This window comes from Rhopalosiphum padi, chromosome 1 (assembly GCF_020882245.1).
Source record: "Rhopalosiphum padi isolate XX-2018 chromosome 1, ASM2088224v1, whole genome shotgun sequence".
Classification (NCBI taxonomy): Eukaryota; Metazoa; Arthropoda; class Insecta; order Hemiptera; family Aphididae; genus Rhopalosiphum; species Rhopalosiphum padi.
The window spans coordinates 36,304,680-36,375,221 of NC_083597.1; the positions used below are offsets into that span (position 1 = coordinate 36,304,680).

A 70,542-nucleotide genomic window follows, 5' to 3' on the forward strand; every position below is an offset into this window, starting at 1 on the left:
GTTTTTAAGAGCATATAATTCTAATATGTCTCTAATTATAATAATAATGTTTTCCCATTATAATTCCTATGAAATTTATTTGATTGTAACTCAAATAACATGTCAGATATAAAAAATATAATTCAGATACTTAATAAATTGTATATACTCTAAAAGTCTAAATTGTATTTTTATTTTTGTGTTGATTCGTCTATATTTATGGGTTTTTATTTTTACTGCAGGTTAACGATTCATAAAAAAATTTTTTAAAAATTAAACAAACGACACAATGAACGTGTTCATTTTTTAAAAGAACGTGAACGCGTTCGTTTGAAAAAAAACACGAATGTGAACGTGAACGAATTCATTTTTTAAGCGAACGTTCCGAACACTGATGATTGTACGTGTATAATATGCGATATGCCTACATGTAATACCAACGTTGTAGCCGCGAATTGAGTTATAATAAATAAAATAGATAAATATTATAATAAATATTTATGTTAAAATTAAAGGAAAAATTAAGTGAAAAGGAATTGGATTTATCAATCTTTAAAAAACCTGGTGCTCTTGTTTTGGATAGGTTTGTTGAGTTTAAAAAAAAGCGCATTACTTAATAAAGAATTCATATTAAATTGTTTTGCTATATTATTTATGTGCAAATTTTATTTTAATAAATATAAAAGTCAGTAAATAAAATTGTAATTTTTAACATTGTATATGGTGGTGAAAGGGGAAGTTGAATTACCTATTGTCTTAAAAAACACTAGTACCTAATATTTGTTTTTATTTATAATTCCCAGGCCGAAAAATTCTGCTAATCCGTCCCTGTTTGATTTATACTTAAAATAACTTAAAATAATATTTCAAAATATTTTTTTTATAATTCTATAAGTATATTTATGTGCTTAAGACGATGGTGTGATTTAAAATTGAATTGATCTTGTTGTTGCATACATATTATAAATTATAATTACAACTCACGTTGTATTGCCACGCAAACCAAATTTTACGAAATTGACTATAATAGTTTTATCTACTATAAAAAAAACTAGACAGTATATCAAAATTATAGTCACATCAGTGTCATAAACACAAAAAAAAAACACTTAAGGTTACATAAAAAAAAATTTTTAAATATTATATTTAACGATTAAAATCGTTGTGCCAATCAGACACATTTGCACATAAAACATACGCTGCTGTACTTCGGCTCTATATGACGTCACATGCGTATTTTCAGACGCCTGTATCTCATTGAATAATTAGTGTTTAAGTACCAACACCGGTATTTCTTAAATATTATTTATATTTTTTATTACTTTAAATCTAAGCAAACTTGTTTTTAGTGTTGTGATGTCCTTTAAAATACAGAATATGTTATTAAATTCCAAGAGCCAAAATTAATACATTTAAAACACGAAAAATCTCTATACCTATTTTGTATAATATTTTTTTCTGGTGTTTAGAGATGTAATAGGAACAAAGTATAAATTAAACCTAAAAGTTGTTTAAAAAAGTTTTAAGTTTTATTTTATTTTTGTTTTAAAGTTGTTTTCAATAAAACGTTTAGTAAAAGAAAAGCTTAATAACTTTACATTTACAGTAGCCAACACCAAATGCTAAGTAATAACGAAGAAAAGGCGGATAATATAAATAGATATTTACTATATATCGTGTCTTGATTATAGTAGTGCAATATTTTACCAATTATTGTAGGTATTGTGTGATGTGTCATGTGTATGAGTGTGTGCTCTATTAAAAAAATTACAAAAGTATTGTGGAGTAGTTGAAAAATAATTGGAAATCGTAATATATAGGTATAATACATGTATACTATGTAATTAATTAGTATGTTTAGTTAGACTATACATACGTGTACTCGGTGGCTAATTTATTATTATAGCATTTTTTTAAATTCCTATGGAGAACCTAAAAAATTTTAATCTTAAGACCAAGTGCCATGTCTATATATATTTTTTTCGTTCAGAAATATTCATTCACCTTTAACGTATTACATATTAAGTAACATATTATAATTGTATCTACGGGGCCGGAAGGAGGAGGTTTAAGGGGTCGTGATGACCCCTCACTCATTAAACCACATTTTTCAGTCAGCACATTGTCAAATACAAAAAAAAATAAATATAATTAAATGCAAATTTAAAATTTTAATGTTCTAATTTTAAGCAATATGTAATGAATTTTGTGTCCCTGACTCCCGCCACCACCAATACTTAATGAATATCATACGTTCTACGTACAAAGTATTTATTGCTTCCTATACGGACTAAATAAACGTATTTGTTGGAATCCGGATAGCAAACGGTCGCGGGTTGGCCGTTGGCGTGTGGTCACTGTTATATCGTAATATCGCCTACTGACGATAGAAATAGACATAATAATAATATTATAAAATATAATTTATAATTAATCATGATAGAATGATATATATTTCCATCATTTTTATTGTGCCAACATCATAGAAAAAGATTAAAACCAAAAAAAAAATGTATTCAAATCCACAATAACATATATTATACTTGACTTATGAAAACTTTTATGGAAAAGAATTTTTTAATTTTTTTTTTACATAATAAATTTGTCATCAAAAACTTTGAAATCCAGTCTGGTTTGTATTCAACCATTTTTTAAATTAATATTAGTATCTATATGTTCAAATATAACAATAGAAGATGTAGAAAAAGCATTTTCCTTATTTATAGATAACTAATATTGATTTCACAAATATGATTAAAATATAGGCTTCGTTAAAAGAAAGAATATTTTTATGATATTTATTAGAATTTATACTTTTTGGTATGTTCATCCTGATATTAATTTATACTTTATAGTATATGATTTGTTGTAATTTTTCATTCGTAATTTTTAATACATAATATACTATATAGTCATTTTTTTTTTTTTTTTTTTAGCTTTTATAGCCCATTCAGGGCCTTCGCTGCTTCCACAACTTCTTGCCATTTCTCTCTATTTTCACTTCCTGCTAGTTCTGTTTCTGGTGCGATCTTTGCTAGGTCTGACTGAATAGTGTCCATCCATCTATCATCTATGCCTAGGGCGGCCTCTGGGTCTTCTACCATTGATTTTGCCCGTCAGAACTTGCTTGCATATGCCATTCTCTCTCCATAAGTGCCCAGCCCATTCGAGTCTCTTGCTTCTAATGAATGCTTTTATATTTGGTTTTTCGAATAGCTGGTATATTTCCCCATTTGTTCTTATTCGATAATCTCCATTTTCGTAGATAGGACCATAGATTCTTTGGAGTATTTTCCTTTCGAAGATTAGCAGTTTCTCTTCGTCTCCTTTTGTCACCGACCACGTTTCGCAACCATACGCAAGGACTGGGCGTAAGTAGCTCAGGTATAGGTTGATCTTTGATCTTTTAGATAGGAGTTTAGATTTAAATAGTTTCACTAATGCAAAAAAACCTTTATTGGCTGCTGAGATTCTTAATTTTATTTCGTTATGCATATTGTTGTTCTTATTTATGTTGGTACCTAAGTATTTGAAATCGTTTACCGCTTGGAAAGTGTACTCACCGACATTTAGATTAGCTACCAACTCATTTTCTCTGCTGACGACCATATATTTTGTTTTGTCTTATATAGTCAAACTATATAGTTAGACTTTATAGTCATAATAATACTTATTTTTATATAAGCAATAGTTTTCAATTTTTTTATACCAATACACAATACACATTTAAAATTTATATTATATTATTAGTATGGAATTGCAGTCTTGTAGAAACAATGTATTTATTCATCATAAATTGAAGTCGTCATTTTCATTGACCACGACCCCTCACAAATATTATGTAACGCCGGCCCTATATAGTATAATAAACAATATTTTTGATGTAAACACATAAATACGAATACATATTATCTTAACGAATAACGATATTGAATTAACGTCGACTTTTAAACATTTGTTGAATCGGTCTCAAGTTTTTTTGTAAATATGTCCAAAACTATGTATTGGAAAATTATAAAATTATTCATTATAATTGCAGTGTGTTAATACTTATAGTTTTAAACAATTAAACTGAAGCAAAGCGGAAAACGAGAAGGATAGATAAATTTTAAAACCCAGATTGAAGTCGTGTAGTATACAGCTATAGTAATAGTATATATATAATATAATATTGTAAATTGTTATTAACTTTTGAGTCAATACTACTTTATCATAAAACAGCGTGAACTAGTCATGATATAAATAGGTAGATAATAACTTAAAATTTATCTACATTTTGAAAATTCCATTGTGTATGTAAAATTCATAACATGCGTAAAATTTTAAAGTCCCCACGAATATATAATAACAAAATAATGAATATCGTTACTATCTTTGTTAAAAAATGTTATTTCGTCATTATTTTAACTTCAAATGTCTATAAAAAAAAATTGTGCTCAGTTATTTTTTAGATTTTTTGGTTTAAACATTAACTACTTAGAGTTTTGTGTATTAAATGTTCATACCTTAGCAACAAAAATTGAACGTTTAATAAATTATTAACTATAAAATAATTTTGCAAATTTTCATGATTTGAACGAAATTTTGTGAAAATTTGAATTTCATAATATCTTATATTATATAAAAAAAGAATTTATTGTATTTTTGATACTTTATAATTTATTGTCTTACAAATTTTAATTATTTAAAATAGTAAATACTTAAACGTATATAATCAACGTTTATATGTTATTTGTATTTTTGTTTTGTTGTTGTTTTTGATTTTTCAATAATAACTCAAATTAAAAGTATTTAGCCCCCCCCCCCATAAAAATCGGTACCTATATTTGTATACATTTTAAGTAATTATATGCTGTAGAATAGAGTGACCATTTTGCAAATGGGGTGTATCTTTTACCACAAACTTGAGAAAATTAACACTGACATATTTGGATTGGCTATACGTATGGCCAACAATGATGCATTCATTTTAAATATGATTTAGCCCAAAGAAACTTTAAATTTAATTAAAACAGCTAATGAAGAAACAGAATTCAAAGGATCTATAAAAATAGGAATTAATTTGTCTGCTTTCAAGTTACACGGTAAGACATTCATTTTCTCATCGATAAAGAAACCAATTTTTTTTTTAATAATAAAAGCTTTGATAATTTTTTTTTTGCATGTTTTAGTATTTTTACTGCATATTTAAGCGCTTATATGAATATTTTTAGAGGATATTATTGCGCTTATAACAACCTTTTTTAGAGCTATAAGTTATGATCTCTGAATTTATTATGTTACGTCTTACATGCCAAAACAAAAACTAATATTTTTAAATCAACTGTAACAATGTTTAATGTTCATATATCATTATGTCATAAAATCATTGTGGTAATAGATAAATGATGTTATGTTATAATCAGTAAAAAATACTTCCTGAATACTAATCTACAAATCGTTATAGATTATAGTAGTATTAATTATACAATTGGTGATTCTGATTCTGAATCAATATTCAATATGTGTAAAATTAGAATAGAACATAAAAATATTAAAGTTGATTTTGAAACACATTTTGATGCTTTTGTATTTGTACCTCCAAAAGTCCAAATGATAGCATAGTGTATAGCTAAATTAAAATTTTTAGAGCATCATCCTAATCAACCGATTATTGCAAATAATTTCTAAGTTAGGTTTGATCCGATAAATATTTATTTTCGAAGAATGGCAAATAATGATATTGTTGAAAGAAGATGAATTTCATATTGTGCTTTTACTGAGAAAATATATTGTAGTACTGCTATACTACTTGCATTATTTTTATTTGTATTATATAGTTATATTGTACTGGAGGTTAACATAACAATGTATAACTGCAATGTAAGTATTGCACTTATAGGTGGCTGGTATAGTGACTGTATGTATTTTAAATATACGACATTTTCTAAAATTGATCTCCTTAACAATTTGCAATAAAAAGGATAGGTAATTCTCATTTGAAAGAAAGAAGTTATTGTAAATTGTAATTTGTAATCGTTACAACCGTTCCTTCACCCACCAGCAATATTTTCGACCTGGTTACTCTAATACGCAGTGACTTCGATTTGCAGTAAACTCTGCCGAGCACTCACTATCTACATAATGCATATTCGGGAGTCGCTGATAACCATGATCTTATATTATTTTGTTATAACTATAGTTGTAGGAAAACGGTTGTTGGCTGCTATAGTGCTGTCGGTTGTTTTATTAGCGTTCACCCATTGTTTTTTTACCAAAATGTGATGAATTTTTAAAATGGTTAATAATTTTAATCTATGGGGAAAATGTAATTTTTATTATTTTTAAGTAACGATATATAGTAATAACTAATAGCATTATAGTGTTTAAAATTGTAAATGGAATCAAAAACAAAAATACCACACATTACTATATCACTTATTGTTAAATAATATATAATAGTTAAACAACTTACTGTAATATACGTTGCTGTGTAATCATCGTGTCGAAAATATTTATGGCAGGGGGTATGGGGGAAGTGTTACGGTTACAATAAATTCTATTTTTCAAATGAGAATTATCCTATTCATTGCATATTATTTAGGAGATAAATGTTTAGAACATTTCGAATGCATAGTCTATATTTATTATAGCTGGAAAATAGGTTTATACAAGATAATTCAGTCAAATAGCATACTTACCACTTTTTATTTTTAAACAATACATTATTTACCAAGGTTTATAAATCATCTAATTTTTTTAAATGATATCATTTAATATTTTAATAATATTATGATGATACAAAGTTGTTATTTATATCGAATACCAATAGGATGGCAGAAAAAATGTTATGTGTATTATTGGCGTAACCAATTAGAATAATCAGACTAAATTTAAATATCTTTAAGAATTAAAATAACATTTATATTTATACTTATATACGTATATCTATATCAATTATATTCTTCTAAAGATTTAAATACTTTAGAAAGAATAGTAAACGCTAGACGCCAGAGAATGATAAGAAAGAGCCAACAGATGATAAATAATAATAGGTCAATTCGTAATAAATAATTTAATAATGACTTATATACGTAATATATTATATGATAGATTATGAGAGGTATGGAAAAGGGAAAACAAACTAATTTAAATTGCGAAAGTTGCAATAAACACATGCTGAAAACATACAAAAATAGCGAGATATGACTTAATTAATACCTTTTTATGTCAAAATGTCGAATATAGGTACTTAGATTATTATATTATTAACAAATAAATAATTTTTTATAATGCATATAGTATAGGTTATTATTATTTTTAAGCACAAAAGCAAAATAAAGTATATTATTGAAATAAAACCATAAAAAATGTGTAAAATTATTTAATGCAATGATAAAATCCAAACATTTTGGTGAAGATATATTTTAAGGGAATTATTTCTTCATCGTGGTGTCCCTCTAAATCAGTGATCTCAGTTCTTTAAAGGGATGATCCCAAATTAGAAGTTACATTTTTTTGTGACACTTACAATTTTACAAATATTTTTCTTATGTCTTATCTTCTGCTTAGTGCCTACATTGGTTGTTTTAGGTTATTGTATCATGTGTTGGTGACCAGAGAAGTTTTTAGAGTTTTGACACCATAGGTAAAGTTTGATACCAGTAGCCTCTTCCTATAAACTACTCTTAAAAAATGTTTTACTTATACAATTATTTGGGTATACAATTTTTTTAAGATTTTCAGACGCGTGTCTACCCATATGTAAACTGATAAGTTAATAAGGTCTGAACCATTTTTGGTTTAATAAACGATGATCAACTACCAGTGAACTACCTACTTAAGAACTAGTCATCCATTTGAAGTTTCTAGTTTTAAGTTGTTTCAGAAGAAACAAATAAAGTTGTCAGTTATGTTCAGTTTATGAATCTTAATTCAATAGTTAACGTTCATAAGTCAAATATCAACCAACAATTTTAATATTTATAATCATTCTTGGTTGGTTAAACCATTCTATCACAGACGATCATAAAAAATGGTTAAATTGTGCAGGGCTCAATTAAAAATTATTGAACCAATCACGTCATTTTTACTATAGTGAGACAGGTGCTGTGACATTCTTCAAACTACTTTCGTCTCCAAATGTCCAAAGTCCAACTTTTATCCTAATTAAGTATTAAATCAACTCGTTTAATATTCTCATGATAAGTACAACTAAGTGTCTAAGTTAATATTATTTAAATTAAATTTTCCTGAGAAAACTTACTCAATTTATTATTACTGTTTAAACCTCATTCATGAAACTGTTGATAGTCATCGCTAATCAATAGCATCTTTTTATACTTTAAATTTGAAATACGTATTTAATCAATATTAATATCAGTATATACAAAAATAAAATTGATAAATAAGGTAAATATTAATTAAATTAAACCTAACAAAAATATTTATAATAGGAGTAGTACTTAGTTTCAACTTTCAATAATTAAAAAGGTTTCTATTATAAGCTGTAAACGGAAAAATTAATCTGGGAAAATGTGAAATTTTTAGTTACATTTATGCCAAATATTAATGAAAAAAGTAACATTTTATAATAAAGGTAAAGTTTTTGGTAAATTTTTGAAAATATAGAAACAAATAATTTAGATATAAGTGCATAAAATCGATCCCTCTAACCCCTCTTTCAACTGTAGTTATATACTTACACAAAAGTAAATTTGATGTGACATAATGAAATAAAAATCGGTCCTAAAATTAACGAGTATTTATAGGCAACAAAATAATTAGAATAATTTAATTCTGTGTGTGGTTTATACGCCGTCAATTCACAATTGAACTGTATTGAACCTTGAACCAATAATGAACAGTTAGATAATTGGTCAAAATTTTCACCGGTGAACTGTAAATGAAAATGTTTTGCTTTTTAAATTTAAAAAAGTTCACACCAAGCTAAATTCACTTTTCAAATCTCTTAACAAACGGGGCAGAAACTTGCAGAACTATGTTCCGTTCCACAAATGTATAATAATTATAATTATTGTAAATTAATCATATTGAATATGATCCTAATACTCATATTGAACCTCAATTTATTATTACTCGGGACTCAACCAGCAACCTTTGGTATTTTAGGTGTTAACACTGTTAACCATAATTCATATTACAGATTCACAGATAAAATAGTTTTGCAAGTGCAAGTTGTGGGCATATAAATAATATTTTACCAAACATATTTATAAAAAATAAATTGATTAAATATTTATACAATTTATTAAATAATATTGATTTTTATACATAATAGTGATATAATAAAAAAATATGATCATGTTTTTTGATTGACGAATAACGGTGGACGATGGCTGTGGACAGTAAATGTTGAAGCCTTTAAATTCCTTAAAAATTGGGGAGTCAAACAGTTTAGTCCCAGATTTGAAATTATATTTGTGAAATATTATATAGAATTCTGTTCAATAATACGCCTAGTCCAATAAACAGATAGTTGATGTTTGATTTTTCTATTATTAATTTATTAGTTAATAATCGCAATTAAGTAATTAATTTCCAATTGGTTTTTAATATTTTTAATACTACTATTACATTACTGTTTAGTGTTTTTAATAAATTATATTGGATACAATTTGGGCTGTTGGGCTGCACGAAAATGGCTTTCATGGTTCCTAATGATTTTAGCCTTTAATATATTAATGATATATTTAAAAATTCTAGAAATTAAATTTAAAAGAAATTATCTATAAATAAAAATATTAGTTTTCATTTCTTTCTTTTTTTTCTCCTTTTTAGACTCAAAACTACTGGATAGTTTTCAATAAAATTTATATCAGTAAATCTATTTAGATCGCTGTTTCGGTTTACGAAACTTGAATATGTTTTGTGTTATGTTTTTATGGTGTCATCAATTACATTGTTACATGTTATAATAAAATATTTATTTATACCCAAAATATTAGGTGGTTCAAATATAGGTACAAGTTGTACTGTATTACAACATCTGAAATGTATACATATTACATTTATATATGTATATATGTGTACTTAAATATAAGTATAACTGTTTAACCAATACATGATTGTTATAATATGCTAATGTATGAAATATTCATAATAAACTAATAACCAATAAAATTAATTAGCATACACTTGGTAATGGTATATACAGATATACAGTTAATACAATTAAAATATAAAACAGTTTTAAAATCAACGCGTAGCATATAACTTTAGACTAAATTTATTGAAAAAATATTTATCATCGGAATCGACCTCTTGATCACATCACAAATTATTTTCAACAAGAATTATATTGGTTATATTTTAATAGAATATGTTTCATTTAGTTTACTGCAGTTTGTTACTTCTAAGATACCTAAGGCCTACACCTGCACGCCCACATTACACTGCGTATCTATTATTGTCGTCTGTCGAAACGTTGCAGGGTCACTGCAGGTACAATGTAATGTGCAGTATTGTAATGACGATTACTTGTACAAATTTTCGAAAAATACAAAAATAAATTAATACCATTTGTTCGACCAAAGACCAAACGATCACCTCAAGATTCTACGAATATTCAACGTTTTAGTATAATAATATATATGCGCGATTCAGTATCCACTCCTCCACCGCAGAAATCCTCGTGGGTCGCACCGTTGTCTGTTGTATATACTTATATTATACATATTATATATTGCAGTACCGTCGGCAGGGGGCCAAACGACATGTCCCTTATACAATAAACGCGTGCGATATAGGGGTCGGGGTGTTATTAAATAAGTTCTATGGCGGTGCGCACGGGGGGTGAGTCTGAGCGGGTCTCGCACACAGGTGCGCGTCGGCGTCGTGATTTTAATATTTTAAAATAATATATGTACATTGTACACTGCAACTGAAACCACGCAGCAACGGCGGCATAGGAACTTTGACGGAATTGGGTCAGTCGGCCATCGATCGACTGCGGCAGCGGCCTAGTGGCGTACATCACGCGCACGTAACAAATTTGTGCTACATATTGGGACGAATTTTTTTTTTTTTTTTTTTATTGCTGTACTATTCAGAATAGGCAATGAACTAGTTAAGATCGTGTATAGTGGCCGTCTTATAGATGACGTGGGCTTATAGTATTATTGTGCTGACGAGCTGCGCGACCCTACAGACACCCAGATATTCGGGGAAAGAATAAAGGCCAAAGGGAATTTCTTTTATTCGCGTCGATTATAGGTATTATTATAGTCGTACAGCAGCAGCTGCCGCCGAGACGGTCTCGCGGACTCGGCGGGGGGGCCTCCCCGCACATTTCGTCCGTGTCAAAAGCCGCGCGCCAAACCGGCTCGACGGGGACGTCCCTGCGCGCGTAACACGCGACGTCGGCCGCCCGCAAGACGAAGACGTCGAGCCGCGCGCACGCAGTGCGTGCCCGACGCATTACGGCCACGAGCGTTCGGTGTTCGCGCCGCGGTCACACTGTCGCCGCTCCGTATCGCGCAACGAAATCGTACCGTCGTCGTCGGGACGCGCGTTTTACTATAACAACAACACATCGTATAATATATATATGTGTGTGTGTTTTTATTATACCGTACGTACTACTACAACTACTATATACTACGTACTACACTACTACGCGCATACTACGGCCGGCGTGTACGTTACCACCGCGCGCGCGGTCCACGGTCGGGCGGAACGAGTAGCGGGGTGCAGGGGAGTGGGGAGGGGCGCGCGCGTGGGAGAGCGAGCGAGACAGACCGACACCGCGGTCCACGTTCTCCGATCTATCCGTCCTTCGCACACACCGCTCTCGCCGCTTTGTATTGCGGCCGTCGCCGTCCCAATCAATTGTGAAACAACAGCGCCCCGCGCACCACCTCGCACCGGCCGCGGCCACGGCTGTACGCGCGCGCGCGCCTTACACACGCGCACACACACACACGCACACACGCGCGCGCGTGCATTGTAAACGACGACGACGACGACGACCGCGGCCGGGCCCCGTCTCGAGTTTAGTACCGCTGCCGTAGAGGCTTCACGTACGCGCATAGGTTCCGTGCGCGTTTGACAGCGACACCACCGCCGCCGCCGCCGCCGCAGACGTAGCGCGCGCGCGCCCGATTCATTTTACCCTCCGAGAGTTTTTTTTTTTCTTTCTCATTTCTCCCGTATTATCATCGCCGTTGTCTCACGGCGCTTCTCCCGTTCCGCGCCGCTGCCGAGAAGGATTTTAACATTATTTTCGTTCGGACGTCGTTTTTTCGGCGCGCGCGCGAGCGTAGTTTTCCGTGTTCAATATATTATATTGTTTAAAAATATAATATTTATTAATCACGGATATTATGTCATGAACAATAATATTATGTAAATCCGACGACGACGACGGCGTCGTTGTTTTTTTTTTCCTATACCGTTTTGTGCTCTCTCGGCCGATAAGTCGCGACTATCAATAAAATAATAATTACGTGTGATCAACGCGATAGTTGCCGCCCGCCGTACACGCCAACCGTATAGCCGCCGCTACACGGATCGTCACTCGGTATGCCGTCGGTCCCGGGTTGCTGCGACCGGACAGCAGCGGACCATCATCTCGTCGTCGCCGACGACGGCTGCCCGCCCGCCGTCATTCCGGCCGACCGACAGCGATCGTAGATTCTCCACGGCGTCCACATCGGGTAATTACCTAATATTATTGTGTTACGCGCGATCCCGATAACGATTGCCGCGGTGTTTCTGCGACCCGACGAAGCGTTCGCCCGTCCGCGGACCGTCCCGCGGTTTATCGCCTGAAACGTAACCCGCCGGTAATCGGCAAATTAATGCTAATTAATTAATAATCATCCCGTTTGCGCGCGTGTGTGAGTGTGAGTGTATGTGTGTATATGTGTGTATAGTGTATGTCGCGCATAGTATTCGATTCATTCATCCTTTGTTCCCGCAGGCCAATACACCAGCTCTTCTAATCATCTGTTGCGCTAGTGCGCGGCGTTCAGTGATAACACACATTTTTCGCTACTCGTCGTCGGGAGATAAACCGAGTCCAATGGTTTACCATTCGTAAACGATTTTGAAATTTCAATACGCACACTCGTGTTTTTGAGTACATGTCGCACGACGTACCTATGCTGTACCGTGATCGTGATGTGCCTGTTTTTTCTCAAAATACAAAAACTCCGCGATACCATTTGCCAACATTTTCGTCCAAAATATATCGCCCCCCCCATCTCCATCGTCATAACACAGACTATTGACCATATATATTCATGTTATTCTTATTTTCCTATTTGGTTGTTTCGACGATAAACTGCACACATTGACCACCGTTCGTTTTCCAATACTCCATGTAGTACCTACATATTTGTATATTTTTGTTTACTTTTGGTTGTACCAGTTTATTTGTATCATGACTCTTAGGCTTCATCGATACACATCAATTACTACTGCTATACGATTAAATGTGTCTATTCTGTGATCAGTCGTTATTAAATATGAGTCTATATACTAGATATTATCATTATACATACAGAGGCAGCAGCCATCTTATTCTCATATAAACCCACAAATGTATGTTTTTTAATCAAAAGTATTCTTTTTACTTTTTTTTATTAATGTTAAATTAAATGTATTATTGCATTAAGTACTTGAGAGGATGTTGGTGCGTTTTCTCTCTCACCCTTACACTGAATAGCAAATTTACATTCAACAGAACCAGTCCCGTGTTATTTTAGGTAGTATTAGTACTATAACGAATTGACCTGTTATCAAACTTAAATCCAAAAATATTATATGTGTATTTTGGCCTTTTCACAAAAAAAGTGTTGTTTTTAAAGCAAGATATGATTTTCTTAAATTGTAACATTTTATATGCTTGTATAAAAATGCCATCATAAGAACATAGATAACGTTTTTAACTTCAAGTTTGGTAATTGGTTAAATCACTTTAACATTAAAGTTAACAACACGAGGTTAATTTTGTCGAATGCAAATTTATTCTGTTATGTATGAATTAGAGAAAAAAATAGTGTGATGACTTCCGCATTCCGCTAAATACTTATTAGTTATTTCATAGTCATATCACAAGCTAACTTGTTTATGTCACATTTTACTTTGTATTACCTAATACAATATATCTTGATTTTTATTATTAAATAATAAAGTATACATCTTAAATCTTAAACATTAAAAAATTATTACAAATATTACATATTACAAATTTAGCTTTAGATTGTGTCCTCATACAAATATATTAGGTATATTGTATAGTTTTTAACTTTTACAATGTTGATTGGAACTGTTGCAAGGTCAATTTATTTATATTTATTTATACAGTTTACCTATCTAGTTAATAAAAACAAAACAATTATTTTATTGAATTTTTTTTCTTATGAATAATACGTAAATTAATTTAAAATTATTGATTTTCAACTATGTACATACTCTAATTTTTTTTTTTTACTACTATACTAGTAAATTTCTGCATTAAATGTGGCATTAAATTTGTCATAATCTTAAATATATGTAAATGTTATAAATGTTTAAAAAAAATTGTATCATATATAAAATAAGCTTTACTGTTAAATTTCTATAGTTATTTTATAATGTACCTAATATTAGGTATAATTACCAAGATAATTACCTATACTTATAGTATTAACATAATCGACAAACCAGTCAACATACATGTTTACAGCAAACATAACATGTTTGTCTTATGGAAGGATATTTGTTAACATTATCATTTATCAAATTGTATGATTTTGTATAGGTGACAATATATTTTAGAAATATTTATTATAGATGTTATAATATTAATCTCCCTTGTAAAAATAAACAATTCACTTTCAAAAAAAGTATTAGCTTTTATGTTAAATTTGATATTAATTTAGTTGAATTGGATATTATTATTAATTTACTTTCTATGTAGTTTTTGTGCACAAAAATATTTTAAACGAATCAGTTACAGTTAATTTAAAACATATGAAGTCTTACTGATTTACCTAATATGTTATTATTATTACTTAACAAATTATATTTCACTAGTATATACCAGATTTAAGTGCCTACATATTTTTATACTGATGTCAAAATTCAAATTTATCTTTTTTCAAACTTTGTGCTATCATCATTATCCTATGAATTTTAATAAAAGTATTATTCGTATTGTTGGTATTAATTATACATTTATACCTAGCAATTTGGTTTATTTCAACAACTGATAAATAGAAAAAGTATTCAATTTTAATTTTAAATGGGTACCATTAAAATATCTACTAAATGTATTTAAATATCAACTGACAAAATAAAAACCTTTAAAAATATAAAAGTATATTATGATTAATGATTATTAAATTTATTTATAAATTTTAAAGGGTATATATCATTTTACTGACTGCTACTCAGTATTTTATATTGTTTTTAATTTTTATTGTTTTCTTACAGATTTGGAGAGATGAGAAATTGTGAACAGACATACCCTAAAATAAACCCATTGATGAATCCACACGACAACATGGACCTAGTCAACTGCCATTCCAATATTTCAGTCAATGTTAATAACAACAATAACCAAACTACAGTTAAAAAATTGCCAAAGAAACGAAAATTTGATTTATCTCAACTTGAAGAATGTGACCCTGTGTCTGATCCACTTTTACCTGCTCAAAAACAATGCAACACCAGTTGTGTAGCCAGTGTCGTTGTTGTACCTCCTCAGTCTATAGCTGTTGATTATTCTAGACTTGATGGATTTGACCGACCTAACTATGCTGATGTGCCAGTAATTGTTGAAGATCATTCTGAACAAAATGGGGAGACAACATATACAAATGGTCATGATGAAACATCAAGACTTGGTGTTGACTTACAAGAATGGACTGATCATAGAGTATTAGCTAAAAGAGATGGAGTTTATTTGCCAGGTCTAATCAGACAAGCAACATCAAATGGTGATGTATGGATAGAATTTGACTATTCAGATGAAGGACAACGATATGTTTCATTTAAAGATGTTATAAATGCTAGCAAATATGATGTTATCAGTGATGCCAGTCCATCTTTAAGTCAAGTATGTTATGTATAAGTACATATATGTTTCAATAATAGCTGTAGGTTCAGATTATAGACCTTATACTAATAGACCATAACTGTACATACAGCAGCAGTATGAGAATCGTATCAATGTGTACTCAGTAATATTGCCTAACTGGACAACAAGTGTACATGCTTAACATTATAAGTATATACAACACGTAATCACAGCAAAATTAAGTGTAATTAATTATAGTGTTGCTCAACGTTCGCACTTAAATAACCTTATTGTATTGTACGTATTGATCATAAAACAAAATATTGAATGGTAGTACGGTATCGTACGGTTGAAATGAGAAAATAACAAGTACCTCCTATCTTGAAATACACATCGTACATTCAGTTACTGTCAATTAGTATAAGGTCTATGGCTCGGTCTATGGTACATAATGATATTAAAACAGTTTTAAGTTGGTAGGAAATTACTAGGTTCATAAAAGAAAATATAGAATATCGATTTTTATATTTTTATTTTTTTGACTTATGTGGTTTACACACACAGAGATCTGTTAATTTTTCACATTTAAAAGTGACACGTGAATGTAGAACATATTTAAATTACTTAAATACATGAATTTACCCGATATATTAATTTTGTTATCTATAGCCTGTTAGCATATAGATGTATTATAAAATTTATTTGTTTACAACTAAAAAAATTATAATATTATTTAGATTTTATTATACAGTTTAATACTTCAATATGAAGAATGATAATAAATTATAATAAGTACATATGATTAAAAATGATAAATCATTTTTTGTATTAGTTTTAACTGAAAAAAAAATTTAATTTTAAATATTCTATTGTAATTTTATAATTGGAAATTTAAATTCCAAATCCTATATGGTAAATAATTATATGGCATATATGATTTAAAATGATTATTCATTTTTGTATTAGCTCTAACTAAAAAAAAATTTAATTACATAGGTAATTTTAACATTTATTTAACCATTATATTTACTTATTTCTAAATTTGCAGTTAAATAGAGTGCAATTGTACAATTAGTGAAAATTTAAGTTTAAATATTATTTAAATTTCACTTTACAATATCTATAAGATAAGAAATTTAAATTCTAAATTTAGTATAGGAAATAAATATGATGATACATTATGGCATGTATGATTTAAAATGATTATTCATTTTTGTATTAGCTCTAACTGAAAAACAATAATCTTGTAATTATTAAATTTCAAATATTATAGTATTATTTAATTTTGATTCTTCAAGATCTTTAAGACAGGAAATTTAAATTCTAAATTTAGTATAGGAAATAAATATGATGATACATTATGGCATGTATGATTTAAAATGATTATTCATTTTTGTATTAGCTCTAACTGAAAAACAACAATATTTTTAATTATTTAAATTTTCACTCTTAAATATCTATAAGACAGGAAATTTAAATTCTAAATCTAGTATAGGAAATAAATATGATGATACATTATGGCATGTATGATTTAAAATGATTATTCATTTTTGTATTAGCTCTAACTGAAAAACAATCTTGTAATTATTAAATTTCAAATATTATAGTATTATTTAATTTTGATTCTTCAAGATCTTTAAGACAGGAAATTTGAATTCTAAATTTAGTATAGGAAATAAATATGATGATACATTATGGCATGTATGATTTAAAATGATTAGTCATTTTTGTATTAGCTCTAACTGAAAAACAACAATATTTTTAATTATTAAATTTCAAATATTATAGTATTATTTAATTTTGATTCTTCAAGATCTTTAAGACAGGAAATTTAAATTGTAAATTTAGTATAGGAAATAAATATGATGATACATTATGGCATGTATGATTTAAAATGATTAGTCATTTTTGTATTAGCTCTAACTGAAAAACAACAATATTTTTAATTATTAAATTTTCACTCTTAAATATCTATAAGACAGGAAATTTAAATTCTAAATCTAGTATAGGAAATAAATATGATGATACATTATGGCATGTATGATTTAAAATGATTATTCATTTTTGTATTAGCTCTAACTGAAAAACAATAATCTTGTTAATTATTTAATTTTGATTCTTCAATATCTATATGCCAGGAAATTTAAATTCTAAATCTAGTAAAGGAAATAAATATGATGATACATTATGGCATATATGATTTAAAATGATTATTCATTTTTGTATTAGCTCTAACTAAAAAAAAATTTAATTACATAAGTAATTTTAACATTTATTTAACCATTATATTTACTTATTTCTAAATTTGCAGTTAAATAGAGTGCAATTGTACAATTAGTGATAATTTAAGTTTAAATATTATTTAAATTTCACTTTACAATATCTATAAGATAAGAAATTTAAATTCTAAATTTAGTATAGGAAATAAATATGATGATACATTATGGCATGTATGATTTAAAATGATTATTCATTTTTGTATTAGCTCTAACTGAAAAACAATAATCTTGTAATTATTAAATTTCAAATATTATAGTATTATTTAATTTTGATTCTTCAAGATCTTTAAGACAGGAAATTTAAATTCTAAATTTAGTATAGGAAATAAATATGATGATACATTATGGCATGTATGATTTAAAATGATTAGTCATTTTTGTATTAGCTCTAACTGAAAAACAACAATATTTTTAATTATTAAATTTTCACTCTTAAATATCTATAAGACAGGAAATTTAAATTCTAAATCTAGTATAGGAAATAAATATGATGATACATTATGGCATGTATGATTTAAAATGATTATTCATTTTTGTATTAGCTCTAACTGAAAACAATAATCTTGTTAATTATTAAATTTCAAATATTATAGTATTATTTAATTTTGATTCTTCAAGATCTTTAAGACAGGAAATTTAAATTCTAAATTTAGTATAGGAAATAAATATGATGATACATTATGGCATGTATGATTTTAAAATGATTATTCATTTTTGTATTAGCTCTAACTGAAAAACAATAATCTTGTTAATTATTAAATTTTCATTCTTCAATATCTATATGACAGGAAATTTAAATTCTAAATTTAGTATAGGAAATAAATATGATGATACATTATGGCATATATGATTTAAAATGATTATTCATTTTTGTATTAGCTCTAACTGAAAAACAATAATCTTGTTAATTATTAAATTTCAAATATTATAGTATTATTTAATTTTGATTCTTCAAGATCTTTAAGACAGGAAGTTTGAATTCTAAATTTAGTATAGGAAATAAATATGATGATACATTATGGCATGTATGATTTAAAATGATTATTCATTTTTGTATTAGCTCTAACTGAAAAACAATAATCTTGTTAATTATTAAATTTGCACTCTTCAATATCTATATGACAGGAAATTTAAATTCTAAATTAAGTATAGGAAATAAATATGATGATACATTATGGCATGTATGATTTAAAATGATTAGTCATTTTTGTATTAGCTCTAACTGAAAAACAACAATATTTTTAATTATTAAATTTCAAATATTATAGTATTATTTAATTTTGATTCTTCAAGATCTTTAAGACAGAAAATTTAAATTCTAAATTTAGTATAGGAAATAAATATGATGATACATTATGGCATGTATGATTTAAAATGATTAGTCATTTTTGTATTAGCTCTAACTGAAAACAATAATCTTGTAAATAATTTAATTTTTAATATTAGGTATTATATTACTTAAGTTTCTTCTCTAGTAATTTTTTAATTGGAAATTTATATTCCAAGTTTTATATGGTAAATAATTATGATGATATATTATGCGATATATAATTTATTATGATTATTTGATTTTGTATTAGCTCTGACTGATAAAAAAATTATATTTACATAATTAAATTTAACGTTTTAAAGTCCCACAGTTGTACAATTATTTTTTAAATAAGTTATTTTATTTTATTAATTACATTAAATATATTAATATATTATTTAAATTAATGTTTGTTAAACTCTTATTTTCAAAAATTAAAATTTAACACATATACTCGGTAAACCATAAATATTAATATAATTTTATACTATTATATCTTCACCATTATTATTTTGCCATACAATATCCAACCTTATTATAAATATATAACCTCACTAAACTATTTCTAATATGTCATTTTTGATTTAACTTTTTTATAAATATATTGGCTAGATATTCTTTAATTATCTATTTTTATTATATTTATCCATTATTTTTTTTAATCATTTTCTTATTAAAATTGTTTTATTATTTTGTAAACTGAGTGTATTTTATGTAAGAGATTTACTCTATCACTAATTTTTTAAAACAATTAAACAGTTATTGAGTATTAATTGAGTACATCTATTGGTACCACTTAACATTTATAAATAATAATTTAATACAAATAAATAAATAAAATTATCCTCTATAATTTTTTCTTTATCATAGGGATTTTCAACGTATTCAACTAGGTAGTTAGATATTATACTTAAAATTTGAAGTTTCTAGTGATTAACCACAATTATTTTTAATATCTAATTTTTCATATTTTTTTAAAATTATAAATCAAATACAATCAGATTTATTTATGTATTCTAAACTTATATCTTTATATCCAACTATCTTAATCCTAATGGTAAAATTGAGTTTTGCTGGTAACAGTTAATTTTCAAAACTATTGAACTGACTCAAATAAAAAATTATATCAATAGATCTTTTGGGACTCCGCGTGTATCAGAATCTTTTTTTTTATTCCTGAATTATACACACATTTTGTCCTTAAAATACTAACAAAATTTGGTTAACTTTATTCAATTTGCATAGGCAGATTGCCCATGTGGCCATGTATGTAGGATATATCCATAAATTAAGATATACCGACATTAAATTTCAGCCAGTAAACTAAGGTCTCAATAGCTCGGTTTTAAACTTACATAAAAATGTATCATTGATTCTATTCATCTATATTGTTTTTCATAACCTACGATATAATAAATGTGATCAACCTATAATTGGTATAAAAAAATTGAACATAAATCAATCTTATTTTCATAATTAAAAATGGATAGTTAATTGTAATTAACTAATTAGTTTCACCACTGTTTTTTTTAAATAATCAGTTAATTGAAAATTAAATTGTTATTTTTTTTTCATGTTCTAACACTAATTGAATAAATACAAAATCTATTTATGTTTTCAGTTTAGTATATTTTGAAAATATATTTATTTTTTATTCTATATTGTATTTATATAACTAATGATTATAATTTTGTTTTTATAGGTTAATATTGGTGCAAGGGTATGTGTTAGAATTGCTGGTACTCAACCAGATGAAGGACATTTGGCTCCCCGAGTATTTATTGAAGGTGTTGTACAAAAAATAATTACTAGCCCTGTGAGATTTGTTGTAAGTGTTGTATCTGGTAACAATGAAGAATATGTGGTAAAAAGAGCAGATCTTCGCTTACTGTTACCACCATGGTGGGATGAACTTGAACATGATGTACCTAATGGTCATATTCCATTAATACGTGAACCTACACCACCCATAACCAATGAGCCAACCAATTATTATCAGACTTCAGTATCTTCTCCTTTACAACCTATAAATAATCGCCATTTTGATGATTTCTGTGAAAGTGATGATGATCTCCGACGAGAAGACATATTATTTATGTCAGATGCTGGTAAGTTTAATATATAAAGTTCAAATTTTTTAAAAATAGGGCTTATATATTTTAATACATAAAATTTAATATTCTGCCTTCCTTATAAAATATAATTAAAATATTGACAGTTTTTTACTCTGTGCAGTTCTATTTGTATATTATAAAAAATTACCTACTCAACAATATTTTATTAATTAAATCATATAAATAAATAGAACTTTACCAAAATAATTTAATAAAGTCATGTAAACAAAAAATATGTATAATTTCTGAATATAATTTTTTGATCATTATTAATTTTTCAAATACAATTTTAAGGCTAATTCCTATCCTTAATATTATTAAGAGGATGTCATACTCGCATGTGTTGTCAGCATCTTACACAGGTACGACATAGAAAAAACGCATTTACGCAGTCTAAGTAAAACTCGCTTAATTTTGGTTCTAGACTCTAGATTTTCTTCGTCTCCGTTCCACGTAAATCCAATTTGCAAATATTCCGGACAATATTTTCTGCAAGTTTTTTTTTTGTTTTAATTCCGAAGAACTTGTTGAAGGCTCATCGTAATTTAATTTTCTTTTTTTGACTGTTGACACAGATATTGTCTCCATTTTTTCTTGACTTTGACTCATTGACTTTTTGTTTAACCAATTGTCCATAGTACAAAAAATGAATTTATTTAAAACAAAAAGTACTATTTAATATAAAACTGCGTACGTGTATCGTATTCGATGTGCCGCGTGTTACTGAAAATAATCAAAAGTTTTGAACGTCAAGCGACATTCACGTATCTACTAATTTGTTTCAGATAGGTAAATCGTTATATTTACAATAACTATTCTTTATTAATCTGATTGTGTCGATTTGACACGGCCGCTGGTAAACTCGTAATTGTCACACTCACAGATAAGGATTGACGATAAAACTGAATTTGAACTTTGAACATCAACGAAAAGTAATAGATGATTATATTTTTGTATTATTTAAAAAAATAGCGCGACCCACCAAAAGTATAATCGCGACCCACTTTTGGGTCGCGACCCACAGTTTGGGAACCTCTGTTCTAGAGTAAATATACTTTTTATAAAATTAAAATATGACAATATTTTGGAGGATAAGACGCTAATTTTTTTTTAAAAAATTAAAATTTTCAAAAGTTAAGTTATTAAAAAATTTTTGCTAATTTTAAATGTTTATAATGAACGTTATATTGGGAGTAATGGAAAAAACTCACTAGACTATCTATGTCGTACGTGTGTAAGACGGAGACAAAACATGTGGGTATGACGTCCTCTTAACTAAATGTTACTTTAAGTACTTATAGAATTATTTTTTTGATTTTACTTCCATAATAACTTTTCATTTTCTTTATTATAAAAAAAATTAATATTTCATATTTTTCTTTATTTTTATTAAATAGTTTACCACAATAATTATCTTGATATTTTGTTCTATCATAAAGATTGTATAACATTAATTACTTGATTCTGTCTATTAGTAAGTAGGTTAGTAGATTTAAAACAATTATATATCTACAAAATTAAATTAACTGTTTTTAATTATATCTTTATATCTTTAAAATTTTAATTTTTGTTTTTAGATGCTGGGAAATTATCAGGAAGCAGCAAAAGGAGTAGTATGCAAAGCAGAGGTAGTACATGCAGCATATTAGATCATGGAGGTAGCACCACACCTAGATCCACTCCAGTTACTCCAAGATCTCAAATCACATCCCCTCATAAATATAAGAAAGGAGATATTGTAACAACACCAAGTGGAATAAGAAAAAAGTTCAATGGTAAACAATGGCGACGGTTATGTTCAAAAGAAGGTTGCTCAAAAGAGTCTCAAAGGAGAGGATACTGTTCTCGACACTTGAGTTTAAAAGGCAGTAGTTTAAGGTCTTGTGCTTCAAGTAGTACGAGTTTTACAAGGTATTAAATCATATAATTATATATATTTATTTAGTTCACTAATTATTTTTAATTTGTAAACAATTTTAGAGGAAATCGAAGTACCATAGATGGAGATGAGACTTCAAGGGAATCCCAAACTTCTCCTAGTTTTTCTGAAAGACGATTGGCTGGTCGCTTTGACCCCGATGAAACGGAAGCTGCCAACATGCTTGGTATACAACGTAATAATTAATCTAGCGTTTTCGAATTGTTTAATTTTGTAACGGATAACTTTTTAAGAATATTCATTAATTATTATGCATATACATTATACACTATAATTTATTAATCTAAATGTTTATTTTTACAGTTTCATTAGGAAGTTCAAGATCTGGAACACCATTATATTCTTCCCCCTGTCCATTAGGTGGTAATAATAACACACAATCACCGATTACAGTTGGATCCCGTCAAAATATGTTCCTACCCATTATTTTGCCAGCAAATCAAAATTATCCTTCCACAACACCTACTGGACTAGCTACTCCACCTGCCATAAACAATAATTCTAATAACCAATTTAGGCAACAACAACAACTTGTAAAGTATGAAAATTAATATATATATATATATTTTATAAGTATTTTTTGGGGGATTAAACCAATTTTTTTATTTTTACAAATCTAAACTTAAAATAATTTATTTGAAGTAAAACTCAAGTATTTAATTAGCTTATTAATGTCATAATTTGGGTAATAAAAAATGATGTATATATTTTTGTTGGCTTTTTTTAAGTATTTAATTGTAAACATTTTCGACTTTTTATTAATTATCATTAATTATAACAGTATTTCTGATTTTCTTTTATATTATATATAATTTATAAGAATATAAAGAAGAAGATAAATAATAAGCAAATATTATTTACAGGCCAGAATTATTGAGACCAAAAACACAACATGGCTTACATGAGTCAATGCCAACTTCAAGTCAAACTAGTGTTATCAGAATTTCACCACATACAATACAACCTAAACCGAGTATTGCTGTAAATTCTCAAGCACAAATATGTTGGAGAGGAATCTTATCTTCACCTCAACAACAAACAAAACACACAAATCAACCTACAGCTCAGTGGCAAGTTGAAAGACATCCAAGTGTTGTAGTATCATCTCAACAACATGGTCATATATTAGAAAAAGCATTAACCACCGTTGAAATGGTTAGTGCAATAAATATTAATAATAATTAATAAATAAAAATATTAATTTATACTTAATATTTAATGAATAGAATACAGTTAGTGATGCATATGGTCGAATTTGTGAAAACAATGAAGTTCTTAGTAGAGACAATAACAATGTTTTCCAAGAATCTGTGATAAAGAAAGAACCTGCTGTCAATAATGTATCATTTACACAACATTTATTACATACTACAGGATATCATCAAGTAAGAAGAATAGTTTTTAATTTTATTTAAATGAATATTTATTCATTTTTTAATTTAGCAAAACCGAGTGCAAAACATTCCAAACGTAATCACAACACCCTCTGTAGTAACAAAACATAATTATACTACTCTTCAAAATGAATACCAAGATTATCAAAATAAGAATTCAGTACTTCAACAAGTAATTGTTCATCCTACTGAACTATTACCTGTATTACCTATCATGGACGAAAGAAAAGAAGATCCACCTGAACCTAACTCTACATTGATGAGTAATTACATTTTTATAGTTAAAATTTATGTGTATAATAATATCAAATATGTGTTATTAATATTATTTATAAAAAATAATGTTCTATTTTATTATTTTTATTTTAGACAATGAAAATGGAAATTTAACTGTTTATTCATGGGATACATTATTGCCAATACTGAATTCAGAAGAAGTAGTCCAACCAAATATTACTTCAATTCCAAAATCACTCTCTCCCCCCTTATCAGCTCCACCTATTTTAACTCCACCACCAGCTGAATCACCAGATGTTGACGATGATGATGTATTTGAACAAGAACCTTGCGATACTGATGATCAAAATCCTAATACTGCAGCTGGAAAACGTAGAACCCAATCTCTTAGTGCTTTACAAAACACTAAAGAACCTCAAAGTCCACTAACAAAGGCTAAAGATCGTATAAGACGACCTATGAATGCTTTTATGATATTTAGTAAAAGACATAGAGCTTTGGTTCACCAACGACACCCAAATCAAGATAATAGAACAGTATCAAAGATTCTTGGAGAATGGTGGTATGCATTAGATCCGGATCAAAAACAAAAGTATCATGAATTGGCTTCTGAAGTTAAAGAAGCTCATTTTAAAGCTCATCCAGAGTGGAAATGGTGTAGTAAAGATAGAAGAAAGTCAAGTGGTAGCGGTCGATCTAAGTTAGGATCTACTGACGAACATACACCATTAGACCATGATCCTATGGTTGAAGTAACCATAGAAATGGCTGATGAACAAAAAGTTCAAGAAAAAAAAGACCCTGATGTTGAAATGAAAAATGATTCAGAAGATGAACAAATGGTTTGTGTGATATTTTTTTTGTTTTAAAAACATTTTTCATTGTTTTGAGTTTATGTATTTCAATTTTTTTTTTATATTTTATAGGTTGTTGTTGAAAGTTCTGAAATTGATTTAAAATGTAAAGAAAAAGTAACAGATTCTGATACTGAATCACAAAGTGATGCTGAACCACTACATGACAATAAAACATTTCCACAACAACGGTTTAGTCCTGTGAAATCAACTAGTTCTAGTGAAGTGACTTGTCGGCCAAAACCAATAAAAGCTAGGTAAATCCAAATAAACATGTATAATTTAATTTAAAAAATGTGTAAAATATTATATAATGTATTAATTAATAACAAAATAATAATTTTTTTAACTTTTATTGATCTACAATTTATTTACTTTCAAATTATCTTAAAATAATTGTTTGTTTTTTTTATAATTCAAAATATAATTTTGGTTTGATGTTTTTAATATTAATATTTAAATATTTTATTAAATAATTTCATTATAAATTTTGAATAAACATTTTATTTTTAGATTGGTATCTACGGGCTCATCAGATTCTAAATATCAACCAAAAACAGTTAATTCAAGAGAACCAACAACTCCAATTGTATATCCCTATCATTCCCCTATTAATCCTGTAGGAGTTTCTCCATTTCAACCTACTGGTGGTGCGTTTAAATTGATGCCAGCTTCACCAAAAATTAAAAATCCTTCTGATCAATTTCCTCAACAAACAACTGAACCAACCGCATGGACATCATCCGGATCCGAAACTTGGAATCAAACAAAATTGATCAATACAAATGCTTGGGCAGCATCAACTGCTGAATGGAACAATAATAAACCAACAACTACAACAACTGTTAACTCAAAAATAGTTGTAACACCCTTATCACAGCAGAATATATTTCATTACACATCTTCACCAAACAAAGAAACTGAACAAAAACCTACATGCTCTGTTAGACAAGTAATAGGTGGTCGACCTGTATTAATACAAACTGCTGCTAAACAGTCCTCAGGGTTTCAACAACAATCATTAACATTGGCATTTTTGAATTCTGGTGACTCTTCTACGTCTCTAGTCACTAATTTATTAGTGGCTAAAGGTAATGATAATGCGAATCCATCAACAAGAAATAATGAAACAACTACTGTACAATATTTGATACCCAGTCGATTACCAAACATATATTTACCACAACAAACGTTTACAAGTAAAATATATATAATATAATGGGTTCATTTATGTATCTAAAATTAATTATTATTTACAGATACATCATTGAATCAACCACAGTCTGTGAAAACAACACAAGCTTCTACTGTTATTGTCAGTACTCAAAATAATCCATTGGTTATTAATACAAAGTAAGTTTCTAAGTAAAAATTAAATTAATATTATTTAAAAAATTATAATTTCACAAAATTTGTATATTTTCTGTTTTCTACATTTTATTTAAAATAATTATATACATACAACAACAATTTTTAATACTATAAGCCAATCCACTAAAGCTTCAGAAAAATTAATATTTTTTTTTCACGTAAATTGATTATATTTTGTTTATTATTTTAGTGAAACTGGAACTGCTGTAAAAAATACCAATACTTCAGGTAGTTTATTAATTTTAAATTTATATTGTATTTAAATAATTTGTATAAAATATCATTAAATTAATTTAGAAAAACGAGATCCAGATATTGTAATAAGAGCTGATAATGATGAAAATCTAATGTCTTTTGAGAAGTCACAGTATAAAGATTCTAAAGAAAATAGTTCACCAATTATATTTGATTTTAAAGACGACAATGCTAAGGTCAGTTGATATTGTTATCAATATTTAGTAACCATATAATATTAATTGATTTTTGGTGATTGTGTTTTAGGAGGAAACATCAAAAAATGACATAGAAGAAAAGCCATTTGTTCTTGCTCCCACTCCAGCACAATTAGGCAAAGCCCCTTTACAAAGAAGACAATCTATGGGTTAGTAATGTAACTAAACATAAATGTTTAATCTAGTAGAACTTTGATAATTTAGTTGAATTCTGATTCAGAGTTACCCATTGGCCATCACCATTATAAATTTTAATTAATTATAAAATATCCAAAATAGGTCAAAATTATCTAACTAATTATTATTTTTTGTTTATTAATGCAATCAGTGGCAATTTTAAAGTATATAACATAAATAATAATTTACAAAATAAAAATTATTAATAATAGATACTGATATAACTATTGAAGAAAAGAAAAAACAGAAATAAAATAATTAATATTTTGTAAGATTGAAATATATTTGAGGTTTGTTATTAATGAAATAGAGTATATGATTTAGAGGATAACCATAAAATATGAAATGAAAAGGAATAAAAAAAAGAGTATGACTTTGGGCATTGTAAAAGTGTTTGTTAAATAAAATATTGGATATATCCAAAAAGCCATTTAGAATTGAAGAAATTAATTATTATTTAAGTATAAATTAGTAATTAATTTTTGATTGTATTTTTAACTTTAATTTATAAAAGATTCAATCTTACGATGTTAAAAGAGGGAGGGAATCTCAAATATAAGATTCTTGTAGATAAATTTGCTTCACGTTTCTGGAATTTACATATTTTACCATTTATATACCATCTGAACTACAGCATTTACTAGACAACTTACCATAAGTCTAGACTTTTATAGACAGAAATGCAAAATATTAATAATTTTTTTATGGACTCAGTCCCCCTCCCTCTAATGATGGTTAAAAAATGTCTCCTAATTATACATACGATACACCAGAACGCTCCAATTATAACCAAACATTAGTCAGTATAACTCAGAATTTTGTTGAAATTATTATTTGAGACATTTTTATTTTTTAAGAATTCATTTAATGTTAAAGAAAACATTTATTAAAGTAATTACTATTTATGTTTCTCTATTTATAATTGTTTTTTTTTTTGTATATATATATAACTATATTAAATAATGTAAAATTAGGCTTCATATATATAGATAAACTGTGAATGTGTGAATTTTTAAGCATGCTCACCCCATCATATGTACAATTTAAAACACTAAAAACATTATTTTTACAATATTAATATTTTTTGTATGGATGATTTTTTTAGTTTACTTAAAAGACAACTAATGCTTACAACTTAGTATTATGAGAAAAAAATATTCTATTTCAAAATATTAAATTTGTATTTGTTATTCTTGAAAATGTAATATTATTTGTGATTAAAATTGTTCATGAAATAAATTATAAGTTTGAATATTATTCAGGGATAAAAGTAGATAAGGTAGGATGAGTATATTACACAATCACTATTTATACATTACACAAAACTATATTTTGAAATATAAAACTAAATACATCGTTTGAGTTTTGTGAAATACATAAATACTAAGTTTATAGATGCATTTGATTTTATGAAAAAAAATTTTTCATTACATATATTATATAATGTAATTAAAGAATTATAATCATTATTATTAGATTTTTATATAATTAAAATACATAAATATGGAACTATAATTTATAAATTATGTGGATAATCTCCTAATATTTATCATACATTTTCAGTATCTTCAAGTCAAGATTCGTTGCCAAATTCATTACCTGATAAAGATTCTGATTTGGTTGAAGATGCAACTGACGAAGTTCCAGTGTCACCATCAGCTAAGCGCAGCTTTTTCAAAAAAAATATTGAGGACGGTATGGACCGTGTTTTAGAACAAGTTAACTTTGAAATGAAATTTTCCTCGTTACCACAATTCAAACCAGATGAATGTAATTCACCAAGTGCAATATCAGTACCGTCCAGTCCCCATGTATTCAATGCTCAAACATTCCGCAAAAAGCAATTACCTGACTGTGACACTCAAGCAGAAACTCCTAAATCATCAGGGAAACTTGTTGGAAATACATTCTTTGGTCCAGATTTTAATCCAGAAGCATATAGAGGAGTATTAGAACAAGAAGATACAGTGGCAGCTTCACCTAGAACACCTAAAACACCTAGTGGGCGAAATGATAGTTCTGCTGCAGAAAAAGGACACCGAAAAATGTTGGAACAAAGAAGACAATTAGTTATGACTCTATTTCAAGAGCAAGGCATGTTTCCTTCTACTCAATCTACCTCAGTATTTCAGGTAAATAATAAATAATAGTTGTATGCTAATGTAATAAATAATCTATTTTTTTCTATTTCAGGCTAACCACTCAGATATTTTCCCTAATAAATCATCTCTACAACTCAAAATACGAGAGGTGCGTCAAAAGCTTATGGCACACAACACATTGACTCCAAGTAGTGCAAGTGCTTTAAATAGCCCTAGTGAATCTTCTACGACCAATACTCCAAGTAAGAATTTACGTTTCCACAAGGAGCTCTTGTACTAGACTGAATTTCAACAAAAATATCTAGAACAGTAACTACTAATGAGGTGATTATATTATAAAAAAAAGGGCATGGTCTAACATTTAAAATGATTCAAGTATTATACTATCATATTTCTGAAATTAAGAACCTTGCTGGATTAACGCCGTCTGTAATTTTAGTTATTTAATACATTCAGAAACTGAAATCTTTGGAATAAAGTATGCTATTCAAAATTATAAATATCTATATTCATTCATCATAATTTTTTTTTTTTTTTTTTTTAATGCAATACATTGATATTAATTAAAATTAATATTTAAAAAATTGTATTATTATACATTTTTAGTTATAATTTAATTTTAATTGATAAACATATATAATATATATATAGATATATAAATATATTTTTAATATTAATGTTTATTTATCTATAAAAAATAAAATTATCTTAACTCAATACATTGTATAAATAATTATGATAGAAACAATTCATTATTTTATTAATAAAATTTTGAAGTGTTTACCAACCATAATTGGTGATAAAATCAATTCAAATATAAAATAACTTATAAGTTTGCCGTTACTCCAGAAGGATCCAAAATTATTAATAAAAAAAATTGTTATAAGGAGGATTTGTTTATAATTTTAGATTCGTCGACATTGCCGCCTCAACAGACTCATAGTGTTATGACATCCAGCTAACGCCATTACATCATTATGCTTTAAACTTCAAAGATATATTCTGCTACAAATAATATTAAGTAACTGGTTTATTACTATATATTATAGAAGATATTACTATCTATAAGTCACCATCATTTATAGATTATTTTTTATAACCAAAATTTTATTTTTACTTGATTTTGTACAATAATGTTATTGTTTTAATAAGTTGAATAAAGGATGAATGAAAATGTTAAACGTTCTTTTTTTACCTATACATAGACTGAGGTTAAGGACATTAATTTATAAATGTTAATAAATAGCACTTGCTTGACACCTGTTATAGCACTGACATTTAATAATTCTTACCTCAACTGTTTTATTATTATTATAGTTGTGTAACATAACATGTATATTAATTAATTATAATAATAATATCGATCTCTAAACTCAATAGACAAATCCACCACCATAAAAGTCTTTCAGAACTTATTGTAATTGCTCTTAATGTAGTTTTTTAACCTGTTGTTTTTATTATAATTATTATGTATATTATTTTTTACTTAGTGTATACTTAATTGCTTAATTATTAATTATATTTGTGCCATAGATATGCGTGGTTATTCATTTTTAAATTAATGTAATTATTCGGGACACTTCAATTCCATTTAATTGTATGAATATTTTAAGTAAAATTAACAGATATATGTTTAAGTTTGAAAATTTATTTTTACTCATTACATTTTATTATTAGTGGTCAATAGTAACATTTTGTGTAAGTTATTTTTAATGTTTACTATGACTTATAATATATAATTACAACCGTTCAATACAAATTTTATATTCAAAAGTTGTACTACATATACTTGGAAATAATTTTATTCGTTTACAATGTGTTGTGAAAATCAAAGTTTTAAAATTAACATCTAATATTTAAACAAACAACTTTTATAATTCTGTAATTAATTAATCATTGAAGTTTTAAACTCATTGTTGTTCTGTATTTGTGTTCATAAATTTAAATATTATATTCTGTACCTATTGGATGCAAAATATGTACAATTTTTTAAATGATAAAGATAAAAACTCAAAAATTGTTTGGCTAATTTAAAAGAAAATTATATTTTTTATAGACAAAATTTGATCAAATAAGCAGTTACTTTTTTTTAAAGATATAAGTGCCATTATTAAAAAAATTTAAAATATAATCGATTTGTTTTAAATGCGGGTCTGCTCAACAAAAAATGCATTTGTTTTTAATTTTCACTGGTATTTTGTACATTAGTACAATAAATAAAGCCAATTATAATTTTTATTTTTAAGTACAAAAACAGTTTTATTAGTTGTTTAAAAAAGTAAATTGTATTGTATACTTATATACTGTGTTAAATTATTTATAAATTATCTTAAGTTGTAAGTATAAATAGTCTATGTTGCAGGTTAGTTCATTTAATGTTTAATGTCTCATTAACAAAAAAAAAAAAAATACTGATAAATTAATTACACACTTAAATATGTATATTGTGTCATTCAATTGATAAGTAAAAAAAAAAAAAAAATCCTGTCAATTTAGTGTACCACTGTGTATCCATAAATTATACTGTTTTATTATATTGAAGAGTGTAAATAATACGAATTTGATGTAATTGTTAACAATTTGTATAACTCTATTATAATATTATATTGTTTATTAATTTATCTGTTTATAAATATTAATGATGCTAAAAATTCTGGACGGTACAGAGGTATAAAATTCTTTATTCAAAATTCACATATTTATTCCTTATTAATCTAATGTTTTTAAATTTAAATTGCATTATTAGTTAAACATTGCACCAGCCGTCCTCAGAATTTTTCAGTTTTGATTAAAATGTATGTGTTTACCTTTATTGCTTGTCATGTTTAACGCTTTCATCAAAATTTAAATTAAAAATAGAAATTTATGTATATTTTAGTTCATAGAACAGTGGGTAAACATTTTTAATTAAGGGGACCACCTGTTGTATGTGACAATTGAAATTACCTTATGTATTGTAAAATTGTGTTGTTAAATTAACCCATTCTATATGATTAGAACTAAATCAACTTTTTGTTAATTCTTTTATTTATTTTAACGTTATATATTATATTATTATATCAATGTCTGATTTTTTTATTATTATTATTATTATTTGTCTTCATATAATGAAATTGACTGTTTCTATTATTATTAGTTCTTTTTTACGTTACTAGTTATTATTTTTAATTATAATATTAATATATATTTTTAAACAAAACAAATATTACTATAAGTTGTTGTTAGTCAAAAAAAATTTTATAGTTTTAATTTATCGATTATTATATTGATACAATATGAAATTACTAATTAAAAGTAATATATTATTATTATATTATTGTGTGTCATTTATACAACTTAATTTATAATAGAAAAGAAAACCTGTTGTTTACCTCATTAGTGGCGCAAAATTGTTGTTGGTATAACAAAAAAATTTCAGTTACATCACAAACATATTTTATTCACTCAGTACTTTTCAATGGATGGGTAGGGCATGATATTATTTTATGGAAAATGTATTGTATTAACTATTACACATCCTTATTATACTTCAATAATCATTATTTTTATATCCGTGTATAAAAACAGTATAAACTATAAAATGTACCTAGTAAGTGTTTTTTACATTTTGTATTCTTAAAGTACCATCCACTTTCCATTCAATTTATTCGTGTCGTACAAAACACCTTAAATGGTGAAAATGACGTTACGGCAGAAAATAACCAATGGAATTACGGAAATCAAGTACAACAGGGGCTCATAGGTGCCTATTCGATTTGTTGTGCAATCATTATGACAATAAAATTGAATGTCGATTATTCAATATAGAAATATATATTGAAAATTATAGAAGGAGAAGTATAACGATTCACAGTCGTCACAGCAGTCCGTGGTGAGCATACAGTACTCTGAAAGCCCATGGACTTACTCGTCAAACTTTGTAAGCTGTGTTTTTCTATCTAACTCACTTAGAATATATAGGGATTTAGACGTGTTTTCATTCCAACGTACTACCGAATGATCTAGTAAAACGATAAGAATTCTAAAAATTAATTTGAATTTTTCGTCTACTTGACATCGACTTTCTCAAATTTTTGATTTTTACCTCTCAAAATTCTATAGAAGGACTAATAAAAAATGGGATATTTCAATTTTTGAAGGAATTATAATATTTAAAATCAAAAATACAAAATCTAGACCACGTGCGTTAAACAAAACAGATAGAAAATCACGGCCTTTAATCCCCTTAGGCCTTAATACTGGATATGTAAAGATCCGAATATGTAATTGCAGAAAACAAGGTTACAAGTAACCGTTGATCTGCCTGGACGGAAACCGTGCTGTTCATTGGCTAAGATCAAGTTAACAGAAGGCTGAATTGCGTCTAAGACTAATGATTCAAAGAGCTTGGAAATATGCCCTAAAATAGAAATAGGTCTGTAATTAGTGATTAACGAACGGCAACCAGATTTTAAAATGGGAGTAATAGAACCAATTTTCCACATGTCAGGAAAAATACTGTCATTGAGGGATCTTTGAAATAGGGTCCAAAGAGGATAGAAAATAATGATTAATGAACCTCATTCTGTAGAGGAAATCGCCAGGTATTCCATCGGGTCCAGTAGAAGACACATTTCCTAAAGTATTAAGCTTGAGGAGGACATTGTTTGCAGAGAAGTAACAGTTGTTAGGTAAGTCGAAGAACTGTATATCTAATGTCTGAAGATTTGAAGTAACGGGCTCTGAAGAGTAAACCGAACAAAAATGTTTAGCAAACAGATTGACACTTTCCAGTTTACAAGAACTATTGACACCATCTAAAGAAACTGTGTCCGGAACAGCATTGTGGGAACGATTCTTGCGCACAAAATCCCAAAAATTTTTGGGATTTGACGATAGAGATTTTTCAAACTGTTCGACAAATTCTTTATGACATTTTTTGGAAGTAGATTTACATTTAGCACGAAGCAGGGGAAAATTAGTGTAATCAGCAGGGTCGAAGGTAGATTTAAACTTTGCATGAGCTTTATTCTTACGATAAATTAACGATTATATATATATAATATATTTATTATTGTTATTGAAAACAAAATTTAACATTTTTTTTTAATTTTTATGATTAACTATAAAAAACAATACATTTTTATATTTATAATAGAAATAATTAATAAGCTATTTTATAACATTACTTTTCTTGCTTTTTTTAAAGCAAATACATTTATGATGTAATCAAAGTTTAAAGAAGATATTGATATTATATATACCGTGATATTTGTTGTGACTGGTGGCCTGTATGGTGTTTCCAGTATGTATACAAATAGACTTGTATATATTTTCATTCACATTTTACGCTGATAAGGAATAATTATTTTATTTTTTTTGAAATATTATATGTTTCTTATATTTATTTTTTATGATGAAAGTAGTAGGTAGTCAAAAAAAAAAAGAAGGTTCATAAAAATCCGAGGCTCTCTAATAACGGAGGCCATAGGCAGTTGTCTATCGCCCTATCCTGTCTAATGATAAATTGGTGAATATGGCCCTGCTGCAAACTAAAAGAAGGATGGCGGAGATCGTGTCATCCAGTGAGAAAAAGTTAAATATTTGATGATTTTTATTTTTCAGGTTTAAAGAACACTTTTTCTCTATAAACTTCAAGAACGACATTTTAGCAAGTATATAATATTACTCTATCCTAATAGTAGCATGACGCATAAAAAAGTATATAGTTGGTATGTATAATACTTTTTTCCTGTAGATCGCAGGTTAGACAATGAAGTCGTCGGTGGATCACACGTTGGGCCTGTCCTCTATATTTAATCTATTATTGGTAATTTGTTTACTAAATGAACATTATGAACCATAACGTTTGTATTAATGTATTATAAACATATCTGTGAATCTATACACATAGGTCTACCATATATGACAGCATTTTTAATAATATAATTATAATTTATAACATTAGCCATTAGCCCGATTAGCTGGTTAGGTACTAAGGTACCTATATCATTTACTATAGTAATACTTTTGATATAGTCGGTATAGATCTATTATAAACACGTACTTATCGATGCGTGGAAGAAATAAATGTAGCGGTAAAAAAATTTCCAAGTCTCTATGATTATTATTTTTGAATTAGAACAACATTTTCAATACTTTTTCCTTATTCTGCAGTGTTATACTCGTATAGTCGTATTATGTATAATTATTGTACATTTATACTCAATATGTTTGCAAATAAGATACGAAAATCTATTTAAATAATCACACAAAATACAAAACACGTAAGATACGGTAACCACAAATAAAAGTTCTAATTTAAAATCGAATCGATGTAGGTTGTAAGTTGCAACCATAATATATTATTCTATAAAGTTCTAAAAAAAAAAAATCAGAAAAATGAAATTGTCAAAGCATAGATAATTTAGTGACGAATTCAAATCTGCTTTCAAAATTAATATCAGAAAATTAAATTTGGCGTAGTGATTGAAGTGGTGAGCTATGTTTTCGACCGAAAATGAATCACGCTCCAGCCCCCTTAAAGAATTGGTTAGATACTTTAATTTTACGGCGCTTTGTGTATGCAATTTAACAGCATGACAGATGAGTATAAAAAATACTATTCCGTTTAACGAAAACTGGCCGTTGACTAGCGCGACGCTAGCGGCAATTTTTAATCAGTGGTCATCATAAATTTAATGTAAAACTAATTGCCGCGTTTTTTTAAATTTATTTACGAATTACGAGAGAAAATGGTTTAAAAAATGATCAGTATAAAACATTATTTCAATACATAATATAATATATTACATAAAATGTATTAATTGCAAATTGGTAAAAAAAAAAATATTTTTACACATACAATAAAAATTAAATATCATTAATATCTATACTTAATATTATACATTTATTAATAATATAGTCAATAATATTTACAAAACAGTCTACAAATACATATAAACATAAAATTATAATCAATATTAGTTATTCCAATTGCTCTATATCTGATCCTCATCACTGCAATTGCTGTTATCGGACAATATGGTCATAACTACGGTTCCATTAAGGCGTCCCTAAGAATTTCTTTTCGGTGATCCGATTCTTGTAGTTTTTCGGTATGCCTTACACAATTTTCCCAATCCTCTTTGGTTACCGCATCTAATGCTTCATTGGTAAGACGTTCGATATCAACCATCTTGAACGTATTGTTGTTTTTTGCTACTTGACGTTTAACTTGGGCCCATATAAGTTCTATTGCGTTGTATTGGAAGTGACGAGGAGGTAGGCGTATTACTTCATGGTTTTTTTCTAACGCAATTTGGTCAAGCAAGTATTTCTTTTGGCGCGGAATTAAGGCTTTATCTTTTTGATGAAGTTCCGGTAATGTTTCAAGTGGATGAAATTCAATATTTTTTTCGCTTAACCATTTTTGTACGTCCAATTTTCTCCAATTACTTTTTGGGTGGTTTTCTACCAATGTGGAATTATATGGCTCATTACCTATTACTAAAACAGACGGTTCTTCCAGATTGTTTAAAAGTTCAATAAACCAGTTTTTAAACATTTCGGCATTCAATTGACTGTGATAGTCGGCGGCATGGCCTAATATATTGTTACGGAATACTAGTTTGGACCCTTGAATAAAGCCGTAACGATCACATCCAGCATGATACACGATAAGCTTGTTACTTCCTTTTCTCGTTGGAACTTTCAATCCTTTAGTGCCATATTCATTTTGCCATATCATTGACTCCGAATGGTTTTGGTTAACCCGTGTTTCGTCAATATAAACGATAGGGCGATCATCTTTCATTTCGCGTAACGTACATATTTCTCGAAGAAATTTACATCGAAGTGCAACAATGTCATTTTTCTCCATAAAAAATTTACGGCCATCATTACACTTCTTATAAGAAAATTTCAAATTCTTCAACAGATATTGCATCGAGCGTAAGCATCCGGAATAATTGATTTTTTTGTCTTAAAGCATTTAATATCAATTTTGCAGTTGGGTACTCACCTCGATCGTAGAACTCGTGCACAGTTTTCCTAACAACATCTGAGTCGAAATCGTCGAGCTCCAATACAATTTTCTCACGTTTGTAGCCTTTGCGCGGAGACCTAAATACCATAACTGACGTTGATTCTTCGTCTTCATATTTTACTTCGCAGCAAATACGTCGGACAGTGCGTTCTGAGTGCTCTGACAATCCACAAGCTTCAGCAGTACGTTGTTGTGTATTTTTAAAAATATCGGTGCTTAAATCTGGTTTTTTTGACAGTTGTTTTAGAAACGTATACACTTTATAAACAATTTGTTTAGTCTGGCTACGAATTGATCTATTGCTAAAAGACATTTTTAATAAATTTGAGAATAAAAATTTATTCAAACATTAACAAGAAAAAATACACAAATATTCACGAAACACAGGTACAACACACCGTCTGTTACAAATGTCGGTACTTCGGTAGCATAAATCATATTGCACAAAATCAACATTTGTATACACTATACGCGTGTTACGATCATTCCATATAATCATTTCAGTTATCAAGCTGAAACAGGTTTGCAGCATCGCATAAAACCATATACCTATAAACTAATGGACTGCGCATTCCTCACCCCCCATCTATGTCTCATCATTCCAGTATAACTGAGAGAGACAACAACACGAATTGGGAAAATCTCAGAATAATTAATGTCAATAATATTTTATATTCCATGATAATTATAAATAAATTATATTTATATATTTTTGTCATGGTTAATGGTTATTACTTATTAGTTAATAGTTAATAGTTATTAGTTTATTACTTATTTTAATCAATATTCAATAGTTAATAGTAGTAATCCACGTGTTTTTACAGACGTTACATCAGCAAGTTGGTAAGTATAAAGCAAATTCTTTACAGTATAATTATAGGTCTATGTCAATGGTTTCCAACTCAACACTAGGCGCGGACCACGACCGGGCACGACCTGATTTCAACCCCCCCTATTTATATTATCACTTATTTTTTCATACTTTTATAATATTAATAATTACTAGCTACAAAAAAAAAAATCAAAAATACAGTTTATGACGTGAAAAATATTTTAACTTATTTATTTAAAAATTCAATTTAATAAAAAAAGGTGATAAAAATTCAAATTTTACATTTTACGAACTTAAATTAAAAAAAAAAAAAATAAATTTATATTATTGAGTACTTAAGTCTTGATTAATGTGATTTATTAGGGCGCCCTTCTTTTACCAATTGTGTAATTGGATAGTGGAAAAACGCAGATAATTATTTATCATAATATTGAGCTATACCTGCATTACCGAATGTTATATAATTTATATATCTATTATCTGTATATAAATTGTCATCGGTCGCAAAAGTGTATTATTTGGCTGTTGGGCATTAAGCCGTAAATAACAAAAAATATAAAGTATAATTTCGTTCATTTTTTTAAATTTAAATTTTTTTATTCGCGGACCACTTGAGATGAGTCCACGGACCACTGGTCTATGCATAAAAGTATAAAACACATGCCGTACGCCTATTGTATAAATATCACATAGGCAACTCGCAGTTTGAGAACCCGCGATTAACGGCAGGTCGTCGGCGGGCGGGTTTCGAGGGTTACTGCCGTTACTGGTCAGTTTTCGTTGCACGGACTTTTTTATAATGTGAATAATAATATTGTTACATCTGACATCAGTTAGATAATTTAAAATCATATTATAAATATTTTTTTAATATTATCAAGCATGAAAAACCTAACCTCATAATACATCTTCAAATTTTAAATTTTATTATAATATCATGCACATCGCCCACGCCTTACAATATCCAAATCCAACACATCCATCTATTTTTGTTTCATAATATTTTCATGGTAAATTTGTAAACCTATTTTAGTAAGTACTATAAAAGATTTAAAGATCATAATATTACTACGTGCTTTGGTATCCCATAACGGTATAACAGTATGATTATAGGTAATAGCTAACTGGGATCTATTCTCGTCGGTCATGGAAGAAAATACGTCCAATTTGTCCCCCCTTCCAGAAAAAACATCAACTCAGACGTAGTAAACTCAAATAATCGAGAAATTAATTTGTCGTATTCCATCATTCGACACTATTTTGTCGAAGCTGCATTTCGTCAATATAGCCAATAATTAGCCATTGCCGTGGCGGAAGAGCAGGGCAGAAGGGACAGCTGCCCAGGGCCCCGCGCCTTTCGTGGCATTTAATGATTTGTATGTCTATAATTTTGTTTTTCAAATCAAAAATACAAGTCCCTTCTGCAGTGGCTTATAAATTGGTGCATGACCCAAAAAAAAAATTTAACTAATATATTATACTACGAATAATTGTATGAATCTATAATTACAATGTCGTAATTCTTTAATATCGATAAAAAACAGAAACACGATTATTGGCTACAAAAACCAATTTAAAAAAAAAAAAATGTTTGTGTAAAACTTGTTTTAATAATTGTACCTAAACATTTAATTTTTTATTTTAACATGAAAAATGTCTCAATAGACTAATTAGAGTATATAAGCAAAATAATATTAATATATCCCCAAATAATGAGTTTGTCTCATTATACTGATACTAGTGATACTCATTATACCCTATGTAGTATGTACTCTAGAGTCTAGGGCATACATAATATGAAACTTGTAAAAGTTAAAAAAATATATAAAAAATGTAATTGGAACATTAAATATATATTTTAATACATAATATTAAATAATAAATAAATACATTTAAAATGTTACAAAATCAAAAATATATTTATACAAAGAAACTACGCTAGTGGGCTTTCCACTGTTCCATCTAATAAGGCAATTAACTCTTCTACGCTATGTACTGGTAAATTACATGTATTATTCTTGCATACATATGCAGCAACTTTTCCTTTTTCTGCAATCGCTAAACCTTTTGCTAGTTCTGATAAAGAGTTTTCATCAGCATGAGCTAATACAAGATTAGGCACATAGCGTTGTCTAACTGCAGATAATAATGCTTCTAGATCAGGATTGTCTAAATCACCAGTAACGTATACCTAAACAGAACAGTTATAAACTCAGAGTTAGCAAGTAGTTTGCCATCATTTTTCAAAGACTATTTTTAGAATTTACAAGTGTGAATTATTATGGCAGTTATCGGAGGTAAGGATATTGCAGGGCCAATTTCACCCAGCCCTTCAATGTCGACCCAAACTCCAAACCTGTTTTAAAACATTTCCCTTAGTTAGCAAGAGTTTGCAAGTTCATTTTGAGAATTCGCAAGTAAGTACTATATTATTATTTTTTTTTCATCGCCTGGTAGAAATAAGTGGGAGAGAAGGTGTGTTTTGTTGTAAGTAATTAATTAACTCTTCTGCATTCATCCTTGAGATAGATCTTAACAATATTATGGTCCAATAACTGTTTCTAAAGTGAACTATAAAATTATATATATTGATTATTACTAATTTACAATTTAATTTTTTTTTCTATCGGTGAATGGTTTAATTATTTTTTACATGTATGACATCAAAGTTGATTTCCCATTTAATTCTACCTTATAATTTACATCAAATATTTTTTTTATTATTTTAAAAGGTTCTCTATATTTATATGCAATTATTATTATTATTTTTTTTATTCGATATATGGAATTTTATAATTTATAGAATTAAACATATTATAATAAAAAAAACATCATAATAATTAAGCAGATAATAATAATAATTTTAGTACAAAACCGGCACTCCCTGCAATTCTGTCTACTTATAAACATTGAACAAGATAATTTGTTTTGAAGAAAAAAAAAGTCAGTGTATATTGGAATTAACTGGAATGAATTTATTCCAAATCCAAGATATTTCTCTAAACGTTCTTAAAGAACAAATTTTACCTTTTGATTTAAATCTTATATAAGTAGTTCATTATATGAACTAAGCAACATACTGCCATGAAGTTGGCCCTTCAACTTTGTTCAACCATTTTGAAAATTATGCTCAGTCTATAAGTTAAAAATGGTTTTAAAATATTCTATATCATACTTACAGAAGTGATTGAATCACAATGTAGAGTAAGGGCAGACACTAATGCTGGTAAAGCACTTGAATTGTTAAACAAACGGCCAGCAAATGTCAAAAATAAAGAATCAATTTTTGGACGGTATTCAGACTTTTCAGTCAATACTGATAGTCTTAATAGATTTAATGCCGATATTGAATTACCAGAAGGTTTGGCTCCATCATGATCTGGAAATAAGGTTTTAAAATATAACATTCATGTATAATCCATCATTCTCTTACCACTCTTGAATCTCAAAATGATACTAGGATCTTTATCAGTTGAAGAATAGTATCCAAATTTCTCCTTATCCCAAAACAATTCATCTTGTTGTGCTTGCAATTCATCAGCCCATTTTAACCATTTAGACTGTAGTGTACATTCATATAAATCTAGAAGGCCGCGTATGAGAAAAGCATAATCGTTGAGGAAACCCAAAATGGGTTTTTCTCTAAAAAAAGTTATGAAACAATTAACATTTAAAACATTCAAGATTCTATGCTAAATTACATGTTAGCGATATCTCCATTATCATTTACATAACATGATCGTAATAATAAATTAATATTAGAGTTCCACGCATGCGTTTCAAGAAATTCGGCAGCTTTAATAGCTCTTTGTTTATATTCCTCCACATTTAATGCTGATGCTGCTCTTGCGTATGCTGTTATCATTAGTCCTACAAAATTCAAGTTATACAATATAATATAATACAGTGAAACTTCAATATTCAATCTTAAGGGCAAAAATAAAAATATTGTATTAGAGAAATGTTTTTTAAAGATTTGGTTGGGTTCTCAAAAGTATTTTGTTTAATGGAAGATTCATTTTATAATAGGATACATTTGAATAGTACATTTAATTGTGTTTGAAAACTTTACTGATATATTTTTATATTGAGTCAACTATCTGCAGGCTTGCTGTGTAGTAAAGCCACGCCTATGCGCACAAGTTGGCCACCGAGGTATGATCTCATTCCGAATAGAGTATAGTTATCATATTAAATATTATTTTACTATATTAAATTCAATAAAAAAGTGGCACGTGTTAATTTAACTTTGGTCATTGTTTTATTTTTAATAACCTAATTTACAGAATTACTTAAAATTTTAGTAAAAAGGCTAATTTACCGTTCCACGAAGTTATTATTTTATTGTCTAAATGTGGGCGTGGTCTTTTTTTACGTGCTTCAAATAATATGTTCTTTGCAATTCTTAGTTCTTTTTTTACATTTTCCACAGTTATTTGAAACTTTTTAGCAGTATTTTCTTTGCTTCTAAACTCTATCAACACATTTTGATCCAATAACTCTCCATGAGGATCCTAATAATAAATTAATAAATGAAGTAAATATTTTTATCATAGGTGTGTAATGTGTACATGTGCAGCAAATGATGTATTCTCTACATATTACATTTATTTTTAATTTAATTAACCGGTGAATATTTATTTAGAGTTTACATAGAATGATTTTAAAAATATTGAATAAAATAAAAATATCTATTTTCAGTTGGTCAAATTGAAAAAATAAAATAATTATAAATGCGAGAAGTTTATAAATATATTGAAGGTCATATACATACATCTACGGTGTGCACAACCAAATATATCATATTTATAGCATACAGGTGATATCCGTTCAATCAGCAGTCATATAGCTTATAATAATAGATATTATTCATATTAACAGACGTTCATAATCCATTTGTCAGTAATTGGTATGTTATATTAATAACATTAAACAATATTTTAATCAATCAAATAATTAAATGATATACCATGTAAAAAAATAACATTTTTGCTTCATTTTAACATAATACATTTTACTATTCATAGATATAATGAGAAAAATAAGTGGGCTGCTAAATAGTCTATCGGCCAATTAAAAATGTGTGCTACACAAGATACAAAATACTACACACATCTATGGTTTCTATTTGTTTAAAACATCATTAGACACTTACTGAATCTGGTCGAACATTACCATTAGGTAAAACACTAAAATGCCAACAAAATAGTTCAGAAAGGTTAACATCAGATTTTGAATCAAGAGGTTTGTTTAAGAGTGTTTTAACTTCTTCCTGTGTCCAAGTACAAAAAGCACCTTCACGTTTTTTAGTAGAATCAGCTGTAGGTAGTGAATCTGCATCTTCAGCACTATAAAATCCACCTTGCTAAAAATGATGGTTTTTTATAATTTAAATTAATTCATAAAGCTTACAATATAAATAAAAATATTTTCTATCATACTATTTAAATTTTTTTTAAAAAGTTTTGTATACATTAAATTAATTCATAGTATAATAATACTATATAGATATTATTATTACATTTTTAATACTAAAAAAAAAATATTTGTTTTAGATTTAAAAAAAAAGTTTAACTAATTAGATAACTTGTTCTATTTACTATTTGCACTGTGTTAAAAATAAATATATAATACATTACAATAAGGCAAATTTTGTACCTCATGACTTAAATCTCTGCTAACATATTGCAAGATATCATGAACAACATCTGAATACTGTTCATGTTTGGTGATTTGGAAAGCTGTGGTATAAGACACAGCTAATTGAGCTTGATCATACAACATTTTTTCAAAATGTGGTACATGCCATTTTTCATCTGTAGAATATCTAGCAAAACCCTAAAAACAATGATAGTAAGTTCAATTTTTTTTTAATCCCTCAAAATTTCTCACTTGACCAATGTGATCATGTATACCACCCATGGCCATTTTTTGCAAGGTTGTCAATGCCATTTCCAAGCTAAAAATCCCCTCAGATGATTTTGACATTTTGTGAGAAACATGAAACAGAAAATCTAATATTGATGGCTGAGGGAATTTAGGTGGCATACCAAAACCACCCCACTCATCATCATAAATTTTCTGAATTTGTGAGTAACATGTTATCCATGTTTTAGGGTTAGGTTTCATTATATGAGAAAGTTCAGTCCCAAGTTGTATATCAAAAGCTGTAGTATTATTAAGTATTTTCATCAGTTTTGAACTATTTTCCAACATAGAGTTTGAATCATTTTTCCACTAATAAAAAATAAATTATATATTCATAATGATAATACAAATATTTATTATAATTAACTCACCCTTTTAGCCATGTGTAAAAGAATAGTTTTAAATCCAGGACGCCCATATGCATCTTCAGGTGGATAGTAAGTTCCACCACCAATTGGTTTCAAATCAGGTGTTAAAAACACGCTCATTGGCCATCCTCCTTGACCAGAAGCTGCCTAACCAATTTAGGAGAAAAATAGCATGTAAAGGTACACTAATATTATTATTGGTTAGGTATAATTTAGGTCATTAGTTTTTTATAAAACTGTAAAATAATAATAATAATAATAATCTTTAGGACATAGGTACTTTACTATTAATTATATCCGAACAAAAGTATACACTATAATAGGAAATTTTTAAAATTTAAATTTAAAATTCAAATATTTGACAAAAGCAGATTATTTAAATTAGTATGTATAAATAATACTATTATTTGCTCTTCAACATTTAAATAGTTGTACATTTTAATATTTGAATAGGAGTGCATTAAGTGTATAAAAGATTTTGTTTAGATACCTTAACAAAAGTCATGTACAATTGATCTACATCGGGTCGTTCTTCTCGATCCACTTTAATGTTCACATAATGTTCATTCATGACCGCTGCGATGTCTTGGTTTTCAAATGATTCATGCTCCATTACATGACACCAATGACAAGTGGAATAACCAACCGATAGAAAAATAAGTTTTTTCTCTGATCGTGCTTTTTCAAATGCTTCGTCACCCCATGGATACCTAAATAGTATAAGATAATGGTTAGTGGTTTAAGTATGACTTCCAAATAATTCAAATACTCAATTAATATATAAAGTTAGTACTTGGAGAATATTATTTAATTATAATATTATATTAGGAATACATTACATTTATAGGTTAAATAATTTGTATGATTTACAAGATAAAATTCCTAGCTTTTATAACAAAATAATAAAAGTTGAAAAAACATTTTAACAATTAGGCGATTCCATGTATTATACTTGTGTTTAAGTTTCACTAATTTGTTTGAAAATTCATAAAATGGATAGTTTATAAATTAAGAACATAATTAGATAGGTATTATCTAAAATTCATACCATTGCACAGGATTTTCAGCGTGTTGTAATAGGTAAGGCGATCTTTCCAGAGCCAAACGGTTTTTTATTTTTTCCATACTTTTTGAGGATATATTCGCAGTTGAATTCTGAAAATGTCTATAAAAATTTTAACAATAAAAAAGGACAAATTAAATAAACTCTTACTTATAATAATAATTGTAGTTGGGATAAATTATCACGGGTGTTTTTGGAAATGCTGTTTGTGTAATATTCCATAAGCGATTAACACGGCTTCTTATTTTACTAAGACCCAGCATAACAGTACCTAGTACCTAATAACAGTTATGAGATAAAAATAAAGTAATGTCTCTAAATTTGATCAGGTGTTTTAATGGCAAAAAATCATATTACTTTAAAATGATAAAAGTTATAGAAACCAGATAGGTTAGACCATAATTAATTATTATAAAAAAAATCTTTTTATATGTAATAAACTATAGTAATAGCAAGAAAAAATAAAAAAAAATTAGGTAAAAACTACGAAAGTACGAAATATGAATTTAGTTTTATCACCATTTATATATTATCAAAGTATAAATTATCAATCAAAACACCGTTATCACCATAGTACATAATGTATACGGCTAGATTACGCCAACATATTGTACTATTTCGTATTTTTTGTATTTTATGATTTTTAGATTAGATTCTGAGCCAATCCATGACAAAAAAAATTCATGAAAATTTCAAGTCTGGTTATCTGCTACAAAATAATAAAAATTATTTTGTTAAAATTTTGAATATTAATTTGTTAACAGAGACCTCAATTAAAGTTAAAGATGGATACATTTTTTCCCGAATAAGTCAAAAGTAATTTATATATAAAAAAAAAATTAACATCCCATTGTGAAACAGATACAGTCATCGCTTCTTTCAAAATCTAAAATGTAATTATTTTAATTTTACAATTATGAATTAAGATTCAAGATATAATAACATAATATTGTTTTATTATTAATGTTTTCTATAGGGACTCACGAGTAGAGAGTATGAGACTACAGAGTTACCAATACCAAACAAAAAGCTATTGATAACTTTATGTTAAAATACATTCAATTGTTTTAAAAATCAGTCATAATTAACTAATTGTCATGAAATTTTTAGGCACATTGCTGACTTAGCTGGAAACAAAACTTTAATTATATCTGTTCCAGCTTTAAGTTATCAATTATGGGTCGGCTATAATCAAGAATTTATGATTATGTCTATTGGTAATAAAACTAAGTAGGTATTAAATATTAGCCCATACGTATAACATATTCTTTTTATTTACACACAAAATTGTTTTTAATAGACACAAATGTGTAAATTTTAAAACTTAGTTTTGTTTGTAGACAAATGTTAACCCATTATTTATTTTCTAACGGAAAATGTTTACTAAAACAAATGTTTATAAATAGGTACTCAATCTTTTAATAACGCATGGGAAATTGTATATGATCTTAAAAAAATAAAAATGATACAATAACAATTAGGTCTAAGTACACAAAACTTTTGTGTTATTTCAAAACCAATAACTTGATACAAATAAGTTGTATGTATAAATATAAATAGTCTATGTTGCAGGTTAGTTCATTTAATGTTTAACGTCTCATTTACATATCGTAATATGGTCGTATGTATCAAACCTTGCTTTACACAACGAGACTTGGAAAACATTTTTTGAATATACCTACATCCCAATTTTATACGTCTTATAATATACATATATTATAATGTGAAATACAGTAAAACATCGATTACCTGTATTAAACTAGAGTACTAGACCAAGAGAGTGATAGATAAAAGAAAAAATTAATTTTTATATTTATACGTATTAGATGATAAGAAAAAATAAATAAAACAATTCGAAAAAATTAGTTATTTTGATTTGTTTATATGATTCTCCGTATATTTTTTAGATAAGTTTTTTATATTTCTCAAAGTATGTTCAATGCACATATCGACAAGACGGGTGTAAATTATTCAATTTATAATTCACGATACTATAATATGACGGTTGATGGCGTATAATAGAAGTTGATGGATAATCGAGATTTTACTGTACATATAGGTATACCGTATACGTGTGATATGTTTGCATGAACATTAGTGTAAACTAGTTAGGTACTATAGTGTACTTATATATTATGCTAATTTTAATGAATGTTAATTTACCGGGAAATTTGGAAGGTATCTATCAAAGGAGAGGCCAGTAAATCTTAATTTACGACGTACATTTTACATACAATCCACATCATTAGTTTAAAGTTTTAAAAATAATGTATTGAAATGTCGTTGTTGTACACTACTTATGTACACAACCGTTATACGTTTTGCACACAATTTACTTCTATTACAAATATCAATTGATATTAATCATTTCATGTCGTATACACGCACAGCTATACACGAACACATTACCGAAAACCAGTTTAAATTTGTCGCGATTAATAATCTGTCGTACTCGCAATACTCGCATGTATTATAACTTGTACTACTATTTACATGACGTATCCGTTTAATGTCACTACTTTAAAGTGGTAAACACTTAAGAAACCGCGAGGTGAGTACGAATATTGTAGATACTACCAGCCCAATAGTCCAAGGTTCAGTACCCACGGCCCACGGGATAAAATAACAATAATTATAAATGTCAAGTACTTACCTAGATTATGCCTAACTGGTCAAGTCTTCGGAATACAGACTTCAGTTAAATGATACTATTATACTAATGCAATGCAATAATTATTATCAGACGAATGACAAGAAGCTTGTGAAATAAGCATTAGTTTTATAGATGCTTACTATTAGTAGGTATATTATTGTAAGATGACAATTACTATTGTAATTAATAATACTTGTCATATTATTGTAGAAAAGTTCACATATCAATTTTTTCTAAAAATATTAATCGTGAATGCTTAACTTCACTTCTTAGTTCTTAAATTGCCGATTAATATTAATATCAAAAATAAATTATACTAAACGAATATTTTTAAATTAGCCTATATTAATTTAAATTTTTTAATAATTATTTCTGATTATTGTTAAGGCTCGGAGCTTAATAGCTTAAACTTAATTATGTACAAAAATTAACAATTTATTAATAAATTTTATGTATTGTTCTAAGCTTAAACATTAAAAATTTAATAGACTTCAAGACTTCAGTCTTCAATATTTTGTACATAATATACTTGTAAATACCACATGAGATTGGTTGATTTTAGTCGTTTTAAAGTTTTAGATACTAATTTGTACAATTTTTGAAAATCTATGGCCGAATTTAAATGAAATAATATAATAAACACTCATTCGGTTCAATAAAAATAATTATGTTTTCAACAAATTTAATGGTAAATAATATTTTTTACAATTTTTAAATAAAAAATTATTTAAAGATACACTTCTCAGGTAAAATCTTAATCCACATTGTACATTATATTGTAATATGCAATATAAATAATAATGATATACATTTTAGTATACATTTGTGTATATTTTAGTATACACGATATACCTAATATCATTAATTACTTGATAAAATTACATTTCTCTAACATTACTCTCTAAAGTCAACTAAGTACATTATGAGTTTTAACTATATAAATGTCTCTATGATTGATTTTGATTTTAAATTTTGGTTGTACAAAATCTTGACAGTAAAAAAAAAATAGTATTAAAATAATCTTGCGTAATTCAACCTATTCAATTTAAGACTTAAGTGCGTACTCGAAATAATGTATACTGAGACATTAATAGGTATCTATTATATGTAATGTCTAATCGAAATAATGTATGCGTGCTCATTCGTTACAAAGTATTATATTATTTAAATGGTATAAATACAATGATTTCGCTTTAGTCCTCATGCGATAAATTTATCGACTGACCTTGACCAAACACCGTTTGATACCTATACGGGATGTATACTTATTGAATATTTTGGTTATTAAAAATGAAAACAATTTTATTGAAAGGATTTATCACCGCTTATACAGGGATGACAACTGACGATGTTTTTTATGAGACCATCTGAATTATAGCTACATTTTGGTACGAGCATGATATAATCATTAATCATAGTAGATAAATAATATTCAAGATTAATTCTGCAGTATATAACGTTCAAAAATTAATTTAATATGTAAATAGATATACAATTGATATGGGAGCACGCGGTGGTATTGTGTGTGCGATGTCATTGTGTGCATGTATATGTTTGTGTATTCTGTAACTTTCTATTTAATATAATATGTATGGTATGTGATAATTGATCGCCGTTGAAAGACCCGTGGGGACGAAAACTTTGGATATACTATTACTCTCGAGTTTCGGTCCTGTACACATACACTCGCACACACACACACACACACACACACACATATATATAGTTATGTATATTAAAGTCAAAAATCTCCAGCAGCTTCAACTTAATTATTTCCACTAGCCAATGTTTATATAATATATAAAGTTATGAATAAAAAATGTTAGTCACACAGACTAGATGCGCTTGCGGTTTATCGTCCTAAATATTCACTCTTCAAAGCTGTCGGTACAATACATTACCTAAAAAATTGTATAATGTATTATGTTACGCATTACTGTTACATAGTCGCTAATAAATCAATGTGGAAAACGATTTTTTATCTACATCTGTCGATATATCTAAATTATGTGGGTTCTCGCATTTAATTGTTTGCAATGTCGTAGACTTTTTTTATTAATTAATTTATATATTATATAATATAATATATTATATTCGTCAATCTAGGTAATATTTCTAACTTTAATAAACGTTTTAATGATTACAGCGCTTGATTAAATTTGAATTGACTTGCCTACATTAAAAATGACTATTATTTATTTAAATTCATAACACCTGATTAATTATTTTGTTATTTATGATTCCTGAAAAATTCTGTTAATTCAAATCAATTCATTGTTTCACCTGACAATATACACGCGGCGAAACTGCAGTGTTATTATTATTATTATTTTTAAATATATTATGCTCTTTCGATATAAACAGTGGTGTTTATTTAAACTGGCGCCTGCAAAGTTGGCTGAAACGTATGCAGTTATATACTGGCTCTAAGTGGTTCACCTAATTTTTAGTAGCTGATATTAATTATAAGTTATAACCATTTGATGGTTTTGTTTGACTTAAAGATAATTCATTATTCACAGTTAGTACCTACCTAGATCTTTTTTTTTCTTTTATGCAAAATCAAACTTATGAGTTATGGTATCCGATTAATTTCAGACAGATTGACTATAATTTTAAAGATTAAAACTCATGATAAATTGCTATTATACGTATATTATTGGTAATAAAGGTGTATAAACTACAATAGATAAAATAATTACATACAATTAAACGAGTATAATACAACTATGATAGGTATAGGTACATATTGATTTGATACTTGACTGCGTAAACTGAAAATAAGAATTTTTAATTAGTTATTAACCATTGGAAAAAGATAACTGGAGTTAAACCAGTTAGAATAATGTATGCTTTTTACGTGACCTTAATAATTAACATTAATTCTGAATAGATACTCGTGTTATTATCGAATTCCAATATTTTTGCATTGCACAGTAGTAGGTCCGTGATGCTTAAAATCGATAAAAACTTTCATAATTTTGTTTGTATTATTAATAACACTATTATGTTACAAGTAAAATCTATAAAACGATCTTGTGTATATTATAGAATATAATATATTATAATATAGACATGGTTGAGCTTTAAAGGTATATCTACATACGATAATTTTTGTTCTCAAAGTCTTGTTATATTATTTTACGTTAGATAGCTTAGCAATAAAATATTATTACGTTTTAAATAGCAGATATATGTATATAGCATTGACGTATTGTATATGTCATAATAGAAGTATACTATAGGTACCTATTTGACATTTGATTTGATAGTGTTTGACATACAAAGCATAGCATTATGTATATAATGTATATATTATTATGTATTATTATCATACCATTTCATTGTTAAAAATCCTAAAAAGATTTAAGTTTTCGCGTGTTGAAGGTTATTTATTTTAATTTAATTTTTATAATATTGTTATGAGCGGTTTAGGCTAGGTATTAAGGTTGTATACCTTTACACTTTACACTATACAGTGTACGTATTTGATATATTATAATATTTTATATAGATATTTATTTATAACTAATATAAGAAAGTGTCTTCTATTTCAGATAAAATATATCATAAATCAATATTAAAATAGATTTATAGGTTATAGTATATAATACTTAAATTATTACAAAATTGAAAAAACAAATAAATTTTAGATAATGGTGCCTAGCTGTCGGATAACTGATTAATAACAATAAAAAAAAATCTGTCTGTTCAGCGGTTTCCAATGTTGGACATTCGTCTTAAAACTATGTACCTACATTTACATCGGCACTGCACGTTAATATGATATATTATAATAAAAAATATATTTATTGAATGAAATTTATTTTATAATTGCAAAAATTATTTATCGACTAACCCTAAGAAGTCACTAAATGAATAAAGTATTATTGAATTAATAATATATAAAATAGCTAATTAGTTCATAATAAAAGTGATAATTTCAATTATTGGTTATATAATTCAATTATTAAAATACATTGCATTGTTACTAATTTTTAGTATCATTAACTATTAATATAATATATTATTTTTTAATTTATTTATGATGTTCAGGATGTTCTACATTTTAACATTTAGTTTTTATCTGTTAAAAAAACAAACCAACCTATTAATATATTTATTATTTTATTAACATTTTATTGTAATTGTAATTTAATTTTATTGTATTAATGTTTTTTTTATAATATTATATAAAATAATTAAAAAACAACATTTTTGAAAAATATTATTACATATATACTTCAAAGAATATTATTTTTTTTAAGTTTTTTAATTTTTTAAATACCAATGTATATTTTTTATTTTATATTCTAAAGTAGAATATGTTTCTGGATATAAGTACAGCATACAAATTAAATTTTGAACCAGTGCAACTTACTGTTATAACTTTATAAGTATTTAATGAGTGGAGTGGCACAAGTGTAGATATCCCAAAATATTAGGTCCACTACTCCACTCATCAACACTTTAAAGACATAAATAATTAACGTCTCTAATTAAAATAATTATCTTATATTTTAAATAGTATAGCGTGACATGCATACAGATTTTAGGTAATATTAAAACTTTGATCCGTGTATACTGTATATTATACACGTGTAGCTATTTAAATCACATGCGATTTGCCGTGCAAATAAAGTTAATAAATAAAACGTCTTATCAAAATTGAAACAAAAGTTGTAAAAACGACAATTATATTATATTATTATAGTAGTATATTTCGTATTTGGATGTATATATGGTTAGCATTAACATATTTTAAGGGTTATATATATAATTTAGTAACGCCCTTCGGGTACTATTATCTTATAAATTAAATATTGGAGGGGTTGATATTTATTTCCCTTTCAAATATTCTCGGCCACGATCATAGTACAAGTAGGAATTGTAGACTTTAATAAATTATATTTATCATAACCGACCGATAAATATTTGAATTTTGAAACAGCATTTATAAAATACGATTTTTTTAATAATTTTGAGAACATAAATAATTAATATGTTTTACGTTTTATTAATGAATAGTGAACAACAAAATATTTAAATATACAATACGTCAATACCTAGTACATCCTAATTGGTTTTAATGTATGTTATTATTATGTTTTTACAAATTAAGAATTATTTACTTTTAAAAATATTTTCTTTACAAAATCATATAATAATTGTAATGATTATAAAATATTATTTTGTTGGTTGTAAATTACTAATCCAAATATAAATTTTATTTATTCATGGTAATTTATATTCATAAAACCAATATGAGTTATACTTTAATATTATCAATAAATAATATATTAATTTGTTTCAAATTATAATTATTTAAAAATATAATTTAAGAAATTAAAAAAAAAAAATTGCCTAATGTGGTTAAACAACAATAAATAACTTTATGTAGAAGGGAAGAGCATAGTAACCAAATATAGTTTGGGAATGCAAATAAAATAAAATATAGTGTCAGAAACAAAATAATGTGGTGTAAGTTAATCAGACGTCTCATAAATCATAATTGAAATTTAATTACGTTAAATGTTGATTTCTTAATGTCTGGTATAGGTAATATATATTGTATATTTTCTTTAATCAAATTAAACTGAGTAAAATTTAGATAAGTCTTAAAATAAAACAATCATAGAAAATCAAAATAGGCTACGAGTGTCATGTTATAACATTTATATGAATTCACACACTAGTTCTATAATTAAATACAATAAGATATGTAATTCAATATTATTATTGTATGGCTTAATTTACAGAGTAACCATATTTATGTAATTTAAAATGGGTTTAATAATTTAAGTATTATCTTATTGTGCCTTATGTTCTAACATAATAGTTCAATAAAAAAATTGATTTTTAGTTAACAATAGAAAATTTAAATAGTAAATTATCATATTTTAATAAAATAGAAATCTAAGTTTTAGGAACACATAAATAGTATTCAAATAGCTATGATTAAAATGATTACAAGCAATTTTAGTAAAAAGTAAATAATAGAACTGTGGTGTCCTAATGTCCATTAGTCGGGACAACGGGGTTACTTACAAATTAAAAAGGACAATTCCGTTTCAGACTGGGATTTATGGTTATATCATATTATATTTTAATCGATATCATTAGGCCTTAAGTCGTTTATAATTTTTTTTACATATAGCTATATAGCTATATATATTATATATATATACTTGTATATTTATTTATTTATATTTATCTATCACTATTTATAGTGTATACTGTATACACTAAACATAATTATTTAATTAGTATGTGTGTGTAATATGTTCTGTTAGTGTTAAAAATAAATATAATAAGTGTTTTAAACAATCAAAGTTGAAGACCAGCAAAAGATTTGACTTCATCAAGAAATATGTATTGTTTTGTTTCAACTAACCGATAAGTACCTATTATTAAATAAAAAAGTTCTTTTTTAATGAAAGGTTCGCTTACCGTGAACAAAATGTCACAACACAGTTGTTATCAGGCCATGTGCCAAGTTCCAATTAGACAATAGTCGTAATAATGAAAGACTGTTCATTCCATTAAAAATATATACAATGTGCCTATTTTTATCGTCTTCACAATCTCTATTCTCACGACATCGTGTCTGTCGGGGAGTATACGAGAAAAGAAGACTTCGCTGAACTCTTTCAGTGAAATATGATCAGAAGTAGAAAACAGGAAAAAGAAGAGTGTAATATGTTTGCTTTTACCACATATTTTAGCTATATAGTTCCACAACGTTATTGACACAGACCCGAGTTACACAATGCTATACATATACACCAAACGGTCGCATCAGTATAAATACATTATAAAGCATTTAAAACTTATTATTTGTTCGGTAATACAATTGTGGTCTATAGATATTACATGGACATTATGGTTGCTAAAATATGTTATTGTATAATTAATTTTGTCTTTAGACAATGTTATTATATTTCAGGTATTTGATGTTTTCAACAGTATTAATATTAATAATTTGTTATTTAAAATTGTAAATTATTAAATACTATTATGTCAATGATTTTTAAATTTTTAATAATAAAGAATTAAATCTTTACTAATTGAGTTATAGATTATAATTTATTACGATTTAAGTTTCCTGAGTTGCATATTTTAGATAAATATTTATTTATTATTAAAGTTTCACTTTTTCTCCATCAGTACTTACTCTTTTTAAATGCTGAATATGAAGAATATTTTTAGCAGTGTTCGCGGAATTAATAATTGTTGAAGGAAAACAAACAAAATTACAGCGCCTAAACGCCCTTAACGCTTTCACTGCTTTAAGTCTAGACAGTGTTATTTGAATGAATACTAATTTATTTTAATAGTATCTAATTATCTACATATAATGTACGGTAGGTACTTGAGTTTTATTTTATGAACCACAATATAAGATAATTTAGGATTAATTTTATATCTTTTTTTTGGTAAAAGTGTTTTTATTTGCAAATAAAAAGTAGTAAGGTATTCTGTTTTTATTAATAAATGAAAATTTTGAATATGAAAGATTTTGTAAAATGTGATCATTTGACCTGTATACATTTTATATAAAATAGTATAATATATTATTATTATTTTTATTAGGTATAAACGAATATTGTTATTAGCTATATACGAGTACAATAAAATGAATATAGCTGATAATATTGGAAATATGTCAAGAAATATGAACATCCCCGAAATATAAAATCTAATACGCGCATATACCTACTTCAATACTTCATCATAAGCACTTTCATATAACATCTGCTGGTTATGTATTTATATGCATTTATTAATGCAATTTGTTACTAACGAAAACTTTGCTTTGTAAAATAAGGTAAAAATCCTTATTTTACCTTATTACCAATATATTATGAATTATTATCTCAGGTTTAAAATGAATATCATTTTTTATTGTGCAAGCATATTTGTGATATTTAGAGCAATGATATTGCCGCAATATCCTTCCGGTTAGATACTTAAAATACATAAATCATTCTTTTATGCAATACGTATAGGTTCATAATTTATTGATTTGTTTCTAGGAATTAATTAAAAATATATAAATTAATTATTATAAATTATTGTTCATACATTTATCTAATTTGGTTATACATTTTTTTAAAGTTTATGGTATTTTAGTTATTTAAGTGAGTTATTACTTATTACCATACAGCAGTAATTTATTTCAGTTGCAAGATAATTAACGATGAAAATATTTGTTTGAACCTATATCAGAAATAATTAATAATAATATATAAACAATTACTTTCATAAATTGATTTATAGTAATTATAGTTTTAATGAATAAACTCTTAATTATTTTATAGTATATACTGTATAATAATATCTAACGTTACTTGTAATCATTTATAATGCATACCGAAATAGTGGCAGCACGGAGGGTGAGCAAAGACCACCCCAAATTGTTTCAACCACATTATTCAGCCCCCTTCCTCTTGAAAATTTCAAGATTATAAAAAAAATATTAATTCTGCTATTGTATATCAGGACCACCTAGGTAAACAATCCTGGCGTTACCGCTGTACCAAAATAATACGACATGAATTAATAATCTTCAATATTAGATCCATTATTATTTTTATAGTAAAAAAAAAATATCACAGCTCAGAATTTAAAATGATGTATATTTCTTATGCTAGAAATGTTTGTAATACACACGCGAAAACGCAATACAAATTACTAAAAATGTTTTAAAATTTTCCGCTATGTCTTTTTAATTCTCTTAAAATGGAGGAAAACGCGTAAATGTGATTATGAAAATATTCTCTATAGTAAAAAATTATAATATAATATTAATAACTGTTAAAAATGCTTAAATGCGACGAATATGCCTTTGTTATAAAATAAAACAAAATATGCTAAAATATGCAGTTAAACTTTGTATATATTTTCACAATTTCATAAAACAAAATAATGTATATCTTGAATATTTTTATATTTATGTTCTTATATCTTACATTAAATATTTTACAATAACTGAACTATCACAAAAAATATAATTATAAGTACCTAAAGGCAAGAAGGATCAAACTCTATTTATTAAATTAGCAAGGTATTTTTTATATTATTCTTTTATAAATTAAATAATTGAGTATATCATAATATTATGAACACATTTTTCACAATTTGGTCATAACACTCATATTATAATGTATGTATATTTTTTATACCTAACATATCTTTTATCTATGATGTTGTAATTAAAGTTTTTTAAACATTTTATATTGTCATAATGTTTTATTAAATAATTAAATTACTTCATATTATTATCCAAAGTATCCCTATATTATTTTTGTAGTATAACATTGTAATTGTAAAGTTACCATAGAACTTAAAAGTATATAATAATAATATATATAGCAAAAACATTTATAACAATTCTTCGTATGGTGAGTAATTATACAGTTGTAAACAAATCGATATTGATTATTTATACATTATTTCAATAGTAAATATGTATATCGAAAAGTATACTTATATTTTTTCAAAATATAAATTAAACACATAATTGACTTATATTATGGGATTTTAAATATCCAAATTTTATATTGATGTTCACTTATCTCCTATTTAACGATTTTTATTTACTTTTATAGGTGTTATACGATGTTGTTGATGTGTGTATCATTTATTTTCTATTTCAAAACAATAAAATCGTTTGCTACTTTGCTAATAAGCAATTTAATAATTACTTATAAAGTACGCTTCTATCAACTCGTTCGCTGGGAAACGAATACTCTGCTACTCGTATATTGAATGTTTACTCTAATAATCAAATAATAGTAATTAACAACTTTTATTTTAGCGGGAAAAAAATAAATTTGAATTTTTTCATACTTGCGCTTACATAAATAAAATATATAAAAACAAGTTGTTGACAAATATATTTTTAACCTAATTAGTATTAAGAGATCTTTCACATTGCATACAAATTAAGTCTGTCAGAGAATACATATTTATTATCAAAAATATCATACTCCACGATAACGACCGGAAAACTATAATATATTATCATATACTCAGAAACTTTGAAAATTAGGTCTTTGAATTGTTGATGATGCACTGCGTAATACAATTAATTTTTTACAATCATGTCGAATCGTTATATAATAATGCATATTAATAATATTGTATACTTTCGAGTAAACTTTTATTTGCGTACATTTGCGTGAATTAAAATGTTCAACTCTATAGTCTAATATCAATATGGCATGTCAGTACCAGCAAAGAATAATAAATATTAAACAATATATTTTATATAAAATATTCATATCTGTAAAATATTATTCCATCACTTAAATCGATCTTCAATCTTTTGTGAGGCGGCCTGTATAATATTCATTATATAATGTATTACTGTTATTACTGATGTCAGCTATTTCTATTATTTTGCCGGGGTATTATTATAATAAGTACCTGAGAAATATAAATATTATTAACATCGATTAGTTATTTTTAGCTTTAAAGATATTATATTATATAAAATACGAATACGAATTGTTTTACAAAATATCTTTTTTCATATACCAGTATGTGATTAATCGATGACAAATTATCGCTACAGACACTATAATACATGTCACATGCATATAAACTATACATAATTTATAGTATCTATTCACAAGTAGTTTTGAAATTTGATTGTATTCGACATATATCATCATCGTATAATATATTTGGATAATGTATTGTAAATGATGCATGACACAATGCGGTATTATTATTTTTGTAGCAGTAAGCCAAAATTATTATTATTATTTTTGTGATTGAATACTATAACGTTGCAATTTCCAACATGATATACAATACTCCGGTTTTTATACCTTGTTATCAGGTTTTGGTAATTTAAATTAATGTTGTTACCAGCCACAGTAATTATTCTTTATTTGTTTTACTCCTAACCAATTTGTATGGAATAGACCTGTTTTGTTATTCCCTCATTTCGTGTAGGTATAAGTAGAACCTTTAGTAAATGTAAACAGAACCCGAAATAAAAGTAATTTATTTATACTTTAGCTATACTTATTTATTTTTAATGAAGCTAAATAGGTACCATCATGACTTTTCTGTCTTATTTCTTCTCAACTATCTCTGATATATTCAACTTATCCAATTAAGAATATTTATCTTAAACTTTTATAAATAATAGGTATACTTACGATGTAAATAATAAATGATTTATTAAATTATAATACTCGTACCTAATTGCATTTTTTTTTATTAATAAAAAGTTTAAAAAAAGAGGATATCATATTATATATTATACCGTATACTAATTACTTATATATTGTAGTCTATTTAATCCTTTAGTATTTCATTTTCTTCACCTAAATGAATACCATTTAATATGTACGTACTTACCTACATAAATTTGAATGCGCGTTAACAAACTAATATTTTTTTGTTGTATCACATTATTTTTATTTTTCATTTATACTGTAAACCTTACAGTGTAAAGTGTGAATGAATGTGTAACAAATTTGATTCTTATTAATACTTGACTAAAATTGATTCGAATTTATTAAATGAACATAATTTAATTGTAGAATACATACATAAAAAATTGATTTACTGATAAAACGAACTCCCTAGAAAGTACATTATGCCTTTAGCTTGAAATTATTATTTTTATTACACAGCAGAAGTTCATCCATAAATAAAAATGTGGATGAAGTATTTTCAGATATTCCGACGAGTACTCAAAAAAAGGAATTTACAAAGGAACATGATAATAGAAAATAATGTGATTGAATGATTTCCAATAAGAGATTTTTTTTTAATGATTTTGCAAGATTTAATAATATCATTCTAACAAAATATATTTCATTCAATTTATATAATAGTCCAAACTATATTTGTATGAAATAATGTATGCGTACACAAATACAAAATGTACTTTTGTATGAATATGTATAATGTATATAATCTAAGAAATTATTGAAATAGTTAAGATAAAATAATTTTTACGTCAAAATTATCTTTTTGTTTAAGCCTGTGTATGAAAGAAATCAAGATTTTTTCCTTTGAAACATTGAATTTAATTTTAATTATTTTAATATATAAAAAATCATATATATATATAGGTGAATATTCTTGTATAAAACCAATTTATAATAATTATTATAAATTATATATATAATAGAAATATGGTTTACCTATTGATATAGGTACTTATATTTTTTATTATTGAAAAACACTATAAAATATTTGATAAAAAATAGCTTATACGTAAAATTAATAACTAAACACTTATATTTTAATCATATTAAATAAATTACCTATATCTTTATTTTAAGAATAAATGTGTGTATTTGCTTCACATAGAACATTCTTTTACTCATTTTTTTTTAAACATTAATTTCAGTTGAGTGAAGTAATAATATAATTATAATAACTTGAAATATGAATAATATTATATAAATACTATTCAATATGTTTACTTTATACATATGTACGATAAACATAACAAAAACGTTTGTTTCTATTTTATTCCTAGAAATTTTATTGTTTGATTTTTAAATACATTTTTTCTGTTCTATCGAGCAACAGTGCGACAAACTTATTTTATATGACCCAATGTCGTCGGAGACGTGCATAAATCTCAACAATGGTCGCGTGTTGATCCCGACGACGCGTAACATAACGTCGTAATCAATTGACGGCATGCGCTCATTCCCTAAATAGTCGTGCACGTGTGTTATACACACGGAAAACGATTGCGAGAGGGTCGGTACAATTTATACGATAATTATGATGAATTTAGGGTAAGCTTTAGAGTTCAGACATCGTATGCAAAGTCACTTATGTGCGTATTTTACTCATCTAATAACTTCAAAAATAATTTCGAATAATAAGATGAAAACTGTCCAAAAACTGGTGGAGAATATAGAACACAGATGTATAGTTTATGAATTAAAAAAAGTATCGTTATATATTATAGGGTTTTGGTGAACTATTTAATAAACCTACTTGAACCGGTATATTAGTGCATTTAAGTGAGAAAAGTGATTTTTAATGCTAAAGTATGAATATATGATAAATGAAAAATTAATAATAATCGTTCAAATGGGTCCATATAATATATAAATCAACATCGATATTGATTTAAACTCATCCAATAATACAGTTGGAGACTCAGTAAAAAAAGTATGGTATTTTGTTTGCGCTGCTTTGCTATAAGCTGTACATAATATTCACAGTATTAAATTAGAAGCAATTCTATAAAATATAAAATATATTTTTATCGTATTGAATTATAATATTCTGCTCCTTTTCATATTGGTATATACCTGTTGCAGGTTACAGCTGGATAAAATTGTATGCATTACAATGTTATTATTATTTACTGGTATATTAGGTTTATAAACGCGATTAGTTAATGGAGTTTTACTAATGTGTACTACTAGTGTTAAAATTAAATTAAATTTAGGAATCGTTAGCTAATCTAGTGAATTTATTTAAAGAAGCATTAATAGTAAAGTTAGTTCTGTGCAAGTTTGAAGTAAGTATGAGAAGTAGACTTAGTTTGTCGTCAGGGATTTATTTAAACATTTATAAAATTAAGCAATTCTGGACAGTCTATGTAACCATTGACCAATTTGAAAAAGAATTTCAAATCATTTATCAACAAAGCTGATGTCGCTCTTCGAACAAGGCTGCTATACTATATACTTATAGTATATAGTATTATGACCTTATACATATATATATATATAGTTTGAGGAAATAATCGGAGGTCACCACACCACACTTCACCCCTTCACTTGTACGGCTTATATTCAATCGTCGGCCTCGTCTCCCTTATAATATATAATATGCGTGGTTTTTTCCATCGAGGGTAAGATTTTTTTTTATAACGCGTATTCTATTATAACGTCATAGCCTCAGTCATTATTGTGTTGTGTATATGTCGTCCCTCGCCACCGACGCCGCTGCCAGTGTCCGTTTGAGCGTGCAAATTGTCGACCCTCCGGATGATCGTCCCGCCGAAAAAGGGTTCCCTCGTCGGCGGCGAGTATCGATCCGTCGACGCAACTGCCACGTTACGATAAGCGAACTAAACGCTGGTACATGAAGAAAAAAAAACCACCAATTGCTAGCAAATTTAAAATACGTTGTTCTTCTTAATTCTGAAACCATAATGATATGTGGTATAAAAACGAAAAACAGTCAACACGATTGATGATCATTTCTTTTTTTGCAGTACGCTCACTTATGTACAACATAGGTACATCGTACATATTATTATTATGTATGTCTTTACGGATAAAACTTTTCCACGATACGTATAGACACAGTTTAAGGATGGGCGACCAGAGTCTACATACAAAACGCGTGCAATAAGGGGGTGCCTCAACGACATTTAAATGTATATATATATAACTATGAGGTACTTAATAGTTTTAAAGCAGTGTATCCCAACCAAGGGGGATGGTGAAAACATTCCTGGGGAGGCGCATACAGTCATTAAAAAGTAAAATTGTATGTATTAAATTGTTTTTATTTTACAATTTAGGGAAAATGAAAAAAGGTTAGGTGATCGTTTTTTTCAAATAATAGGAGAGGGTGCGAGATTTTTGAAAACCTACAAAAGGATTAACAGATTAACAGAAAATTAAAGGATGCGTAGGATAGAAGAGATTGGGAACCACTGTTTTAAAGTGAAAATCGAAACAGAAATCTTATGTACCTATTGACAAAAAAGTAAAAACATAATTTTTAGTTATTACTTATTAATTATTAATAATTTACTACCTCTATGATTGTCTTGCCATCATAGTATTATTATTTGATTATTATTTGTATTCTATTTAATAACAATTTTGTATCTAATAAAATTTGGAATTAATTATTATTACAGCCGAGGGGAAGTGCAAAGCCATGGTTTTTGTAGCATGTTTTAGCATTTGTAGTGCCGGTCTTGTTGTGGCTGGCGGTAACTCAAAATTCAAAGAGGAAAAAATGTAAATTATTAAAAATTTCGAGACGTCAAAAAAACAGTTAAGTATTATGGCATCTGACGGATAATTTCTTTTATTTGAGATATCAAAGTTTCAAGTTGCCACGAGTCAACGTACTTCTATTTTATCTATTCTGTGACCCTATTTGCAGGCATTATTAAATTGCTATGGTCAAACGTGTATGTATGATTTATTATGTATTATCTGTTTATCTATGTTCACAATAAACTTAGTTCATGAATGGATCTAGGCAGCAAAACTTTTTTTTTGATCCATTTTCTTATCATATACTCTGTTATCACATTAGAAAATTAGTAGATTAGGTATTTTTTTTATTTTTATTTTTGAACTATATAACCTTTAAATATTTATTTTAAAATAAGTATAAGTAAACGTGAAAGTATTTATATATATATATATAAAATAAGAACAAGAAAAAATGTATATATTGTACATTAATATTAAGACTATACTATCTGGTGTAAAAAAGCCAATAAATGTCTGCAGGACCTCAGGAGATTAGGTATGAAAATATAATATATTATAGGTACATAATAAATAAATTAGTAATTAGTAATTACAATTTATAAATTTTGCAAGCGTACACCCTGACTGACCTGACCAGGCTGACCTCCTACACCCCTGCACCAATTCGCGCAAGTATAGCTATACATTTCACAAATTATATTTATCGTTTAAAAATCACACTAAATATCTAATAGAATGAAAGAAGTACATAAAAATATCTATTTATAAGTGTTATATATGCTAATAAATAAGTATTAATATTTATTTATTCTAAATAAATATTTAATATATTTCATTACCTATAATTAGATATACTATAAAGTATAGACAAATATCTAATATCAAAGTATCAATGATCCACAAAAAAATTAATACAATCCACATATATCGTAGTCCAATAATTTACAACAAACTACTATTAGAAATTAAACACGGTATAACTCATATAGTATATAATATATATTTAATAACATTAATGTTTTAGTTATATAATAAAATAATATTAAATTATAGTATAAATGTGTTGCTGTGTAGTTGGGTGTATAAATTGTAAATAGTACTTCATATTTTTTTTTTCATTCTATTCTTTATTCTGAAGCTATATGGCCATTTTTCTCGGTTACAATTTTGAGATAAGTTAATTTGGTACTTTTTAAACTACTTTTATAATATAGTATTCATAGTTTTAAACTTATTTTACTTCTAAAAAAATACTTTTTAATCTTTATTTATTTCGATTTGAAAAACAATATTTTATAGTTTTATACGCATCACGTATAACAGATAAATTGAGAATATACCCGCTAAATACAATCGTTGATCCCATAAATATAGATTTCATATTAAACATTACACTTATTTTCTTTATCCCCCATTTTATGTACGTTTGAAATGACTATGCTCGAAAAATCGTTCATCTACACTCTTTTCTGATCTCCAAACTACTACGAGTATGACTTATTTATACTAAAATAATTTTTTTCTTTAGTATTCATCTTTTGCTGAAAAGATGTAACACATTTGAAGGATAACAGTTTCATATTTTAAAGCTCAATTGACGTGATACATTGTAAATATTCATAATAAATATTTAATCACTCATCAATATATTATTATTATTATACATTAAGATTAATTGTATAATAATATTTATTCAAGCACACGCTATTCGTGAAAATATTTTTACAGTAAATATAGTATAATTATATTTTGTGATTTGCTTAAAAGAATCTAAGAATCTCACCAGAATTTAACGAATATAATTATAGTATGATCAATTGAATATTATGCATACTATAACTTTTATACGACTATATAACTAATTATTAAAATCTAAAATTTGTATAGGTACTTACTTTGTATTTTAAAATGTTTGCTCACAACGAATACCTATATTATAAGCAGTATAAATGTATTTGCAAGATACGTTCTGTTTTTGTTATGAAATAAAAACTTATTTTGTAATACTGAATGAAAAAAATCGTATTTGTTAAATGTTGTAACTCCCCCGGACTCATGCACAAAATAATCATATATTATTTAGATTCATAATTTATGTAAATATCAATTATAAACAATGAAATAATTAAAACAGGCTAATATTATTGTGTTCTACCTACGATATTAATTAAATACATTTCTAAATGATTTAATTTAATATTAAACAAAATAATCAAACATTGAAATTGATGTATTCCTAAATCCTTTGCATAATTAATTCAATAAGTTATGAAATTATTATATACTATATTAAATTTTACATACCTAACTTTCGGTAAGTTCGGCGGAGTAGATAGCCGGCGGAATCAATAAATAAAAAGCTCGGCGGAATCGATAGCCGGTGGAATCAATAAAAACAAATATCGGGCGGAATAGATAATATTTATTAGGTGTACTACCTGCACCTGTTTTGTATTGATTTATTATTATAAAATTTCTAATTTTTTTATTATTGTTTTTAGTATAATTTTGTACCGATTATTTGAATAAATTATATAATATATATACCTAAGACTGATATTTTTAATAATAATAAAACATTAAATAATTTAAAAAAAATTAAAATATTAAACAATTCTAAATAACTATAATTTTAAATAAATACCTAACAGAATAATATAAATTGTTACTACAAACTTGATTTATATAATTATAACACAAATGTTTATTATAGTGAAGTTTATGAACCACTACTTAATTGTATACGAGAGGTAGTGAAAAATTATTTTTGGGATACAACTCGTATAAAATTATGAACTACCCACAGGCAACTAGTGTATATTAACCTTTTTATTTACGATAAGGATAGTATATTTTGGGAGGCAACTAGTATGCACCGTTATTAACAGCACTATTTAAGGTATTTATTTGGGTTGAAAATAAGGAAAAGGACACTCCATTTAATCTTCAATTATTTTACCCAGTTACGCTTATACAATTTTGAAATAATAAATTATATAAAATATTTGTAATTAATCCCACAATTTTAACACTATTCTGACATTTTATAATGAAAAAAAATAACTTTATTGCAATATTACAATATGTCATACAAGAGTATACTAAGCAGTTAAATTTCTTTATTCACCATATGGTAACCCATACGACGTGTATAAATAAGTATAATCTGAATAGACGCTAAATAAATTCATAATAAATGTAACCACTACTATGCTTTCTTTGATTGCCCCTGGCAATCGAAACAAGTCGTATTTGAAATAAACGAGCAAATATTTTATTCTTAAAAGTGGAATTCCGATAAAATTACATATATTTTGTCCTTGGGACATGGGTCACATCCAGATCGCCGTCGATTATAATATTATTGAAACAAAAACAGCTCGGTAAGTCGTAATTCTTGTAAACCGTCCCACGCAAGAAACGGGTGTGTACAAGTTTCATTTTTTTCTTCTGTCCAACGAGAAAAATCCTTCGGCGACAACGATACGTTTTTTTCCCCTGTTTACACCCGTACATTGCTTGTCCAGGTGAAAATTACAGGGTGACCCCACACACACGCATTAAATCTAAACGTGAAAAATAAGAACATTTAAACTACCGATAATTACGACCGTTTTGACAAAGAGCTGTCGTCCAGTGTCTACGCTTCTTAGATGGGGCCCGCCGGCTGTTTGTACACCTATAACGCACACACACAAAAACAAATGTAGTATAATATACACACGTTTTTTCCCTTCCCGCTTACTCACACCTGGGGAGCTACTTTTATAGTCGCTGGACTATGACTGCTGGATAATCAAACCATCATCATAACGTAATATGTGCACGAAAAAACGTATAATTTTATACTGTACGGCCAAAATTATATATATTATTATCATACATTATTATTACAAGTAAGAGTAGGTGCCTAATATTGAAATATTACATATTTTCTAGACTTTTTTTTATTTTATTTTATGTGGTCATCATTTATGTAAATTAGATTTCGTGATTCATGAATTATTCGACAATTTCTGATTGTAAGTTGTAGCCCATTATTTTTTAGAAATTTAAGTAGGTAGAATATTTATTGGAATATATACCCCAAAATGCAGTTAACAGCGTATAGTAAAGAAATACAATACAGTTAAAAAGTTAAAATAAACAGTTGTAGAAAAAATAACAATACATAACTTGAAAATAAAAAAAGTTCGGAGTTTTCGGGGTAGGTGAAGTATGTAGAGTAAAGGCTTCGAACACGTAGTAAAGAAGATGGCTATACGCTATACGAATAGTGCGACTAGGCATAAAGAATAGAGAAAGGATATTAGAGAATTCTAAAATAGCCTCTATTACAATTTTAATTAACTATTATTTTTATCTCACCCCACCCACAGTGCGTAGAATTTGAATTTTTTCTTGTACAATTTAAAGCTCTAAAAAGTAAAAACACTACATTTTATGATATAAATATTTTTTTGTATGGGTGATTTCTTTAGTTTTTTTTAAAAAACAACCAATACTTGCCACTAATATTATGAACAAAAATATTCTCTTTCAAAATATTAAATTTGTAATAAAACATAAGTTATTTTTAAAAATGTTTTACTTGTGATATAAGTACATATTTCATGAAATAAATTACAAATTTGAACATTATTCAGGGATAGAAGTGGGATGGATATGTTACACAATCACTGTTTATACATTACATGATGTATGGAATATGGAACGGTAAATAAAATTATATTGAGACATTAGTCTCACCTGGAATTTGTTCCTACTTTAAGTCCTCATATGTTAATATATTGGATTTGTGTAAAAATTCCCGTTTTCTTTATTTTTTTTTTGTTTGTTTTTCCTGTTTACAATAAAAATTTTGATCTTTCATAAGTACAAACTATATCTACCTAATTTTCTATTCAAAACCACCTTCAAAATGAAAACCAAAGCATTTTCGAGTTATCGGGTGCACAGATAAAAAAAACACACACAGATTGTAAAATCAATACATTCATCGCTTATGCTCAGATTCTAATATAACTTTATAAATTAATATTAAATTAAATAATTTTAAAAAAATATTGTAATAAAATAATAAATAATGTATATAAAAAAAAAATTGAAATATTATCAATAATATTGTATTTTATATGTATAATTATAAGAAAGTACCTGTTAAATAAAATGAGGATTTCCAAATAATAATTTTGGCTCTAAATTCAGTAGTGTAAATTTGAGCCTTCTCATTTTGTTAAATACCTAATGACAATTTCCTTTTAATAATCTAATACTTTTTCAAATGTATTAGCTATTAAAATCACATCTTGGCGGGAAGCGAGCTTTTCGAGACGATTATAACGTGGAAGCGGGGCCACCGAATCAAAACATCAAAACCTACTCAATTATTAATTAAAATTATACCATCATAATGGTGTCATTATCAGTTATGGTATAATATCAAATTTATATAAGATACCATATGTCTATATGGTAAAGGTATAAATATAATTAATATGAATAATACGAAGCGACGAATGACGATCATGTACAATGTACATAATATAAAAATAGTTATTTACATTTTTCATTATTGTATTATAGATTATAGTTATTTATCATTTGGATAATATACTGTATCATAATTATATTAAAATACTTGAATAATATTAAATATTTACTCATTATTTAGGTATAGTCATTCGAAATTAATTCGAAATACTTAATTAGTAATTACTATATAATTAAAATAAATAAATGCTAAAGAAATATTTTTTAAGTTTCATATTTTATTTATTTTCATAAAACTCGAGTAAAAAAGTAAAAATTTGTTGACGTAATAATGTTATTAATTTTTAGATACATGTATTTTTGAGCATCAACAAAAAGATTACATTAAACTATTATTTTATATTGGACTAACTTAATTATACATTATTTATAAAATATAATATAAAAACAATATAATATGTAATATTAAAAAAATATATTTTTATTTAATTGCAAATTCTATAAAATTATTTCTAGGAATAGTAAATTGATAACAAAATTATTTTATGTGAAAATCAATCAAATCTACGACTGCGACTGAAGATAATATTTACAACCATGCTAACGACCAAAATTAATGATTAGGTAGTTGATAAGATTAAGTAAGTGAATACTATTATAGTATTATATTATATTATATTTATTATATTTACCTATATAAACTTATTATTACTATTATTAATTATTATACCTATACCTATTATATTAACTAATATATTATAAAATAATTTAAAACGGAAAAATATTATTTTCTATTTATATAAGCTAGGAAATAAAATTTGATTATGATTCATTTTGTAGTCTATAGAACCTATATTATAATAGGTATTCTGTAAAGATAATATTTTATTAGTCTACTAACTTAATCTTATCATTTAATAATATATTTTAGATTATCTATAGGCCTTGCAATAATAGATCTCTTGACTCTTGTAATAGCTTTATTCAATAACTACGAACGGTA

General features: G+C 26.9%; 3 protein-coding genes across 6 annotated transcripts; 1 reads left to right on the forward strand and 2 right to left on the reverse strand.

The window, feature by feature from the left end:
• Positions 1-11,960: 11,960 nt before the first annotated feature.
• Positions 11,961-33,529, forward strand: LOC132918602 (putative transcription factor capicua). 3 transcript variants are annotated; one of them, XM_060979942.1, is made up of 19 exons: positions 11,961-12,635; positions 15,400-16,024; positions 21,276-21,681; positions 23,265-23,598; positions 23,668-23,801; positions 23,930-24,164; positions 24,490-24,781; positions 24,853-25,011; positions 25,070-25,283; positions 25,390-26,099; positions 26,184-26,368; positions 26,625-27,310; positions 27,371-27,464; positions 27,673-27,710; positions 27,780-27,913; positions 27,984-28,083; positions 29,675-30,243; positions 30,305-30,537; positions 31,123-33,529. In XM_060979942.1, exons 2-18 carry the CDS (start codon positions 15,410-15,412, stop codon positions 30,491-30,493), a joined length of 5,094 nt encoding a protein of 1,697 aa, XP_060835925.1. In that variant the 5' UTR covers positions 11,961-12,635; positions 15,400-15,409; the 3' UTR covers positions 30,494-30,537; positions 31,123-33,529. The 3 variants fall into 3 exon arrangements, with proteins under 3 accessions (XP_060835925.1, XP_060835922.1, XP_060835923.1); XM_060979939.1 differs by having other exon boundaries at positions 30,305-30,455; XM_060979940.1 differs by having other exon boundaries at positions 11,962-12,635; positions 23,668-23,792; positions 30,305-30,455.
• A 3,717-nt stretch (positions 33,530-37,246) lies between these two features.
• On the reverse strand, positions 37,247-38,008 carry LOC132925616 (uncharacterized). Its single transcript, XM_060989999.1, has one exon. The coding sequence runs from the start codon at positions 38,006-38,008 to the stop codon at positions 37,247-37,249; it is 762 nt and encodes a 253-aa protein (XP_060845982.1).
• Positions 38,009-40,905: 2,897 nt separating this feature from the next.
• On the reverse strand, positions 40,906-46,939 carry LOC132932480 (spermatogenesis-associated protein 20). Of its 2 annotated transcripts, XM_060998874.1 has the most exons (13): positions 46,788-46,939; positions 46,581-46,708; positions 46,416-46,532; positions 45,858-46,077; positions 45,371-45,514; positions 44,964-45,308; positions 44,730-44,909; positions 44,227-44,436; positions 43,393-43,585; positions 42,773-42,941; positions 42,505-42,713; positions 42,251-42,450; positions 40,906-41,262 (listed from the first exon to the last, which is right to left on the reverse strand). In XM_060998874.1, the coding sequence occupies exons 2-13, from the start codon at positions 46,691-46,693 to the stop codon at positions 41,005-41,007; spliced, it is 2,358 nt and encodes a 785-aa protein (XP_060854857.1). In that variant the 5' UTR covers positions 46,694-46,708; positions 46,788-46,939; the 3' UTR covers positions 40,906-41,004. The 2 variants fall into 2 exon arrangements, with proteins under 2 accessions (XP_060854857.1, XP_060833302.1); XM_060977319.1 differs by lacking the exon at positions 46,788-46,939 and having other exon boundaries at positions 46,416-46,522; positions 46,581-46,715.
• Between the last annotated feature and the right edge of the window lie 23,603 nt (positions 46,940-70,542).

Excerpts from the sequence above, each read along its gene's own strand:
- LOC132925616 (XM_060989999.1), bottom strand. The coding sequence starts at position 38,008 with ATGAAAGATGATCGCCCTATCGTTTATATTGACGAAACACGGGTTAAC.
- LOC132932480 (XM_060998874.1), bottom strand. The coding sequence starts at position 46,693 with ATGCTGGGTCTTAGTAAAATAAGAAGCCGTGTTAATCGCTTATGGAAT. Across the intron at positions 46,078-46,415 it reads GCTGAAAATCCTGTGCAATG|GTATCCATGGGGTGACGAAG; the intron begins GTATGAATTTTA and ends TATACTATTTAG. Across the intron at positions 42,451-42,504 it reads CATTTTGAGATTCAAGAGTG|ATCATGATGGAGCCAAACCT; the intron begins GTAAGAGAATGA and ends CCTTATTTCCAG.
- LOC132918602 (XM_060979939.1), top strand. The coding sequence starts at position 15,410 with ATGAGAAATTGTGAACAGACATACCCTAAAATAAACCCATTGATGAAT. Across the intron at positions 24,165-24,489 it reads CAACAACAACAACTTGTAAA|GCCAGAATTATTGAGACCAA; the intron begins GTATGAAAATTA and ends TATTATTTACAG. Across the intron at positions 27,711-27,779 it reads AAAAAATACCAATACTTCAG|AAAAACGAGATCCAGATATT; the intron begins GTAGTTTATTAA and ends AAATTAATTTAG.